General features: G+C 35.9%; 7 protein-coding genes across 10 annotated transcripts; 2 read left to right on the top strand and 5 right to left on the bottom strand.

Moving 5' to 3' along the window:
- The first annotated feature begins 5038 nt into the window (after positions 1 to 5038).
- LOC133861886 (uncharacterized) lies at positions 5039 to 6370 on the top strand. The gene is made up of 2 exons (XM_062297706.1): positions 5039 to 5239; positions 5532 to 6370. Exons 1-2 carry the CDS (start codon positions 5053 to 5055, stop codon positions 6044 to 6046), a joined length of 702 nt encoding a protein of 233 aa, XP_062153690.1. The 5' UTR covers positions 5039 to 5052; the 3' UTR covers positions 6047 to 6370.
- Positions 6371 to 6694: 324 nt separating this feature from the next.
- Positions 6695 to 8687, bottom strand: LOC133861703 (dynein light chain 1, cytoplasmic-like). Its single transcript, XM_062297497.1, has 2 exons — positions 8319 to 8687; positions 6695 to 7197 (listed from the first exon to the last, which is right to left on the bottom strand). The coding sequence occupies exons 1-2, from the start codon at positions 8610 to 8612 to the stop codon at positions 7036 to 7038; spliced, it is 456 nt and encodes a 151-aa protein (XP_062153481.1). The 5' UTR covers positions 8613 to 8687; the 3' UTR covers positions 6695 to 7035.
- Positions 8688 to 10491: 1804 nt separating this feature from the next.
- On the bottom strand, positions 10492 to 15911 carry LOC133861929 (cell number regulator 6). The gene is made up of 5 exons (XM_062297757.1): positions 15752 to 15911; positions 15489 to 15630; positions 14326 to 14440; positions 13137 to 13396; positions 10492 to 10920 (listed from the first exon to the last, which is right to left on the bottom strand). Exons 2-5 carry the CDS (start codon positions 15594 to 15596, stop codon positions 10702 to 10704), a joined length of 702 nt encoding a protein of 233 aa, XP_062153741.1. The 5' UTR covers positions 15597 to 15630; positions 15752 to 15911; the 3' UTR covers positions 10492 to 10701.
- Positions 15912 to 18071: 2160 nt separating this feature from the next.
- Positions 18072 to 19142, bottom strand: LOC133861268 (peroxisomal membrane protein 11-4). The gene has a single exon (XM_062297014.1). The coding sequence runs from the start codon at positions 18956 to 18958 to the stop codon at positions 18278 to 18280; it is 681 nt and encodes a 226-aa protein (XP_062152998.1). The 5' UTR covers positions 18959 to 19142; the 3' UTR covers positions 18072 to 18277.
- A 4904-nt stretch (positions 19143 to 24046) lies between these two features.
- Positions 24047 to 31060, top strand: LOC133861928 (uncharacterized). Of its 4 annotated transcripts, none has more exons than XR_009899088.1 (9): positions 24047 to 24317; positions 24531 to 24659; positions 25113 to 25152; positions 28192 to 28267; positions 28399 to 28599; positions 28919 to 29131; positions 29218 to 29616; positions 29709 to 29792; positions 30463 to 31060. XR_009899088.1 is itself a non-coding variant. In XM_062297756.1 (8 exons), exons 1-7 carry the CDS (start codon positions 24275 to 24277, stop codon positions 29572 to 29574), a joined length of 1059 nt encoding a protein of 352 aa, XP_062153740.1. In that variant the 5' UTR covers positions 24047 to 24274; the 3' UTR covers positions 29575 to 29616; positions 29709 to 29931. The 4 variants fall into 4 exon arrangements, 2 of the variants coding, with proteins under 2 accessions (XP_062153740.1, XP_062153739.1); XR_009899087.1 differs by having other exon boundaries at positions 24048 to 24317; positions 29218 to 29792; positions 30463 to 30505; positions 30778 to 31055; XM_062297756.1 differs by lacking the exon at positions 30463 to 31060 and having other exon boundaries at positions 29709 to 29931.
- A 4073-nt stretch (positions 31061 to 35133) lies between these two features.
- On the bottom strand, positions 35134 to 44691 carry LOC133861927 (conserved oligomeric Golgi complex subunit 7). The gene is made up of 10 exons (XM_062297753.1): positions 44282 to 44691; positions 42389 to 42478; positions 42164 to 42283; positions 41967 to 42068; positions 41592 to 41866; positions 40375 to 40520; positions 38707 to 38905; positions 37283 to 37967; positions 36364 to 36696; positions 35134 to 35745 (listed from the first exon to the last, which is right to left on the bottom strand). The coding sequence occupies exons 1-10, from the start codon at positions 44564 to 44566 to the stop codon at positions 35467 to 35469; spliced, it is 2514 nt and encodes an 837-aa protein (XP_062153737.1). The 5' UTR covers positions 44567 to 44691; the 3' UTR covers positions 35134 to 35466.
- Positions 44692 to 48151: 3460 nt separating this feature from the next.
- On the bottom strand, positions 48152 to 54073 carry LOC133861925 (protein trichome birefringence-like 41). Its single transcript, XM_062297751.1, has 5 exons — positions 53543 to 54073; positions 52326 to 52497; positions 50455 to 50627; positions 49689 to 49847; positions 48152 to 48718 (listed from the first exon to the last, which is right to left on the bottom strand). The coding sequence occupies exons 1-5, from the start codon at positions 53854 to 53856 to the stop codon at positions 48424 to 48426; spliced, it is 1113 nt and encodes a 370-aa protein (XP_062153735.1). The 5' UTR covers positions 53857 to 54073; the 3' UTR covers positions 48152 to 48423.
- Between the last annotated feature and the right edge of the window lie 247 nt (positions 54074 to 54320).

Raw genomic sequence — 54320 nt, 5'->3', positions numbered from 1 at the left:
GAGACAAAAATGACTCGTAAAGTTACTCATTTATTACCCTAATCTACTTGTGCTTTTGCCTTTCTAATTCAATGGGACGAATCCCGTTGGGTGGATTTGAAGAGCGCAACAGTTCTTCCTATTCTACCAAACTCTTTCCCAACACCGACTCCTCATCTCCTCCATTTACAGTGAAGGAAGAGTTTAGCTTGGTATATGTGGATGGGAGCATTAACCCTTTTTTTTTTTTATTCCTTTTTCTTTCTTTTATTCTTTTTTTTAAAAAAAAAACAAAAATATTTGAAGTTTTTAATTTTTAATATATTAATTTTTTTTATTATGAGTGACACGTATCCCTTTTTTTATTGGGATTGATGTGGTAACCTAACGGACTATGTTAAGTTTGTGGATGGAAAACGATTTTAAGGAGTAATTTATAATTTTTACCTACCACAACGATTTTACAATTATTTTTTATACCACAAAGAGTGATTTATAATTTAGGTTAACCACATAGAACAATGATATAATTTTGCCATTTTTATGTATCAACGGTTGAATTATCAAAATAAAATTTACAAAACCCATTATTTTATTTAATAAACCATAATTTATAAATAAAGCAATCTAAATAAACTTTTATGGGTAAAGTCCACATACCTCTTCAAACTACCACATAATTGATAGTGTCTCCCTCAAACTTTTAATTTGGACAATGTCTCCCAAACTACCAAAAATTATCAATGTTACATCCAATGACGAAAATACCCTTAGTAAAAAAACAATATTTCAAAAAAAAAAAAACTAAAACTAAAAAATTAAAAAATAAATACATAAAATCCAAGGGTGGCCAAATTTAAAAAGTTTTCTTTTTAAAATTTTTTTTAAAATTAAAAAATTTTGTTTTTTTATTAAAGAAATGAAGAAAAAAATCATTTTTTAAATAACAAATTACTTTTTAAAAAAAAATTATTATTATTATTTTTTATTTTTTTTAATTTATTGTGGTATTTTTGCTTTATTGAAAAAAATCTAAGGTTATTTTTTTTTTTGCTGGCTTTGAGTGGACATTAACAATGTTTTGATAATTTGAGAAGACATTGTCTCAGTTAAAAGTTTAGAAAGACATTATCAATTAGGTAATAATTTGAAATGAGTACGTGAATTTATCCCAACTTTTATACTTAAATCGAAATTAGGAAGAATCTCTTCATCAATGGTGGAGATAGTAATCAAAGAAATGAAACAAATTAGAATAAAACATTAATATTCATCGAAATTGATAAGACATCATGTATTTTTATATGTTCTGGTAGGCTTTAGAACAATAAAAATTATTCCGTATGGTGCAGTGGTAGGCTTCGTCGAAATAAATAATGCTTATAACTCTTTTGATAGCGTTTAATATGTAAATTCTCAGAAATTATCAGGAACAATAGGGGAGAAGGAGGAGTTAAGGTGGGAAGCTCCTATTGATGATTTCGTTAAGGTCAATTGAGATGTAATTGTGGAGACTAACAAAAAGAAAATGGATATTGGTGTTATAATCAGAGACAGCAAATGTGAACTTTTAGCAACTTTATCTGAACCAAAGGATTATATCATTGTTCAAGAGAATGCAGAGGCAATGGCGGCTTTAAGTGCTGTAAACTTTAGTTACGAATTGGGCTTCTATAAGGTTATTTTGGAAGAAGATGCTCTCCAAATAGTGCAGGCACTGAAAAAATAGGGTAGTAACTGATGTATATCTGGTCATCTAATTGAGGAGACTAGGGGAATATTGCACAATATGCATAACTGAAAAATCTATCATGTTAGGCATAATTTAAATGATGCAGCTCATCGACTTGCAATGGTAGCTTTATCTCTGAGTGAAGCCTATGTTTGTCTTGATGAAACTCTCCAATGTATTTCTAATATTATTGTTATTGAGCGATGTATTGAAATTGTCTATTTATAAATTGTGCTTGGTTCCACTCAAACAAACAAAAAAAAAAAAAAATATTCAATAAATTAAGAAAAATACATGTAAGAGAAATAAAAATATGAAAAATTAGTGTCCCTCAAACCCCACAAGCAGAGGTGGAGCCACCTTAGGCCTTTTGGGAGGGGGGGGGGGGGGGGGGGGGGGGTAGGCCCAAAGTTTCCAAAAAAAATTAAATAAAATAAAATTTTACCCCTAAATTTTTTATTTTGTAGTTTTTGCCCTCCCAATTTTTTTTTTCAATTTAGCCCCCCAATTTGTAAAAGCTGGCTCCGCCCCTGCCCACAAGGTCAACTCAAGCCCAACAAATCACGTTACTCCTCCGGCCCATGAAGGCTCATTTGTCCTCAGGCTGGGTGGTGCTCGACGGGTCAACCTTCCCTTAAGGGAGTCTTCGACTGACAGTCACCAAATCGGCGATCACCTACTCGATGAACACGTGGTGAAGAGATCATAAATAAAAAGATATCTCCATATTCACGATTTTGCCCGTTTAAACTCAACTTAGTAAGAGTCATCGAGGCATTCACCAAAAGAAAGCAATTTATTAAGTATATACCAGCTTTCATATTGATCCATTTACTCGCCTTTGTCATATCAAGTTTGCTTACCATGTTGACGGTAGTCCTATATATAAAGGTAACGATCTTTATTATGAAGCATGCATATATTTTTCCTCTTAACTCTTCTTCTATTAGGTTCTTTCTCTTCAATTCACTACCGACTTAGGTATGAGAGTGTTATCCGACAATACCTCTGGCGAGTCAACCTTACCTGTTTTCTGTCTTAAAAAATCACTTTAAGCGGACTACCGGCATACGGTCAATTACGAACAAATTAATCCAATGTTCTCGACTAAAAGATGTGCTTTCTTAACATATATATATATATGCAGTGTTATAAATGTATACATTTAAATAACCTGAGTTAATATTTTTAATAATTCAGTTCTAATAAAATAATTCAATTTGCAAAAAATATTTTGACAATAGGTCGAAACACGCGCAGGCATAGACGAAAAATAGTACGTTCGCATGACTATCCAAAAAACAGAAAAGGGGGGTCCACTGTCCAGCTTCCTTGACTGGCTAGAGCCTAGAGGCACGTATAGCATCGCTTAAACCAGTCCCTTTCTCAAATCTCACCGATTCGGTGCTCCGTTAGGCCTCAATATCGAGCGAACCGACGGCCAAACACGCCGGCTGCAGCGTGCAGATCTCAGACAAAATTCTAGCCACTACAGCCCACAGGTAACTATGGAAGCAAAATGTGATAAACTTATTGCTTAACATTTTTTATTTTCATTCACTTTCTTCAAGTTGCTCTGCAACCGAACAGAGGTGGATGTCTGTGGAATTCTTTTAGGTGGAAGCCCCAACAGTTGGTTGTAGGTGTAGCTTGTTTTCTTTGAATCTTTTATTTTATTTTATTTTCACATTTTAGTATATTTAATTGGCCTTATTTTGCGTTAATTTCTTCTCAATGGTCTGTTGAAATTGCACGTCCAACTTAGGTCGAATTAAGCAATCCCATAAAATTCGTGAATAAAGATTGTGGGTTCACGGAGGCTGCATTTGTTTTAGTCTTTTTTATAATGGATTTAGGAATCAAGCAACAATGCACTTTTTTCGTTGTTATCTATATGAGCTCATAGACAGGGCCTTGCCCATGCCTCTCCAAATGAGACCTAATTTCATGTTTTGTCTTCAGTCATTTGTTGGTTCTATTATAATGATCAGATGTAGGTTTGATCTGTCAAAAAAAAAAAAAAGTTTTGTTGCCTCAGATCTTTTGTGTAATGGTGGCTCTTCGAATTACTTTTTGTTGAGCTGTTTCTGTCTTTTTGATACTTTATCTGCATCATTACACAATTTGGATTTATGTAATCAACAAATGTAGGCATTGTTTGGTAAATGACAGAGTGTGGGTTGTTAGTCCGCTGTTAATTTTAAAATTATAAAAAGCGATAAGTGTGATATATAGTAAAAAGTGTTTGTATAAAAATTAAAAAAGTGAAAAAAAATTTGTATTATAGTGAATTTTTTATTTGAATAGTAATTAAAAAAATTATTGATGTGATATGAAAAGTAAAAAAAAAAATAGAATGTTTTGATGTTGATTGTTATTGAAAAATGTAAAAAAAAATAAAAAATTGAAATCTCTCTCCCACTATGCACAAGGCAGAGCGTTTCCAAACAAGTCCGTAGCTCCTTTTATATATATATATATTTTGAGACCTTAAAACTTTTCATGATAAGTCCTACTTACAGGCTACATACACTAAAATTGGTGTGGTTTCCTATTTCCTAGGCACCTTTGAATAGACTTATGTGAATGTCAATTATTTGATTGATATGTGTTAAATCACTGCTTATCTTATAAAAGATTAAACTGATAAAAAGAATTAAATTTAATCATTTAATCAATACTTTAACACACCCTTCATGTGTGGATTCAAACTATCCTAAAAGTTTAAAGCTAATAAGAAAATATAAATTTAATCACTTAATCAATACTTTAACCATATGGTTTAGCCCTGAATTCATTAGAATGAGGTTTAATGTTTTAGAATGATATCTTTTAGAGATGGAAACAATCCATCCTTTAGAACCCATGATAATATGAGAAATGCTACGGCTCCTAAATTTTTTCTCCAAAATGTGGTCTCCAAATGATGGGGCATAATTTCATGTGATCAATTATTTTGAAAAATATGTTACTATCTCATGGGATTATAACACATCATTTAAGAACCAAATTTTGGAAGAAAAATCTGAAAATTTTAGCATTTCTCAATATGTTTTACCGCTTCTGTTTCACGTGTGGAGTTAACATGGTCAAGTTATTTTCAAAACGTGCTGTTAGTCATTGTGCGTGGGATAAAAGACTAGTAAACGTGCGTCATGGTCAGTAGTTGCTGATTGGTACGTGTGTCATGGGTCAGTAACTGCTGTTTGGATTTGTATTTAAGCGTTACAAACATAAATTACTGTGTGGAGGAATTGTCTCCCTCTAAGCAGCCTGACTCATTTCATTATCTTCTTCTTCCATCTCCTAACATTTTGGTATCAGAACCCTACAGTTCCATTATGGACCAAGGAACTCTTCTCTCGCAGGTCGTCAAATCAATAGCTCACCTTAAAGAAAGTCAAGAAAGTCAACAGAAGGCTCTCGAAGAACTTACTCAACAGATGAATAGCTTGGCTTCCAGCTACGATTCCTTAACTCGATCGCAGTGCAGGCCAAGGGAGAACTCACCTGATGGATCAGTGAACTGTAAGATTTAATCCTAATTCTATTAAATTGTTATAAGGTTATCTTAATCTTAAATCTATTAAATTGTTGGTCAAATAAGAGAAGAGAAGTGAAAGTGGAGTTATAGTTGAATAAGGAAACTGGTCATCTCACTACCATATAAACATACACAATATCCGTCAATTTGGCGTTTACACTTTCAGAAGGTTTTATTGCTATGAATTCCGGTACTTTTCTTTTATCAGTTTATTGTGAAAATCATGTTATGTTGATTTATTTTACATGAACTTACATGATAATCCGCTTTTTTAAGGCAATGGGTGCATCCACATATGCACACCCCACTTGGAATTTCCGAAATTCAATGGGAAGGATCCCCGAGGGTGGATTTACAAAGCGCAACAGTTCTTCCTATACTACCAAACTCCTCCCCAAGATCAACTCCTCATCTCCTCCATTTACATGGAAGGAAGAGCTTTAGCTTGGTATATGTGGATGGATAACTCGGGAGCATTAACCAGTTGGGAGGCCTTTACCAAAGCCTTGGAAATTAGGTTCGGTCCCTCTCCCTTTTATGATCCAGTGGAAGCCCTCATCAAGCTCACACAAACTGCCACAGTTGAGGATTTCCAATCCCACTTCGAATTCATTGCCAATAGGACAAAGGATTTACCAGAGCCATTTATGATCGGCTGTTTTATAAATGGGCTCAGAGAGGACATCAGACTTACTGTAAAGATGTTCAAACCCACCACCTTGTCTTCTGCTTTTGTACTGGCCCGTATGCAAGAAGAAAAATGTTTAGCAGAAGCAAAACTATCAGGATAGAGGCAAACACAACCAACCCTGCTGTTTCCAGGTAGTCCTCCTTACCTGTTCAAAGAATTTCACCCAACTCAGATGACTGTTATTATTGTGATCACAAGTGCAAAGGACCAAAATTGTACCTGATGGAAGGAGTTTAATTGGGAAATCAGGAGAGCATTCCGGTTGAACCAACACCTGTAGCAGAAGGAACTATTCATGTGGACAGAGCTATTGAATTCTTTCCCGATTGTAGATGTAGCTTGTTTTCTTTGAATCTTTTATTTCATTGTAATTCCACATTTACGTAGATCTAGTGTCCAGTAAGTCAAAAATAGTTATTATGAATTCTCGATCTCTTGAGTGTCACCTTTAGACTTGATTTACTTGTTACTCAGTTTTTGCTAATTCTGCCTAATTCTCTCTCTCTATCTCTCTCTCTCTCTCTCCACGTATGTTTGTTTTGCCATATTCATATAGCTTTCATATGCAACAGAGTTTTATTTGAAACTGGGGTTGGTCAAATTTCTGGAATATATTGCATAACAAAAGGACCGTAGGTAGAATATTTAATTCAAATGAAAGGTAAATGTTGGAGACAATGTTAAAATTCAAAACATTTGTTTTAATACCATATTAAATTACTAATTGTCCAAAAAACTTAAAAAAACATATACGAAATGAAGAATTTAATCATTTAAACTTTAAATGCTTCTCATGGTCTCAGGTTCGAAACCTATCGAGTGCAAACTGCCTCTTGGGACCAGCCCCCGGGCGAAGCCGGCGGCTCAACCGGTCCATGCTGAGAAGGGTGCGAGGCATGAGTCTCAAGTTTACCTAACAGGAATGAGTACATGAAATGGCCTTACCTTGAAAGGATTCCGGTGAAAAAAAAAAAAAAAAAAACAGGTCTTATGTCCATTCTGCACGTAAATTTAACATGTCGATGCAGGATTCAAGCATTGGCTAAATTAGCCACTAAACAAGAACATCTTATGCATTACTACCAAGTTTCAGCAGCGAAGGAGACTTGGTCGGACCACGGTCTTGAAGAGAAGAAAGGAAAGGTTGCCAACGGAGAAATAGACAAATCCACCCGTCGAGTGAGTCACGAAAGATCCAAAACTCTTCCCAACAATGCAGTGCCATGCCAGACCATACACTCCATCAAATTCCTATAAGAATGAATTAATTAAATAATCAACATAAATAAAGAAAGAAAATGAGACATCATACATGCAACTTCCATAAGGTGTAAAATCCATCATTTTCATATGACTTATTATTGAAGTATATACTAGCGAGTGTGAATTAGAAATATTAGAGCATTTGCATTCGACTCAGCGAATATTTAGCAAAAAAATACCTACATACGGCTCAGCAAATATGTAGCTAAAGAACACATTTTATTATTTTAGCAACTCACTTTTTCACGACACCTACATCCAACTCAGCATTTTAGTAATTTTACTATCCACTTTCACTATTTCTTTTAAAATATTAATTCTTTATCTATTTTTACTATTTTAAAAAATGAAAGCGAATCAAATCGTTTATTATTATTAATTTAACTTATACATTGTTGAGTTATAATACTTAGCAAATTTGTTGAGCACCGTAGTAGCTAGTAAAACCCTTCATCGAAATGCCTAGCTAGATGTAGAGCTTTTTTTGGGAACATGATTGGAGTACAACCTCATAACAACTTTGACACAACCCCACTCACAATGAGGTGGAGCCCACGTGTGTGAGCCCCACCCCATTATGAGTGGGTTGTGTTGAAGTTGTATATTTAACATTTCCCATTTTTTTGCTAAAGAGTTAGCCAAAACATTTTGACTATCCCTTGGGAGACAGAAGTCCCACCAAATTTTTTTTTTAATTTTTCCTAAATTTTATGTTATTTATGTTATTTATTATTTTTTAATGAATTCGACCCCCAAAATTAATTTTGTACCCTTTTAATATCTTCATTTTTTTAGTTTTGTCCCCTCGTCTCAAATTCTGTTTCAGCAATCCCAAATGTTTAGTATGCAATAAAATAGACAATTATGTGAAAAGTCGGCAAGCTAGGTGGATAATAATACGAAAATAATAAAACTACACCAATAATTCTTTTATAACTTATTGTCTCGCGTTAACAAGTTGTAAAAGAGGACAAATCCTATAAACGTCCTAAAAAAAGGTGAAATAAATGAACAAAAACTAACTAAAACCAGCTGCAAACAAACTCAACTATTCAAAAAATTAAAAAACTTAACAGTAAACCACAAGATTCAAATATATTTTGACAAACCTTCTTGAGGCACATGGCAAGGCGCGTTGGACTGGGTTTCTTCCCCGGATTAGCGTCGAGGAGTGCTTTGGCGTACCGGAAGGCACGCTCTTGCATCGAAGGAGGCATCTCGGCCGATCTCAGCCGGACGTTCAAATCAACGGCTATGGCTGCCAGCTTCACCTCGTTGGACGGAGCCAATGCTAGCGGTTGCAAAGCCAACTTGTGCCGGGGTGGGTGTAGCACTTTCTTTCCCTTATTCTTTGCCAGCGTCCCTCGTCTTGTTCTTTCGTACTCTGCCTCTGGCCTCTCCATTTGTGTGTGTGTGTGTGTGAGAGACTGTGAGAGAGAGAGAGAGAGAGGGAGAGAAATGTTTGAACTTTGACTGGATGAGTGACGCGCGCGTGATTTGACCTATTTATTGGGAAAAGGCCTTTTTATAGGGAAAAGGCCTCAAAAAGTTTCTGCAAAAGGTGCTGGTTGAAAGGAGATCTAAATTTAAGTTTGCGATTTAAAAAATGAAAATTTAAATTGTATAATTTGAAAAAATAATTTTTAAAAATATAGTTAAGTATTTGTCAAAATCGCACTTTAATCTTTAAAATTATAAATTAACCTTTAAAATTCTGTGTTTTTAAAAAAGCACAATCTTACCTGTGATTTGAAAAAAAAAAAGATTTTCTAATTTTTTAAATCGCAATTTTTAAAAACACAGTTTCCAAATGATTTATATTTTGTCATTTATGCTCCGTTTGTTTTGACGTAAAATGGTTTCCGTCGTAAAATGATTTCAGGGAAGTCATTTTCCTAGAAAATATTTTTCGCTGAAAACATTTTCCAGTGTTTGGCGCGTACGGAAAATCACAAAAACATTTCAATGTTTTTATTCAATCATATTAACATATAAAAATCAATTTTTATTCCAAACATGTAAATATTAATGTAAAATAATATAAAAATTACCGAAGACGAGATTCCGTCACTGATCGACAGGATTCCGGCCACTTTTACTGGATTCCGCCATCCAATATAAAGGCCGGAATCCGAACAATTTCGTCGAAATATGTGTTGGCCGGATTCCGGCACAGAACGACCGGACTCCGGTATACTGGCCGGAACCTGCCAGAACCGCCGGCATCCGGCCGTTCTGGCTAGATCCCGGCCAGTCGGTAGGGATCCGGCCGTTCTAGCCGGATCTGTCCTGCCGGAAACCGGACTGACCGGATTCCAGTGGCATAGATCGGACGCTGTCGGATTTTGGTATCGGCAAAATTTAGGTGATGTTCGACTGCTTGAAGTGAAGGTCGACTGTGTCGTTTAATACGAGTCGAATGTGTCTGGCGTATTCGGAAAATGATTTACGCTTTTAAAAAGCGCAAATCATTTTTCGAAATTTACTAAGGGTTTTCGGTCAAACAGAAATCATTTTCCAGTTGACTATTATTTTCACCCCTACCAACACCGGAAAATACCGAAATTATTTTTCAGAAATCATTTTACACCAAAACAAACGGAGCATTAGTTTAAAATCGCACTTATTATCTACGAAACCGCAATCCAAACGCACCCTAAAGAACAAATAGAAAAAAAAAAAAAAAAAAAAAAAAAAAAAAAAAAAAGAGCCAATTGATAGACCCAGTACCAACTCGTATGAAAACCAAATGGATTCGGCTTACCTCACGTAAATTTAAATAACAGGATATCTCTATATTTAAAACGATGGTCAAGATACTTATAAATTTTTTTTTTTTAAAAAAAAAAAAAAAAAAAAAAAAAGAAGAAGAAGAAGAAGAAAAAAAACGACGGTGAAAATTAGATTTAGAATCATATTCCACTATCCTTGAGCATTTCACGGCCTACTCAATCTTTTGCTTAATTTGAGGAACAATTCTTTGTAGTGTCAAATTCATCTTGCCCAGAACAACTTCAGTGGCCAAATCACAGAAAGCTTCAAGACTTTTCACAATCTCTCTTATCTCTCACTCTCAAATTCCAAACCAAATACTACAGCCAAAAGGAAAAAGGCAGTTTGGAATATATCAGAAACCATCCAATTTTCCACAAGTTCCCCTTGCATTCATTAGAAAATGGGATAGGAAACAAATGTACAAGCCTGGCGATTTCGAGATTGACATCTTTTAAGCTTGTGCAGTGCAACTCATGGCAGGGCGGTTTCAAGCAGGATTACAGGCTCTGACGCATAAACGGGGTGGCCAATTCATTGAAGAAACTATAACGAGTAACATGACATAAATTTCAGAGATTTTGTCAGATGGTTTCAAAAATGGCTTTAGAATCCGTATACATGTAATCCCAATCTGCTAAAAACATGAGGCACCCCAAAAAAAAAAATCCGGATTAAGATATAACATATTTATTTACTCAGTATCAATGCCGGGGGCTCCTACAAAGCCTGCATTTCCAAATTGGTGTGCTCGTTGTTGGCAGAGGATGGTGCAGAGTCCTTGTCAGCATGATTCATCTCTTGAACAGGGGGGGGATTGACAATGGTCATTGGCATGACAACACTGTCAGAAAGGCGGCCCTTCATCTCCCTGTGCTCCTGACACAAGGCACAACAGTGCATGCAGCAGTGCACCAAGCACGGGTCACACGGCGAGTTCTGCAGTCAGCAAAAACACGAGTTAGCAAATTATAAGCCCGACAAGACAACATAACTATGCCTCAAGACAACATAACTATCAACAAACCAAAGTTTAAATTCAGAAATGGCCAACTGTAGGTGGATTATCATATCAAAAGCCATGCCCCTAGGGCCGGCCCCCGGTTCTGTCTCTAGTCCAGGTAACTTCCTTAGCCGACACTGACTTCTTAACCAAACCATCTACTTTGTCATTACATTCATATTAAAGACACAAAAATGATTTATAAGACGTGATTGCACATTAAACTCCATAATATTAGCTATTTCTTGGAGCTGACCAAAATGCATATGCCCATGTTCGAGGTTTTTTTTTTGGATAGGCAGAAACAACTCATGCGCCTGTAAGAAATTGAACTTCTAACCCTACCTTCCACCCCTTATTTTCCATTTGGTCCAAAGATCATTGCCAACATGGGCAGAGTAATCTAACCAATGAGCATAATTTGCACAAAAATTCACATAGTTATTACTGTCCATGACCTAACCAGTGTGAACTTCATGCCAACATGTCCAGATTATCCACTGTCATACAAATATGAAGATTTTCCATTGCACTCTTGGGAGGACAGTAAAACAGACAATAACAAAAGCCAAAATAACAGCCCTACCCACAATAAATTCACCAAATGGACCACTAAAAAAAATCAAGCACACAGAGCGAAGTACTAGAAGTGTCATGACACAGACACTAACTGTATGGGGATTATTTTGATTGTCATCATCAGTCAATGTGCAAACTTCCATTTAAATGGGACATGTTGGTCATAGGGAAACAATTTGAGAATTTTTTTGTTTGATAAGTCATAAAACATATATATACATTAGAAAGAGGATAAGCTCAAGTACACAAACAGTACAGAATTTAAGAAAAGAAATAAATTAAAAATGTCAAAGAAATTAGGGGTAATTACCTTTTCCCCCCCATGAACTATCAAAAAATGCGCGATGCCCCCATGAACTACCAACTCGACCAAAATAGAGCATTCAACTACCAAAGACAACCATTTTTCCCCCTTCCGTCAGTTTGAGGGGTTAAAAGAAACAGTCAACGGGTAATGTCCCGTTTTACATGGGAGCATGTTGGAAGATGGTGGTAGTTCATGGGGGGAAAAGAGGAAGATTGTGGTAGTTTATGGGGAGAAAAGAGGAAGATGGTGGTAGTTTATGAGGGGAAAAGATGAAGAAAATGAGGGTAAAACTGCGTGTGACGGTCACGTGACCTGTTGACCGTTTGTTTTAACCCCTTTGACTGACGGAAGGGGGGAAAAGGGTTGTCTTTGGTAGTTGAATGCTCTATTTTGGTCAAGTTGGTAGTTCATGGGGCATCGCGCATTTTTTGGTAGTCCATGGGGGAAAAAGGTAATTACCCCAAGAAATTATATAAATGTTAAGAAACACAAAGGACAGTGGGGACACTATTCAAGGACAGTGAGGACACTATTTTCATAACATTTTGGTCAAATTTAATTTTCGATCCAACATAACAGTCAAGACTAACAGATGGAGCTAAGTTGCAACAAATTGGTAGTTTGAATGGCCAAAACATGACACTTATCAGTTCATAGTGCTTCATAAAAAATGGTTGTTAGTTTAGGGGGCTAAATAATATTTAACCCATCATATTACAATAATTTGCACGAAACAATAGTGTTTTGTCTCTATTGCTTCAAGTCTAGCACTCAAAAAAAACATGTTGGAAAACGAATTACAAAAGTGAAAATTCTCAGCGATTAAATAACCTTCATTGGAATTTCAAACAGAATGCATCACAATGATCAAAGGCACCATGCTTGCAGCAATCTAAGAAACAGTATTGGCCACAAGCCACAGAACTCTTACCTCACGTATCATATTCAAAAGTTTAGGCCTGGTTTAAATCTGGTCAGAACTCAGAATATTTATTGTTATCCAAGAGTTCACTTCTAGCCACAAGAGAAAAGTTCTTTATTGATAGATTCTTTGCCTCAGTGGGCAATGTGGTAATCACATAACTTCACTACCAACATTCATACATGACTCTGTGCTCCTTAAAAGATGCAACCCAGCGAATAGCTTGAATTAAATGAGCAACTGATGCACGTGTAGGTGAAGTTTGAGGGAAGACATTCATGCAACTGCATTGTCTACAATAATTGTAGGCCACCTAGTCATCTACAAAAACACCATGAAATTACCTTCAAATGATATTTCTTCTGTAAGGATTGCCGAACAAGACCAGTGTATATGCCACACATCCACCAAGCAAATAACAAACCCTCACATACGAGGAACGATGGGTCAATACAACCGAAGACTGTGGTAGCCACTGCCAGCACAACTCCACCTTCAACACAAATGGCATGACACATGCATGGCGTGGTCCAAGGGGTATCTTCTCTCAACCTTTCAACGTTGCGCCCAAACAAAACACATGGACAGAATAGTCCCGTCAAGCCTGTAAAGGAAGGAAACAAGAGAACTTTTACATAATTGAAACATGTATTAGTAAAAACATCCTTACTTTCTGCAGTAAAGAAAATATTGGAACCAGAACTTCTGGCACACACACACACAAGAGAACTTTTACATAATTGAAACGTGAATTAGTAAAAACATCCTTACTTTCTGCAGTAAAGAAAGTATTGGAATCGGAACTTCTTGCCGCACGTACGCGCACACACATTTATGGATATTAAGAAAGGTCAAGGCCTATAGGATGCTAGATATACATCTCTACTGGATGAAAGGCAAAAGGTGAGGGCTTAATATTTTTAAGTAATACAAGAGACAAAATTATGGGAAAAGAAAAAAATCAAGGAGATTATTTGAGCACAGATAGACTGCTACAAGCAAACTAGTTGACAGAATTATTCAGATGGTTACTTTATATATAATCTCATTTTTCATCACTCTTGGCAAAGTGAATGGTAAAGCTAGGGATGAAATTAATAGAACTGATCTTATAGAAACTTAGGCTCCATTTGTTAAATTTTTTGTTTACCGTCTTTTGTTTCCTCTTTTCAAAACAAAAACATTAACAAATAACCCAAACACAAACCACTCCTAAAAATACAAAAACAGTTTTTACCTTTTATGTTACACCAGGACACCTTTTCAAACCAAAAACAAAAAACACTCCCCAAAACACATTAACAAACACTCCCTTAATATTTCCAAGAAATTGGCCTCCACAACTCTTTACATTTGTAACAAAAAAATTTCATCAAATCATGAAAAAGAAGACATTTGGAAATAGGACTACTTATCCACCAGAACTACTCCATAGTGACAAGCAAGAAACAAAATCCATGTTGAAGCTTAATATCTATATCATATCACATCAAAGAACAAAGTTTGGATATTGAGTTATACATCAACACTTACAACTTTCTCTGTCTTCAGCACAGCCAAAAATCCCTGTTGTCCAAGGTTCATCTGCAGGAGGCTGAAAGCTTTCAGGTAGAGGCTGCCCACATTCATTGCACTTGTGAACAGCCAACTGCCCAATAATTTATACGGTTGGTAAATAGCTATTACACATATATTCATTGTCATGAAACATAAACGGGGGTTGGTGTAAAGAGCAATTCTCCATGGAGATTAATCAATAAATGCTCATCTGACCGCACAAAGCAGGAAGATAGAAAGAGTATAAAGTACAAAGAGCAAATTTAAAGTTCAATCATATATTTAAAAACCAAGACTTAGTCAGTCCGACCAGAATGGACAATAGAACAATCAAAGATCTGACTCAATTTAGCCCTGGTTTTGCTAAAACTTACTTGTTTCAAACTGTTTTAGCTGCCAGTCAACCAGAAATTTCCTGAACTGTAGGGTTTAAGCATGACCCATAAGGCAAAAGAAAAGAAAGGAAGTGTTTTGCTCTTGGATCTACCTACAAGTTTATTCTTCAATTATTTTCAGCTGTAAATGAGAACTATATGGAGTACTAGATTCGGGATTCCTCACATCATATGAACTCACACATCCAGGCTACATCAGAATTGAAAAAATGGGTGATTCTAACTGATCACCAAGAATGCACAGAAAAGTGTCAGGTTCTAGTATGAAATTTATGTCTATTACGACTATACCAGTTTGAGTTCCTCTCTCCTTGTCATACTACCATTACAAAGGCATAGGGCTGGAAAAGTATACGAAGTCCTACGAGGATGAATCCCACCATGAAGTGACATGTAAGGGGCTTTGGTGTCCCCTTGAAGCAGATCTACAGCACCTAGGAATATTAACCAATCAACTTCTCCCAATATTTATATTCCTTCGTCACCCAAAAACACCCTAAGGCCTAATCAACACCATAAAGCATCACTGGATGATCATAATTCAGACCAACTACAACAAAATACTCCAAGTAAGAGGCAAATGCGAACAACCAAATTTCAAATTCATATTAATTCATGAAATAGATCAGTAAATAGATATTAAAGGCAAATGGGTCCAATACCAATTGCATAAATAACAAAGGGTTTTATTATAATCCCATAAAACTAAGTATCTTGTCAGAGAGAGCGTGAGAGAGTAAAAACCTGAGGAACCTCAATGGGTTGATTAAGCTCTCCAGGCTTAAAATCCTCCAGAGGCGCCTGATCCTTATTCAGCTTCACATACCGCGAAGGCGCTGCCCCATCTGCCATCTGATCTCACACACTCCTCACAAAGATCAACAAACTAACAAGCAAACAAAAAAAATAGACAACTTAAAAAATATGGTACTGAATCAAAGTTCTATAAAACATTTTCTTCCTTCCACTTAAAGTTTCTTATCCTACTATATTTCACAAACACTAACCTCGGAGAATCCCTTTGAAATCGGGCCTCGGCTCGACAATCTGGTTCTTGAAATAAACCTTCACAAGGAACTTGGGTTTGACCCCTGGTTTAACTTTTAAGACTGTTTACTATAGTCTTCTAATTTGGTGTGAACTTCGAACAACGCCTCTGCGGTACCTCCACGCCCACTGCGCCAATACATGTTTTCCACGTCAACGCGTAAAAAAAAATCACTTCAATTAATTCTTTACGGCAAGTAGAAGAGCCGTTTAATGGCCAAATATTATATTTCACGTACATTACGATAAATATATTATCGTATCTCTTAAAAATTTTAAATAATAAAATATTATATGTACAGTTTAATACAATAAATTAATTTTTTTTTACAATAAATAAAAAATGAAAAAAGTACGTATCTTAATCTACAACTCAATTATCAATGTGCGCATCAAACTATTAATTGTGTTAATGTTCTTTCATGAACAACCAAAGAATGTCAATGTCCGCTAATGACAAAAATACCCTTCATAATAAAATTATAAAAATTCTTTAAAAAAAATTATATAAAAACAAAACAAAAAAAAATTATAAATTATAAAAAAAATAAAAAAATAAAAAAAAATAAAAGAGATTTTGTTTTATATAATTTTGGTTGCCCCATGGATTTTCATTTTTCTGATTTTTTTTTGAAAAAAAAAGTATTTTTTTCTAACTTTCAAAAATAATTCGTTTTTTTTTAAAAAAAAAAAAAGATATATTTTTTATAAAAAAAAAAAAGGTTCTGTTTTTTAGTTTTAGTTTTGTTTTTTTTCGAATTTATCAACATATGTTTATCTTATTAAAACTTTTTTAGGGTTATTTTTGTCTTTTAGTTGGCTTTAAGGGGGACATTGACACAATTAGTAGTTTGAGGGGCACATTGACAATGAAATGGTAATTTAGTTTGACTGCGGTATGTGTATTTTTCTCATAAAAAAATGTAGTCACATATATATATATAAAAAATAAAAAATAAAAAATAAAAAAATGGAGACCATCTTAATCCATTGGGCAACAAGTTCAAATCATTTGAAATATAGATGATTTATTTTATGGTTAAGATTAAATTTATAAATATAATGGTGTATATGTTGCCATGCACATACTTCTAAAATTATAAATAACATGATACCATATATACCGTTAAATACAATAAAACAAAATTTTGTCCGTGTAATAAATTATTTTCATTTCCCTTGAAATTGAAAATATCCTAAAGTATTCATATTAGATCTTTTAAACAATATTTTTCTTCAAATTAGGAAGAACTACACCTTAAAATCACCCTACATCCCATCTTTTTTTACTGAAATCTGTGTAGCCTATTCTAGAGAACATACAGTTAGGATCCTTGCAGGCAAAGCAACATCATATGGAAAAGGAACTCCTTGAAGGACACGATGCTGATCTTCCAAAAAAGGAAACTGTTATATATATTGCAAATCTTGGTCATTTGGTGCAGACAAGAAAAGGTCTGCATTCAGCACTCTACAAGGAAATGCTCTAATTCAATTAGTCAAGCTTTTCATAAGGAAATTACTTGTAATTGACATCATCTCTTGTAACCCTTTGTAATTTGGGATTGTCTCTTGTAACCTTTAGTAATTTTTAAAGAAATTTTTCACACCTTTTTACAAGAGAGATATGATACACATACATCTTTTGTACATTTTATATATATATTTAAACGTCAATAAACGACTATTTATTTAGTAAATATTTCATAATACTGAAAATTTTAATAATGGCCGACTTTTTGGATGAGATTAACATATCAGCATTGTGAGATATTTGTAGAATATATATATATATATATAATTCCGCAAAAAATGATATTAGCGAATAAAAAATTTATTACTTGATTTAATTATTATTTGATAAATAAAAATTAATATAAACGATAAATTATCATTGAAAAATCCATGTGCAAATGTAAAGCACGTGCTCTGTTACTAGTTGAATAAAAATGGGCAGCGAAGTGAATATATATCCTTTTTCTTTCTTTTGTTGGGAAAGTACTGCCAGTGACTTTTTTTTTTTTTTTTTTAATCCTCTCAAAGTTAGCTTAACTTTTAAAATCATCGTTGGATTAAAATCTAATAATGATCCATCACAAATTTAACGATGATTTTAAAAATCGTATCAACTTTAACAAGATAAAAATATAATTCTCAATATTATTCAGGTTTCGGGTGGTTGATGGGGGTGTTACAGAATGAATATATATTCATTCTTTCTTCAAATAAGTGACAGTAAACCACTCCTACGCAGATAAGCCTAATTAAAGCTTTCTTGAATGATGTTGGAAGGTACAGTATTTGTTATTATACACATGCATACACCACCGGAGGAACAGTTGCATATTGGGATCAGAGTTTCAAACACATGCAAGTATGCAACATCATCAGTTTGTAACTAATTCTCATAGCTATAACACTTGGGTGTCTCAATGTCCAACATCTTCTTTGTTTTTGTTTTTCCATTTTAAACAGGAATCTTAAACCTACGAGGGCCAATTTCTGTACCAACCAGCCCATGCAGAGACCAATCCGCTGATCCCAAGAGCAACAGCGTGGTTGCAGAACGGGTTGGGTTCGATATCCGCCACACCAATAATCAAGTCGGCAACATTAGCTGCCACTGCCATCAGCCTCATCACTCTATCAGCTTTGATCTTTTTGATGCTCTGTTTCGCATCCTCTGGTTCTCCTTCTGAAGCACTGACGAGCTTTTTCTCTGCCGCTACTCCCTCTCTAATGGCAATGAAATCAGATATAATAAAGAAAATATAGCCAAAAGACTCACCAAATGCTGATATGAAGCTCATCTTTTGTGCCAACTTCGCGTCCAAGACTCCAATTCTTGACAGCCAAAGAAAGTGGTCGAAAAAGAAATACACCATCTCGCCTGCGTTAGCCAGAACTGCTAGGAACCGGAGGGCAGGGGTTGAGCCAGGGCTTCTTCTCAGACCATTGAAGCCGGTGAGAAACCGGCCACTCCTAAAAGCCTTCCGGCTGAGCCCCGAGGCAACCTCCCATTGCTTGGCTTTTCCGGCGATATCTGGACGGGTGGCTCCGGCGTGCCAGTGGACAAGCTTGGAGGTATATTGGAAGGTCTTCACAAGCTTGTCAATACCATCTCTCTTTGCTAGGAAGATGACCAACTTGTCCACTTTGTCATTCATGGCTGAAGTGAGGTTTGATGAACAGAACAGCTGATTGTACGTGTTTGTTCAGATATCACTTTGGGTTCAAATTAATCAGTAGAAAAGTAAAGGAGAGCCACAGAATTTGGCTTTTGGATAATGCTATAAGGGTATGCTCGTCGTTGGACCTTATTTTCCGATCCCCATACTACTAGTCTTCTCTTCTGTGCCACTAAACTAAATTAAATTTTCAAGCAGTACTACAGTACTAGACTTTCGATATATCCAATCATTTTCTATCTAAATTATTATTAATTTTGACGGCACATGTAATTTTTTTTTTTTTTTTTACATGTCCACACACACAAGGGGATGAGGGATTCGAACTAGTGACCTGCACTTCATGAGGCGTAGTCCACAACCGATTGAACTACCCCTTGAAAACACATGTAATAAAGTCTATGTGAAACTTATCTACTCGAATAGGTGGCCGAATAGGCCAAAATTTATTTCAGTAGATGAATATTGTATGGACTATCTCACAATATATTATCTAAATTACTGTCTTGATATATGTGGATACATGTCAAAAAGTATTTTAGTAATTCTGCTAGTTTGGGAGTGCAATTTTTTTTTATTATAATTTACCATCTTTTACTATATTCAAAATTGTTAATACCCAAAAAAAAAAATTGTCTTTTAATATTATGTATGGATGGTTTAAAAACTCAAGACAAAATTAAAAAAAAAGTTGAATAAAACTTGAATAAACTTAAATTTAAAAAACCTACCCAAATATATTTTTAAAACTAATAAAAAATAAAATAATACCCAATCATGGCCACCGGCAAATTGGATGTAATCAGTAGTGAAACAACTTGAGAATAAAATAACGTTTCTTTCAACAACGGTGATACTTTTTTTTTTTTGTTCGTCAGTAAAAAACATTTTTGTGTTTATTACTTGAAAAATTAAAGTAAATCTGAGGACAAAGTTGTGGACCCACAAAGCAATCAGCTAAATTTGCTTTTCAACCTTTTTTTTTTTTTTTTTTTTTTTTCCCACTGAAAGAAAGCCGTCCCTTGTCTCCAAATGCATCCCAATGGGGCCTTCAATAAAAGCCCACTCATTAAGATAACTTATTCGATAACATGAAGTTCTACAAGCAAAAAACTATTTGTAATAAGTAATGACAATGACAACTTAAAAAAAAAAAAAAAAAAAGTAATGACAATGACGCGATCGTGTATATATATATATATATATATATATTAAATGATTAAGGAAATGGTTATAGGAAATGATTCTTTTCATTCTTGATTTGAAGAAAAAAAAAAAGAGTAAGTGATTCTAAAAACAAAAATAGAGTGAGCTCTTCAACAACAGGTCTAACACAAACAAAACAATGCGAAAATCATTACAAGTAGGATATAGATCAAACAAGTAACCCAATATTCTCAAGGGGCCGCATAAGGCAGTTACAAAACAAAAATGACACAGATTAAGGAGAACATATCTAAACCCCCACTTGGAACCAGCCACAGCCACTACAAAGAGGCTGAAGCCGAATATGCGCTGTCGTAGTCTAATGTAGGGACTGCATGAAAGAGAGGAACCAACACAATTTCGGTTACAAAAGTCTTCATGGCAAGATCAAAACAACAAAAAACAATGAGACAACAACCCACAAAACAAAAAAGCAGGAAAATACGAAAAGAGCTACAAAACACAATAAAAAGAAAATTACGGGGGAAAAAGAGAAAAGCAGTACTAAAGCCCACTGAGCAACAGCTTGAACAGAAGACGGGGCGGGGGAAGACTGGCGGGAGAGCATCTAGCAACAGCTCGGAGAACACGCAATGGCGCGTGGTGATTGGATGAGGCAGCGGCAGAAAGCTAGGAGGTCGATGAAGATGTTGGAGTGGCGCGTCGGAGCAACGGAAGAACGGATCGTGACAGATCAGGCTTTGAGAGATCCGGATTTGAGCACCACTAAAAGACCACGAACGACACATCAATAGGGAGTGGAGCATGGCCAGAGGGGGGCGACCATGCGGGTCAAGGTGGACTGGGGAAGGGAGAACAGCGGCGCCTCTGCTCAGGGGGAAAAAAGAAGGAAAAAGAAGAGAACCAGTAACATAGAGGGGAGGTAAAACAACCGCACTAGGCGGAGAAGAAGAGGGGAGAAGGGAGAAAGCAAAGTCTTTTTATCCCCCCTTTTCTGAACCTTTCCGGCCACCTCCCTCATGAGGTTGTTCCTCCGCCTCTTTGCTTTTAGCGCATGAAATGCAAGGAACTAGTTTCTAACTAATTTATGATGCCATCATAAATGCTAGCTAAAGAGATGTATTTTGAATATCTTTTGAATTACTTGCAAACCATTAGAAAACAGTTTACTAAAGGGAAAAATATATTTTACCCTTAAAGTTTGACTATTTTTTTCACTTTTATTTATGATATTTAAAAAGTATTCCAATAAAGTTTTTGAAATTTTCAATGTAAGCATTTCGTTAGCTATTCTTCTGTCTTCTTTGATGGAAAATGGCTCACGTGTGATGCATGTGCATTTTTTCGGAACAAACTTTTTAAAATTGCCTCATATACATGTGTTAATTCCCCAAATGACATTATTTTCTTTTTTATTTTTTTAAAAAATAATAATAAAAAAAAAGGGTGCCCGTAGCCACCCCCATCTAGGCGGAATGGAGCTGGCCAGCTCCATTCCGGTCATATTGGAGTGAATCAGCCACCCCCTTGGCCAAATGGGGGTGGCTTTGAGAGTGGTTTTGGCCACCCCCATTTGGCCCTTTGGGCCGGCCGTAAGGGTGGCCACTTCTTTGTATTTTTCTTCTTCTTTTATTTCTTTTCTTATTAATATTTTTTAAAAAATAATAATAAGGGTATTTAGGTATTTTCAATAATTTCTATTAAAGAATACATAAATAATTAATAGAGTGCTTACTTTGGAATTTTCGAAAACTTTGTTGTGTTACATTGCCACTTTTTAAACATCATAGGCAAAAGTGAAAAAGTTGTCAAATTTTGAAGGGATAAAATGTATTTTTCCCTTTACTAATTTATTCACTATCCTAGCTCCAATAATAAAAATATATTGTCTCTTGTAATGCAAGAGATAGATAATTAATTTATTTGGAGAAGTGCTTTGTGTTATTTGTTTGAAAAAAAATATTTTGATATAACGTAAAGGTAACAAATTTTTTTAAAAGTATATTATAGTGGATACACATTTGAGAAAGTGTTTTCTATTAAGTAGATAAGCTTATTTTGAAAAAAAAAAATAAAATAGATGTAGAGTTTATTCTTTACTTATAATTTTTTTTTTTTAAAAAAAAAGAGGCTATCATCCGCAAAAAATATGTGTGTAAAGCGATAACCCCCTGCTGAAACCGGGACACCCGAAAGTTTCCCTTCCTGTTCAGCCTTAACTATCAATGACCTCAGACCTTCAGCCACTAGTAAAAATAAATATGGAGAGAGGGGGTCTCTCTGTCGTAAACCTCACGAAGGATTAAACTATTCGTATAGGGATCCATTGACCAACACGGAATAGGAGACGCTAGTGACACATCTCATGATAATCCGGATCCAGCCCTTTGGAAAGCCCATTGCTCGCATCATAGCTTCAACTATTATAATGAATACCATACATGAATAATAATTGTAAAGCTATTATATAACGAGTTTTCCATTATATGTATTACAATGTACAATACTCCCTACATAAATGCTTTATAAGCAACTAACCTTTATGAATGGCCTTTCTATAAGCCATTCAAGTCCTTTTTCTTTTTTTTTTTTCTTTTTTCTTTTTTTTTCCCTTTATATATATAAAACCTAACGGTGGGTAAAAATAATACGTGACATGTCCAAATTTTATGAAAAATGACCACCACGTGATAATATACATTTTAATGACTGACTTAATAAGTATTACTTGGATTGCTACATAGATTGTCACTGATATTTCATATTTTTAATAGTCGACGTGGTAAGTACCATAGAGTAATTATAGAAGTTACTCTTGTGTCATTATTGTGTATCTTCAAGAATAATGTAACTTTTAAAATCACTACTAGATCAAAATTCAATAGTGATCAATCATAAGTTCAACGATGATTTTAAAAGTTACACAATTCTTAAAGGGACACAAGAGAAACAAAATAGTGACTTCTAGCATTACTCAATACCATATAGACTTTTAAGGTCATTCCTTACTAGTGTGGGGGAGGATGGCCGCCTCCCACACTTAAAACAATCACCGATGGAAGGTCATCCCTTATTAAGTGTAGGGGGAGTGGTTGATGCCCCTTCGAAGAGAGGCTATCTCTCACCTGATGGGGACGGGGGTTGGCCGCTCCCTATGCGCATTTAAAGACTTTTGTCAATGATCATAGGTACCTTGGAAAATGAGTAAAATTTGAGAGTATTATTAAAAAAAAAAATACAAACAATAAAAGTACATATATCTCTTTCAAATTATCAGGTAATTTGTAATGTCCATTCCAAATTACCAGAAAATTGCAATGTACCCCTTATGTACAAAAAATGACAAAAGTACCCTTACAAAAATGTAAAAAAATACATAAAAAATTACTTTTTTAAAAAAAAAAAAAAAAAACTGGTGATCCACGGCAGTAGACTCACGACCACCGTTTATATATATTTTAGGAGTATTTTTATCTTTTTGTGAGACAAAAGTCATACATTGCAATTTTCTAATAGTTTAGGAGGAATACATTGCTTTAATTAAAAGTTTGGAAAAATATTGCAAATTGACTAATGTTGGACTAACGTGTAATCTTTTCGATAGAGATAAAAGAAGAGAAATGATTGTTACATAACTTTTATACGACTCGAACAGTTTTTTTTCAAACTAACTATTAGATATATTTTTTTACATGCGGGTTCTACATATTCAATAATTAATTTTAAAAAGAGTTGTATAAAAATTATATAAAAGTTGTAAACCTATAATATATCGTAAGAAACTTTTTAAATACCACAAATAAAAGAAAAGAAAAAAAAAAAACCAGGGTAATTATTGGAATATTTCGCCAATGTATTCCCAACTGGCTCAAAGGACAAATACAAAATGGCAAACCTTTCTAGTGCTTGGATTAGAATTTCCTTGCGCTAGTGGGGGAAAATCCTTAACCCATAAAAAGGATCCAGATTAACCCCCCTGTTTGTTATGTACCACAGCACAACCAGCTGTTACCGCTGTCTCTGTCTCTCACGAAACCCCAAACCATAAAATCCCCAATTATCAATAAAACCTTTAAAATCCTTTCTGATTGAAATTTCGTCAATCTCACTTCTGAACCTCCCTTAGCCATGGACGCTCAGAGAGCTCTGCTAGACGAGCTTATGGGTTCAGGTATTTCCCGCTAAACCTAATTTCCGCTTCCCAAAAGTTTTCACTTTTTATTCTAGTTTGCTTTTGTTTGATGGCTATATGGAAAACTGGGTGCATTGAGCGTTGTAATTTAGTTTTTGCAATTCTGTTTGATTAGATATGGATATGAAAGAATGCCTTTTTGTTTTCAATTTATTTGATTTTATTTTCGGTTGCTTTTGGTGAAATTTTTAGCTCGTAATTTGACGGAGGAAGAGAGAAAGGGGTACAAGGAAATTACATGGGACAGTAAGGAGGTTTGCGCTTGCTATATGGTTCGGTTTTGTCCGCACGATCTCTTCGTCAATACGCGGAGCGATCTGGGTGAGCTGAAGTTAAATTTCTATTGGATTTTGCTTAGTTTGAGATTCTGTTTGGTTGCTGAGAAAACCAAGGAAAAAAAAGAAATATTAGTTACTTGTGATTTTTGTTTCCCCACTCTTTGTTGCCAACAAATTAAAGTATTGCCTCTCTGTTTGGTTGATGAGAAGAGTGAGAAAATGAAATGAAGAATTAGGATCTTTCGTAACAATATGAGTTTTACTGTTTTGGTTTTCGAAAGTTGAGGATTCTAATATAGTGTAGCTAATCAGGTTTATTTGGCTCAGTTGCGCAAAGTTTTAGATTATTTAGCTTCTAGATATTGCTAGAAGTGTAAGATAAAACTATGATTTATTTATTTTTTTTCTGAAATTTATCAGCGACCAACTGGAGCATTTGTTTTGATGTTTGGTGAGTGAGGTTTGACTAATTATCGTTTGTTGTTCATTGGTTCAGGACCGTGCCCTAGAATACATGATCAAAAGTTGAAAGAAAGGTGATTGCTTTGGATAATTGATGTTTTTATTGTATTATTGGCTGTATATCCAGGATCCTTACTGCATTTACAATGTGTATGTGTTCACTATGCATGCAATCAGAAAACTGTACTTGCATGCTTGTCAAATTTATTGTCTTTAAATTGTGAAACATTTGGTTAAATATTGTAACAGCGGCCTTCCTTAGCTCTTAAAGGTTATATATAACTTTTGATCAGAATGATCAGTTTCTGTTGAAAGAATGTTCTCCATCTTGTATTTATATGATTAAGTTTGCTGCTTCTTATGTGTGGTGTAGGGTGGAACATAGATATGCCTTACATGGTATGCTAATTTGTTGCTGGTTTTTCCTTTTTGAGGTAACTGATCTAAGCATTATGATCAGATATGTGCAAGGAGAGGAGAATAAATTATTTGTCGAAGTCAATGTATTAATTTAATTGGTTGTTTACTTGGGGTTATTTTGTGAAATCTATGTATGGATTATTCCGTTGATGCACGAACATCTGGGACGTGGAGTTTGGGGTCCTAGAATGATCCAATTTGTGGTCTAAAATTAGTGCTAAAAATGTTGATCTCATGAAAACAGTCACATAAGATGAAATCTTTAACGTTAAAGGCAAATATTACTTGTATATATATTTACATTAGTAGAACTTGAGAGTCTACTTTCAATTCTTGGAACTTAGTTGCTGATCAGGGTTTACTTGTAATTCATTTTAAAGCTTCAGGTCATTACTAAAAATGGAATGTAACGTATTTGTAATATGTTGATCTAGTAGAGATACTTCTTCATATCGATATTGCTAGTATGCGATTAAGTCAGAGTATTAAAGGTTTTGGCACGTTGACATTTTAATTTATCTTTAAAGATGAAGCTATTGGCTGGAGGTTATCTTATTAGTGATCTCTTTTTCCTTATATATATATATATATATTCTAAAAAAATTTAATGGGTAATTCCATATTAAACATGTAACGACTCAGGAAAAAACGCTAATCACATTTACGCTATCACCCCAAAAGGACTAGTTGATTTGGAGCTTTCCTATAATTACTTATAAAGCTCAATAAGCAATGTGAGACTTCGCACCCATGAGCATCTCTTATAAACTATCTACTGTCTATGTGGGCTACTCATTTTCACAATGTGAGACCGGGGTGTTACAAAACATCTCCATAACCTTTACGCCTTTGATGTAATGACCAAGTGGTAATCTTGGTTTTCTATTTATTGAACTTTTCCAAAGACTCTTTTCCCAAATTTTATCCAAAGTAGTGCATTTAATTTAAATTTTATTCAATTGCTTGTTGCAAACATAAATGCAGCTAATATTGTGCAACTTCACAATAAATTTTTAAAATGTGCAGGTCTAGATTTTGCTCTTCTTTTCACTTAATGTGATAGAGGTATCTTCGTGGAAAAACTTCTATTATGGTCCTATAGATAACACTTTTTTTTCTTCCGAGTTCTTCATGTTTGGTAGGGTTTCCTGTTCCTTTGTATTGATCCGTCGCAAAACTAAAATGGCCCAATTGTCTTTTCTCATGTTACTTGCCCAACCAAATTTCTGATTTGGCTGAGTTTTGAAGAGATTTCTCGAGTTTATTCTACCAATGACTCGGTCACCTTTTTCAGATACAACTGCCCAATTCATGCAACCTTTTCATGGCTCTGCTATAATATGGTCACAGGAAAGGTTCTACAAGAAATTTATTGGATTTGTTTGTTTTCGAATATTTCATTTCAGAGAAGAAAAAGATTTTAGACTTATACATTACGAAAATGGATGTTCTGTGTTGTCTTAGAGTTGTTTTGATTAGTCTCTATAGCTTGAAATCATTGTGTGTCCAGATATATAGTCTCTTACCATAGAAAGCACTGACATTTACAGTTTGGGGAACTAAAAGTGTTACTGAATTCCTAGACTATGTTGCGATAAGTGATAGAGTTTAGTAAAGCCCATTCTAAGTATATGTTAAATTCATCTTCTATATGAAGAAAAAAAAAATGTTAAGGTCTTTTTACATTTTAGGTTGTCTTTTCTGTCTCATGCTCCTCAATATCCACCTAATTATCATCATGGGAAAATTTTCTCTGTAGTTTTCATGTGTACTATCAAAATTAAGGTTCACAGAACTGATTCTGGTTGCTGTTGTCAGATAAGATTCGTTTTAATATCTGATGTCATATTGCAGCCTTGTACTTTAATTGTGAGTGACAAATGTAGTTCAATACAGGTTGGGTCCAAATATTGAGGGAGTTGCTTAGGGATCTATCTTACTTATGGTTTTTTAGGGGTTATACAAAAGGTTTTATTATTTATACAATTTACAAGTTTAGCAACTTGGCTGCCCAACTCATTCCTCCGAGTTTTGCTTTTCACCCCACAGTTTGGTGTCTTCTTGATGTTGTTATAGATTCTGAAGTTTGCAACTTTAGTTCTGTATTTGACAAGAGATATAGGACACTATGCTGGTTATTTTGCTTCAGAGGTGGCCGTACAGCCACCACAACAGGAAAGGGATGGCTGCGCAGCCACCTCTCTCTCTCTCTCTCTCTCTCTCTAATAAGTAAGAAGTTAGCTCTGCACCCGCTTGTGGTTTTTCAAAATAATTATGTTAAGATTTTGTTTCTTTGAAATTACAACTAAAGAATTTTCTCAAGTGGACCGCACAGAAAACATTTTCTCAAATATGGACCCCTCCAAAAATACTTCTCACCTTTATATCATGTGAAAACACCTTTTCAAAACCATTATGAAGCATACCCAAAATTTTGGTCCTTTTACATCACTTTTTTCCTTTAATATCTGAATTTTAAGAGTTGAAAATGCCGCTTATGTAGGTAAGCTTTACCATATACATCTGTGTATACATTTCATGGTCATGTTTATGTGTGTGGTAGTAGAAATACATGCCTTACAAGTAGATTTCCTTTTCCCGTCCATTTCATGGGTGCTTTGAATATCATGTCTAGCTCACAACTTGCACTGGAATGGGTATTAATACTTGTTTTCTATTTTTTGCGGCTTTAGTTTTGAGAAGTCCCCAAGACATGATGCATATGTGCCAAAATTTGAAGCTGAACTTGCTCAGTTTTGCGAAAAATTGGTGCGTTACAAATTTCTTTTTACACACCCCCGCCCTCCCACTCCCCCGGTTGGCAGCCTATCCCCCCTTTTCAATTCTCCTGCTGCTAATTATGTGGCCTGTCTGTTTTTCTTTGTACTTGCTTTATGCAGGTGATGGACTTGGATAGAAGAGTTAGGCGGGGGCGAGAACGCCTTGCTCAAGAGGTGGAACCCACCCCAGGACCTCCCCTATCAGCTGAAAAATCTGAACAGTTTTCCGTGCTGGAAGAAAAAATAAAGAACCTGCTGGAGCAAGTGGAGGCCCTTGGTGAAGCTGGGAAGGTGGATGAAGCTGAAGCACTCATGAGAAAGGTGCTTAGGAATGCCCAAGTGTTTTTGTTAAGCATGAAAAGCCACATCTACTAGCCTCTTATTTGATTTTCCAGCATTGATCAAGCAGAGAGAGAGAGAAGAGATTTACCACCTCTCTTAATACTTGCTATTAGTTCCAAAAAGTCAGCATATACTTGTGAATTAATACTTTGAGTCCCTCCATTCTACTTCGTTATCACGTTCATTAGATAGCGCAATTATAAAAGAATTCAAATTTTGCCCAGGTATCTTTTTACTGTAGCACATTGAGGTTTCTGGGTACTTGGTGTAATTTTTTTTGGTTAACTTTCTTTTACAGGTGGAGGTGCTTAACGCTGAGAAGACAGCCTTGACCCAACAACCTCCGAATGATAAGATGTTGATGCTTGCTCAGGAGAAAAAGATGGCTCTTTGTGAGGTCTGTGGTTCTTTTCTTGTTGCAAATGATGCGGCTGAGAGAACCCAGTCTCACATCACAGGGAAGCAGCACATTGGTTATGGCATGGTCAGGGATTTCATCGCCGAGTACAAGGTGAGTCTCCCTTCAAAAATAATTTGATGGATGAAATCTATTTTTTCTTTTTTAGTGAATAAAGAACATGGATTTTTGTATTCCAGGAAGCTAAGGAGAAGGCAAGGGAAGAGGAAAACTTAGCTAGGGAGAAAGAAGCGGAGGAACGAAGGAAGCAAAGGGAGAAGGATACTGAGAGGAGGAGAAGTGATTCAGGTGACAGGGACAAGAATCATGATCGTGATCGAGATAGGGAGCAGGGTAGATACCGAGAACGAGACAGAGATCGTGAAAGGTCTAGAGACTGGAATGCTAGAGGTAATCGGGATGGAGGAAGAGGGGATTGGAGGTTCAGGAATGGAAGGGAAGGAGGCAGGGATAGATACCGAGATCGGAGCAGGTCTCGTTCACCTGATAGGCATGGTCACAGAAGGTCACCTAGAAGTCCAGTTCGTCCGTATTAGTGGATTGTGTCGATAGATTTCTGAGCTTTAAAATTAAATGAGGTAGATTTTTTTCTTGAAACTTTTATGAACATGTGAATGAGTCTCAAGTTATCTTGTCATTATGGGTGAAATTTTCTTTTCCTATCTCACAGCTTTGTTGATACTATACCATCTTCCTTTGTTGAGACTATATCATCTCCATTTCATCAATTTTGTTAATGGAGAAAAGGGTTGAGGTAGGTATAACTTCATTGTTGTAACTCTTTTCATAATTTATTTTAGGCTTTGGTGGAATTCTTTTTATGTGTTGCCTGTCTCTGAAACATTGTTTTCAGAGACTCTTATTGTTTGGGAGCCATCTTGGGCTATTTACTTTGTTCTCAGTATTTTAAGTGGTCAGACTCGAAAATTATATGCATGATTGACACTGCTGCTGAGAGAGATGATGGTGTTTTTCTCATTTTTGAGGTAATAATTAGACCTGTTTCTATCATCGCAGCTCCCTTAGATTGATATGTCGTTATCAGATTTTCTTTCCCCTTATTTTCTGGTTGTTGACTTAACCCTTATTGTCTGTTTGACCTCAAAGAACTCTACCAATTTGGAAAAGTTTGGATCGTTTACTCATACCTTTAAGGTAATCAATTGCAGACTATCCAGACATGGCTTCATAAATATGATTTGCAGTAGTCTTTCGTCCTTTCTGCAATTATCTACAAGTTAGGAAGGCTATTTTTTTTCCCTCCTATACTCCTCCTGCCATCACTACTTTAATTTGTGGATTCAATGATTATGAGGTGCTTTGCAGTGTACCATGAATGGGTAGTTGTTAGGGGCAATAGACATAAGTGGGATGGTAATCAATGAATTATATTCTTACGCGGAAATTTATTACTTGTTTTACAGAGTTGGGGTTAGTTTTGGAGTTATCAGGATCAGACAGGTATAGGTAATTACTTTGTCTTTGCAGAGTTATTCTTTAGCAGAAATGTTGTTCCACTTGCATGAAAATCTACTTCAGTGGGCTGGGATTCAAGGTTATGCCTTTTGGCAACTTTAAACTTGCAATTTTGTGGGTGACTGGAGGTAACCGCAAGTTATAATCTGTAGAGTAGCTTGTTTCTATTTAGTTTGCAGGAAAAGGCAGGTAATCTGGTGAACCTTGATGGTCAGATTGCTGCTAGTAAGTAGATATTTTATGCTAAGGAGTGGTTTGTGCAGGAAAATAAACTTACAAATAGTTGCTGCTTGTGGAACTACTAATATTCAAAGAACACAGGAAATGAGAAACCGAATGTAACTACATTTGGATTGGAGGACCGCAGGTGTGACCCGTGTCTGCAATTCACAATTGAAAACATTATTAGGTAATTTGGCTAGATATGAATTGTTTGACACTGTAAAGTATTAGATTAACATTTACTGAAGTAAAATTGTTTTGGAGCAAAGGATATGTCATGGTAAACATTGCAACAATACCCAAGGATAGCTTGGCATATATTATATCATTTTTAAGTTCATATCAAAGAGGATTTTTCATTTCTTTTTGAATGGAATTAAACCAAATTCCATGATGGCCTTAATTTTCATAATCCCATGTTTTTGTTCATTTCACCTTTTCCAAGGTACCTGTTTATGAGGGAATTGCTACTTAGGAATAAAGACGTATATCATCAAAAGGAGCTCGCTTGGATGGTATATATGAAACAGGTAGTCATGTTTTGATTGGGAAGTTTAAAAGAAACCCTACACACACATGATTTCTGAGCATTTATTTGGATCTCTGCTATTTATTTATTTTTAAAAAACCCTTTATAATATCTAAGATCCAAACGTTAGAAGATCAATTCCTAATCCCCAAACCTGTCCAAAATCAATGAGATGTAAGCTCTATGTAGACTGATTCCTACACCCAGAGCATAAACAGTAACTCTGAGCATAATACACTGTTTGTTCTATTCATTTTGTCGTCTGCCAGTTTCATGACAAGTGTTATATTCTTTCTAATTCGGCTGCACAGGCACCATTGGACCCTCACAATTCCACCGCAAAATGGATTTTACATAAACATGATCATCTGCGATTCTTTTGGATTTGTGAATCCTTCATGCTATGTGTAACGAAACCAAAGGGGAGGTGGTATTTCTATTTTTATATACGACTGGTGGGTTGTGGTGGTAATATGGGCTTCTTCTAAGTGTGCCAAAAGGTTGAAATTGGTCGCTTTGTGTGAGCGTCAAGTCAACACCTCTCAATCTTTTTATGGAAGGCCAATTGGGAGTCGAGTGTGTCTTCAACGACTAGCTTTGTCGTCCACGTAAAGCTGGTTGGGTGAGGATCAACCATTAGTTAAAAAGAAAGGATCATTTTAGTTTACCGTTGGGCTAATTTATATCTAACCACGCAATTAACTAGTTTTTCTGCTGTGAAACTGTTTGGGTGAGTCATGCATTGACATCCTGCATGGTTTCTGTAATATCTGTCTCTTCTTTTGTCCCCATTCATTTCTGTGATTTGTATACAAACTTCTCGTGAATGCCTTTCCTTAGTTGGAAAGAACCATTCCATGGCAGTAAACACTGTCGCAAGAAAGAATATTCACAACCCAAGGTAAAATTTCTTGTGCAAATACAAAATTGGTAATTTCTTTTGGTCGAAAATTTGAACTAACAGATAAGTAGATAACTGATGGGTTCTTCATGTTGTGATCGGTTGTGGATGTAAAAAGGAAACGAATTGTGTTGACATTTTATTCTCTACTTTGGGTAGGAGACACCGCATATAATCTGTTTGACAAAAAGATTAACTGGATTGCATTTGTAGTGAGAGACGCTCCAACTTCTCTCTAGAAATATCCCACTTTTCATTCGCTGCTAGTGCTCCCTCCATGGGAGGGAAGCTCTTTTTAAGCTTCCATCTCCATCGTTTTCTACCATCCTATCCCCCTCCCCACAACCATCCAACCACCCCTTAACCCATACCCAAATAAGTTTGAGAGTTTTCTCTCAAACCACCAAGCCAGCTTTGCACCGGTTCCTCAACCACAGAGCCAGCTTTGCACCTGATTTATCTTTCCCTTTTCCTGCTTTCTTCTTGCTTTCCTCCAACCAGCAAGGTTGTTTTTGCCTATCCCCCTTCATCGACCATGCTTTTGAAGTTTGGAGTCGGATTTTTGGTTTTAGATCTGCTCACTGCCTTCCTCTCTCTCTAGTCATGTTCCTTAGCACTGGGTTCGCCGGAGTCTGCCGGTGGTCTTCCCCTTTTCCTCCGTTGCCTGGAAGATGGCGCGTGCTTCCCACGCGCCAAAAAGCTCTTGGAATCAACCGGTGCGTGGAGCTTCCGACAGCACCCTCCTCCACTTTCCGCTCCAACCCATGGTGGTTCCGAACGATTCCGCCGTTCCCTACTGCTGAGAGGCCGTCCTTGGGCGGCGCGTGGTTCTCACGCGCCTCCCGGGAGGGCTCCCACCCTGCTTCCGCCAGACTTGCTGCTGCTGTTTTCATGTTTGTTTGTTTGCTTTACTGGGTTTTTTGTTGTATTCCTCTCTCTCTGTTTACCCCTGTGTTGGTGATGTGACTCAATACATTTGACAAATCACCTTTATTGGTGATCCCGACTTTGTGGCATCCGTGCCTCGAGCTATAGGGCCCGCATCTTTGGAAGCATTGCTCTTGCGTACTTTTGTTCATAGTTTAAATTTTGGGTTGCCCAGGCCTTGTTGTGTTTGTACTTTTTATTTCTTGTTGTAATAGTTCTGTTATATTTATAAATTTTTTTTTTTTTTTTTTAAAAAAAAAAGATTAATTGATTTCTCCTGGACTTAATCCACTTCTCTTATAGAAGGATTACAGGATCCAATTTTACTACCTAGCTAAACTAAAGGGTAAAACAGATAACAAAGAATGCTAATCATCTGGATTCAAATAATAACTAACTCAACAACCCTCAAGAATCCAAGATAACAAACCATGATAAAGAAAGATAACAAATAATGGTAAGGGTTGGTATAGCCAATCCTATCAATCATGTTACTTTGGATTGAGTCACTTAATCCTTCGGTTTCTAACAATAACTATAAGCATTACCATCGATATGGAAAAGGAATAGGAGGGGAGGCAACAGGGTTTTTAAAAGTTCTGAAAAAATAAAAAAAAATAAAAAAACTGATATAGCTGATCTGTCGCTCCTGCAAAAGGAGTTAAGACTTTGAGTTATACATGCTTTAGGGTTAGACTTGGATTTTTTACGCGTTTTCAACATAGAGGACTAGCAGTAATTTCCCTTAGATTTTTATTAAATGTAGAGAATCAACTACTTTTTGTTACCTTATTCAAATACATTCCACAATAACTACCTTTATCATTTTCCTATACAATTTAAATATTATTTGAATTAAATGCTAGGGAAAGAGAGAAAAGATAAACCATGTAAATATTGTTTTAAATAAGGGTTAAATACCCTAGAGGTACCTGAGTTTTATGTGTTTTTAAATTTAGTACCTCAGTTTCATTTCGTATCATAGGTAGTACCTGAATTTGGAAGAAAAAATCATTGTCAGATTTCTTGTCCAAATTTCAACTTCTCGCCACGTGTCAACCGCTAAGGTTGACACGTGGCACCAAAAAAAAAAAAAAATTAAAAAAATTAAAAAAATGATTAAAATTAAAGAAATTTTAAAAAATAACTAAAAAAAGAAAAAAAAAAAGAAAAAAAAAAAGAGGGGTGGCTGGCCACCCCCATTTTGGCCAAGGAGGTGGCCCAGCCACCCCCTTGGCCGGTCTGGGGTGGCCGAACCACCCCATAGGGGGTGGTTCGGCCACCCCACAGTTGAAAAAAAAAAAAAAAAATTTTGAAGGGTTTTGGCCCAGCCACCCCCTAGGGCCACGGGGGTGGTTCGGCCACCCCCAGTCCGGCCGGTCTGGGGGTGGCCAAACCACCCCCGTGGCCTTAGGGGGTGGTTCGGCCACCCCAGACCGGCCAAGGGGGTGGCTGGGCCACCTCCTTGGCCAAAATGGGGGTGGCCGGCCACCCCCATGGTGGCCAAGGGGGGTGGCTCAGCCACCCCTCTTTTTTTTTTCTTTTTTTTTTTTTTCATTTTTTTAATTTTAAACATTTTTTTAATTTTTTAATTTTAATTTTAATTTTTTTTATGTGGTGCCACGTGTCAACCTCAGCGGTTGACACGTGGCGAGAAGTTGAAATTCCCACGAGAAATCTGACAGGTACTACCTAGGGCTTTTTTCTTCCAAATTCAGGTACTACCTGTGATACGAAATGAAACTGAGGTACTAAATTTAAAAACACGTAAAACTCAGGTACCTCTGGAGTATTTAACCCTTTAAATAAATGTTAGAGGAAAGAAAAAGCCTATTTATATTAAAATAATGTTAAGGAAACACTTTTACTTCCTTAAATTTAAAATACAATTTTTGATTTCTTTAGTGTTCCCTTAGTTTAAAGAAATACAACTGACTTGTACTAGGATTTCTTTTTCCTTTTCCACTATCTTTTCATACTCATGCCCAATCTATTTAACAATTCACGCAGGCTTTAAACCAACAAGATGTCAATCATAAGTACTAATAAGCTTCAAACTATATGATTATTGATGCAACATGAACAGAATTTGATATTGGTGCAGCATGCTTGGACCAATAAGTTGCTTTACAGCTACAACCACCTCAAACTTTTCAAAACTTTTTGACTAGGAGATATACATGTACTTCCCGAATGAACATATCTCTTACGTATAAAAAAGACATTATGGTAAGACATTTTATCCATGGCTTATCATTTCAAATGCAATAAGAGAGGACAAAGGCCAAAATAACAGCACCCCAGGAAGAAGGTATGAAAGGGGAAGTGCATCCCCTCCCAACGTTGAAAATTTCCTCAAAAGAGGAAATCTCACTAATCTAAACTTACACGCCGCATCTTACATACAAGGTGTGCTGTTGGAAGATCAAGCTGGTTTCCTGAATCTGATTTCACAAGATCTTTCAGCTGATCTCTTGGGGTAGAAAGGCAAGTGTCAAATGTTGCAAAGACTGGAGGATTTTCCATTGATAGAGCCGAGAGCACATTACTATGATATTGAATGTCAGCTGATAGCTGTTGGGCTCCACGATCTGATATGTACTGAATCCCCCGCAATTGTTCTATGTAGAGTGCAGTTGCACCCTCTGCAACCTATAATACAGAACAAACAACACTCATAGGCAAATTGGTCGCATAAGTTCATTTGCAGGCATAATATGAAACATTTGTGTTGCGAGACGATTAATCATCAGAAAATAATTAAAGGGAGTGACTTGTATCCAAGCTTCAACACAACCTGTGGGTTCTCAAGTGCCATATCCAGACATCATGTATATAGGAGCACAAAACAGCCTAGGCCAAGATTATATAATTATAAAAAACTTTTGAGGGGCCAGTTGGGAAGTTCCTGAAGAGGGTTAGGTTTGGTACTCAACGCTTTTCCCTCTCTTATTCAAGTGAAAAACCACAAACTGATTCTCTGAGAAAGCTGACTATATCAGGGCTATATTTTCTTCTTTGTAACATCTACTCCTTAAAAATAAATAATAAAAAAACTCTAAGCTAATTAGACTATCCTCATTGCCTAGGCTTTTACATGTTCCCCAAATGGCACCTATAGGTTGGGACCAATTTGATACCATGTCCTGACTTATTTACAAGTCAGACACTAAATATAATAATATTGAGAAAAAAAAAAAAAAAAAACTATCCATAAAAGTTTTGGCACCCAGAGTAAGAACTTTTGCCTTGTTGTATTAGATTAGTTACCTTGAACATCCATTCTGTGGCAAAGAACTGTGCCTCATCATTGTTGGTATCATTATTGGAGATGCCCTCAGCAAGTGGCTCCAATTGCTGCGGCAGCGTTAACAGGTATTCACCAACACTGGTCACATAGGACTGGGGGTATACACTGAAGGTTGGAAGAGGAAATGCACTTTGCTCCTCAACAGAGGACCATACTGGCAATCGAGATACATCACTGAGATGTTGCCGTACTTTAGATATGAGGACATCATAGACAAGTTCATTCACTGCGTCAGCAAATGCTGCAACTCTCTGAGATGCAAGTGGAAGTGCATGGAACCGGGGATCTTTAGACTGCATGGCAACATAAGATAATGTCATAACTACAAATGAGAAGGAAAAAGGAAATTTCCAAGCCAGATAACAAGCAAAACAAATTTGGAGACAAAAAAGAAAAGAAAAGAAAAAAGAGAAAGCCATTTATGACCTAAAAAAAATAAAAAAGTAAACAAAAAATAATAATATGAGATGTCTTATTGACTTGAACCATAGATTGATTTTAGTTTCGAACCAACTGCATATATCCTTTAGTTTATTTGTTTGTTTCTTTTCCTTTCGCTTTTCTTTAAATGTGTTATTTTTTCTTTTTCTTTTTTCCAGCCTTATTTGTTTTTTCTTTTTCTTTTTCAAGTTAGGCTGTCTAGGTTAGAGTCTAGACCTTTGATTGTCTTTTCTTCTCCAAGATTCATCGTTTTAATTTTAATCTTGCAGGATAAAATGACAGTTATGCTTTAAGCTTATTTTTTCTTTATTTCTTAATTTTTTTTTTTTTTTAAAAAAAATTCTCATGTCCTTGAATATTCAGATTTCCCTAGCAAATTAAAGGAGAAAATATCCCTGAAAAAAAAGTAAGATGAGACTGCATGAAGTTTTTCTCAACCTGATTTAAAAGATTAAAGAGTTTCCTAGCCTTCTCAGGAACATCAACGAGCCGTAAAGCTGACACATCCAAGGCAGCCCTTCCACCCAAAGATGATTCCCAAATTCCATCACCACTAACAACGTGTGACTGGTTTTGGTCCAGATTTGAACCAAATACTGAAATAGACAAAGTCGTGCTTAACCTAGCAAGAGTGGCTCTCAAGGAAGCTTCAAACACAGAGGACCTGCTTGTCAAACAATCTGCAACTGTGAGGATCTGCAAAGCCCCTTGGACAATGGACCACTCCTCCTCATTGGAGATCAAGTCAACTTTGCGTGCATTTTGGGTTCCGTCCTTTTTGTCTGATCCTGTCTCCTTCTTTGAACCAACACCATCAGAGCCATGATCCACTCCACAGACAATTCTTAACGATTTGAGTGTTTCTTGCAGGGTAGAAATGTACTGCAACATTATGTCATCAAGCGCAAGAATTAGCTCATCAGCCTCAGAACCACCGGTAAAACTGACACACCTCTCAACAGTTGCTTCAAGAAGTACAATAACTTGGGGAATAGATTCCTCCATTCTGCGAACTGTTTCACTGAGTTCAATTCCCTGGGCTCCCACACCACGAGTAACTGCTCCCCTCAGATCCACCCCAGAGATCTCAGAGGAGAGGATAGCACGTTCCATCTGTCCATAACTGGAACACAGATTTAATGGTTAATTAACTTAATGAAAATACTGGGATACAATGTCCAATTAATCACAAAGAGAAACAGATGCAGATCAGAGATGAGTGTGATGCATGTCGAAAATAGCATACACTTATGTTGCTTGAAAGCCAATGTTCTAAACTCAAGTCATTATGTAGAAAGCGAATTGAATGTACGTAGAAAATAGTACATGAAAAAATATCAGTAAAACGGCAATGTTCTTCCAAACCAGTATCATTATATTAAACAGGACTATATGAAATCACACTTGCATTATCCAGGAAACCTTGGGAGAATGCAACGTATTTGTATGGATTTATGTGACAACAATCACATTCTTTAGGCGTTGTTCACAAGCTTTTTTTCAACACCTTTTTTTTTTCCACTCAGTTTCTCAATCATATTCATAGTGATATCTGGAATCACATTTCTCATTGTTCCCTATTCGTGTCCAAAGTTGAAACTACAAGGTCAAGCTAAGGCCGTTAAAACGCACATCTACTACAAAAAAAAATTATTTGTATCTTAGCTGCATACTGGAAAAATGAAAAGGATAAGAAAACTACCAAAAACTGAAAGGAGACACATCATAATTCATTCTTCTGCATACTAAACAGAAACTGAACAAGCATGAAATTTTCAACACCAAGAGAAATTTTCATAACATGCTTCACTACCTTCACTTAAAAATTAATATGACACATTTAGTTTAGTTTATAGTTTCACCTCTTTTTAAATGATTCATAGGGAAAATACACCGCCTTCAGGGTATCCATCAAAACCCGGAGATCAGATTCTGAAAACAAGTGCTGAATATTCCTAGCAAATGTCCCCGTCATATTGTGTAATTCAATGAGGGCCTCCAGATGCTTAGTCTGAATCTTGATACCCTTTGGCATATCTCCAGATAGAATATCCAAAATACCTTAAGTTATAAAATAGGAATGTAAGCGTAAAGATATTAAGGAACTGCTCATAAGTTCAAAATAAGAGAAATAACTTATTCAATTTATGCAATAAACCTAACCACAACTTGAAACCAAATCTTAAATCTCAGGCTCCTATACATTCAAAAATTAACTAGGCAAAGAAATAATAATAAAATAAAATGAAAAAGAAAAGAATCAGTATTGCAAGATAGTTATGGGATTGACGAATCCATCACATGTAAAATCGATCATGCCAGTCAATTATGATATGCTCATCAGTCTTAGAAACACAAATCAGGTCAACCAACCATATGAAAAAGTCATAACAGCTCCAAGGAATGACAGCCCTATCATACTCTCAGAATGAAGTACATGAATAAATGAATTGATTGATTGTCAAGATCAAAAGGTAGTGGAGAGATTAGCTATTGCTATAGTCAGATGGACCAATTACACAGAAGACAAAAGAAATGAATTTCGCGCTCTAATAAGTAGAATTGAAAGCAGATGGTCCTGGGAATCTTACTTGAAAGCAGATTAACAAGAACTGTCAAAAAGATAAATCAAACAGCATCTTATGACATCCAAGCAGTGAGGACATATCCAGTGAGATTGGGAACTCCCAGTAACCTTATCTTGGAAATGGTTTAGTTGTTCAGCTTCTTTCTTAGGATTAGAATACAAAATACAAACTGTGGGTACAAAAGAACTTGTATCTAACTTAGATGTTAGAATCTTGAGAAGTTCTCCAAAATTAACAAATCCATAAGTGGAATAAATAATAATAAAAAAACCATGCATGGCACTGTGTTGGTTGTCAAGAAGAATATGCACGAGAATACTTCTCAGAAAAAGCAGAAAGTGGAAAGAGAGTTGCATTTTTTTTTCCCAACAATTTTTTTTCCGAGAATATTTTGTTGGAAACAGTTTCATAACTTCCTCATGATACATAATCTTTCACTAAGATTGCAGGATGTTATTTGTGGGAAATTCTTTCCCAGAGGAAAAGTGTTGGTTGTGGGATCCATAAATCCTCAAAATCAAATGCGCAAAAGGTGCAGGAAAACAGTTCTCTTTTCCCTTTCCTCAGCAATCAAAGAGAATAAAAATAAATTTTCATTCTTCACAAGTAACCATCTCAAAGTATCATGAGACAGAGTTGTGTAATCATAGAGGGATAGATGAAAAGCAGGTTCTTTTCAAATCAATAAATGAATAGAAAAATCCTCTCCTAATCGTCCAACTCCAACTCCAACTTGAACTCTTTAATTTAGTCATTGCATGTTTTATGGATTGGCAGCAATTCTTAGCACCCTAATATTTTCAGATACAAAAAGGTGATGATTACTTTAACATGCCACAACAATTAATACATTGAACACTATCAACATCAGACCATGTAGAACATTTAATACCTAAAGAACAATTATGATTTTCAACAACTTTGAATGATTTCAAATGCAACCTTTAGTTAATGCTTTTGTTTCAGGAACAACATCTCCAGTAGCAAGGTTGATACGAGAAACAAAACTTGACCCCACAGCAGCCATTGTCTCAATTAATAGCTTTGGGACAAGTCTTTTATAATCATCTGGAAAAGCAACCATACACCTGCAGACAATAGTATACAGTTAATGCTAGAATTTCACAGCTGGAAAATAATGGATTTTCTATTAATATCAAGTAATGCATTCTGAAAGTGCAGCACTGAAAATAAGCATGTAGTAAGAAATTGTTATGGGGAACATGAACTAATCTGAATAAATATGACTTCCAAATTACTCAAAAAAGTGAGATAAATAATATAACGATTAGTCTACTGCAATAGTCTCTTCATGAACGAGGAAAACGAAATCATTCTATTCTGATAAAATCAGAGATCTATATATCTCAACATAAAAATATATGGTTTACACAACTAGGTTATTGAGCCAGAAGAAACACAAGCATATGCTTCACAGGTAAATACAAGGTAACATGGTCCAACAACCACTTATGCTCCACATGTAGTGTTCCCATCTCACTAAAGGTTCCAGTTTTAGAGGAAGACAATTTTGTTTGTGAAAACTTCATTTCTTCAAGAATGTAGGACAATGCATGACAATTTAAAAAACAACAAACCTTTTTCTTTAAATATCACCAACATAGGTGAGTACTATGATCTCCTTTGTAAGTGAATAATAGAAGTTCAGGCTATCTACTAAATGGGACTATTGCCGACTTTCTCACATAAAAGCAAGCAAAAATCAAAAGGGAGACTTCATATAGACAATATTGAATAAACACATTCTCATATATATATATATATATAAATTCCTTAAGAATTATGTACATACTTTCTAACTAGATTAATAATTGATTATAATCAGGTCCAGCACAGGATTAATTTTCACTGTGCATTGATATCTACATTTATTGACAGGTAGAAAAATGGGCGAAAAAAAGGCCGTTGACTCCTCCCCAACTGCAATGGGAGGAAGCTGTTTCCAATCATAGAAGCTAACATAGTTCAAAGAATTCTTCACGGCCACTAACTAGCTTCAGCTGTTAACGGCAACCAAGTTCAGGTGATATTACTCTGAAATTTATCAAGTCAAGAAATATGGAAGCAATTTCAACTCTTTTGAAAAACTGTGAGAAAGTGCCACTAAATATTTAGATATTGAGAAGCATGATCTGTACCACTTCCATTCCTGTTCAAGATAAAGTAGCAATTCATCATAGAAATTTGGCAACCAACTGGAGAATGAAAGTGAATTTGAATGAAACTCGTTACTACTTGATAGCCTTTCCCCCTCATTCCTCTCAGTAGCATGCTTATTAGCTCGCTGTTTTGAGTCAAAATCTTCCCAGAGCTGCTTTATGGACTTTAGGTGAACTTTTGAATAATGTAGCTCTAAAGACTTGAATCTTCCAATTCGAATGAGGATTCCTCTCAAATCTTGAGCAACATCAACCTAAACACATTAAATATACATCATTAGTAAGACAAGGAGTTCAGAATTGCAAAACAGATAGCTGCAAGTAACAAGACAGGGTTCTACAGGAAAATCTGACCTTGCGCTTAGATAATGCTTCTGTTAGACGAGGCTGTACCATTGCGTCTAATCTATCCTCTAAGACCTCAAGTTGCTTCCTCACATTAGCAAATTCAGCAACCTAAAATGAAGAGTTGAAAGAGAGAGTCAAACCATGAAACTTCATGAGTATCAAACTCACCACATGATGTAAAAGAACCTAAGGAGAAACATTACCTCCCCAACAGCAGACAAGCAATGCCTCATATTGGCCAAGGTTTCTGCAGCCCGAGGAAGATCACCACTGGCAAAGACATCCTCCACAGTTGCACTTAATTGAGTTAACCCAGCAGCATCCTGTCATTAAATGCAAATGAACATACCTAATTAAATATACAATGTTCCTTAGCCACACGTTATGAACTCTATAACTAATGAATGTGAGAACCAGGAATTCTATACCTGCAAAGTCTCATATGCAGCTTCCATTCTTTGTTTGACAGTATCGACTTTAGCAAGGGCAGCAATAGATTCTGCCGAGGATCCCTCTGCCTGAAGATGATGACAAAATGATTGAGAGAGAGAGAGAGAGAGAATCTTGTCATGCATAGTTAATATATATTTCAATAATGTCCTTGATAACTTGCCGTCAGCTTCTGTCCACCAGAAAGGACCAGCAACATTTTACATTATGTAAACATTTTTTTTTATCAGTAAAAATATTTGAGAATTTTACATTATGTAAACATAGGTAGAAAAAAATACAAAAAAGAAAGTCATTTCCAACAGTTTAATAGTCAATATTTGTTCATATGCAACACTTTTCCACCAAAAAAATTTATAAGCAACACTACCTATACCACTGCTGTAACCATCATGTGACATGTACTACCATAGCTGCAAAATCTTTCCATTCCCAATTTTCAAACCAAAATTTTCCACTAGTCCAAAATGTTGGCACATTAACTCATAAACTTGAACAGACACGAACTGCATTATCACCTACTAACATTGCAACTTATTGTGATACGCCTCCAAGAGGATTCAAACTAAGTATGGGGAACACAATCAATGCAGAAAGTACAACCAACCAGTGTCAACAAATACAGAAAATACCAAACAACTGGTGTCATGCTACATCAATGCCAAAAGAATAAACTAGGTTGGGACAATATTCACTGGCTAGTTATTTTGTTCTGAAGTATCACTGAAGCCTTCTTAATTTGGTTGCGGCATTGAAATAAAATGCATTTAACCCAGGTCTCTACAATTTGTATTGGGCATGAAATTAATCAGAATCTATGTATTGTCATCTAGAAGAAAATATCCTGTCTGGGTGAGTCCACATTAGACAGCTTCACACTACTACAATCATGTTCTCAGTAAAATAGTTTCTTCATGTCCATGTAACACACTAACACTGTCTAGTATGAATGGGTTTCATTTTATGAAGGATCTGTTGCCAACATACCCCCCCCTTTGATCAATCCTCTGCTAATTCTATTCAATCGTATTGCAAAACCTCCAACATGCAAACTTGCTGGCATCATCATCCAATAAGACTAACGATACCATACAATCAATGTGTGCCATTAACACCCCCCCCCCCCCCCTGTAAACTGACGTGTTCCAATGGAATTACTCAAATCAAGCAAAGAACCCACAAGAAACATTGCAACCTTGATAATGATGTTTAATACACAATCCCCTCTTTGAGTATTTTAAGATTCTTCAAAAAGTCAATTGCCCTCAATTACCTCTTTTAGACAAATCCAGAAAATTTTAAAACCAAGGAGACATTAATTCGAAAAAGATCTGGGAATCACATTATTGAGCAACAAATGGAGCGTCCCAAAAAAAGAACAGATTTCAATTCCTGATCCTATGTTCTTTGTCCTTCTGAGGCTTCCTATAATTGAAAAGTCACCTCAACTAAGCCCTTTGTTCTATTACCCTCACTAAACATAACACTCGCAGATTCTCAAATCCCAAATACCAAAAAACCCCAAAACCTCAATGCCTCCTGTTTGCCCACATTTTCTCAGCGGCCAAACAAAACTAAAAAAATAGAAATCAAACAAAAGTCTGCAACGCCCACCTTTTAATCTCTTAGAGAAAACTGAGCTCAAATAGTTGTATTAGCCACAATTTCGCAAAAATATTCACGCTCTCAATTGCCAAATAACTTAAATCTAACAATTGAAACCTGAATCTGGCTTAGTTTCCCAACAGAAATCAAATAAGAATGTAAATCTAACAATGCAGAACTCCAATATAAAAAGTCGGATCCGCCACACTTTTCTCAGCATCCAAAGAGAAGAAGCAAACAACGCATAAGTTGGTAAATCCGATTACCTTCTTGAGCTTCTGGAGGATTGCGGAGACGGCGGAACGGAGGGAGACGGCATCTTCGCGGAGGCGGAGGACGTCGCGGGTGGCACGCGGCACGCGGAGGAGAGCGGCGGCGCCCTGCTCCTCGAGCGAGGCGGCGATCTCTTCGGAGACCATCTGGAGCTTCGACTCCAGCTCCGCCAGGTGCTCGTCCACCGAGTCCTGCGAGTGCCGGCTCTGAGTTGCCGCGTTTATCCATTTCTTCGGGTCGAAGTTGTCGCTCGAGAACGGACCCAGATCCAGCATCATCCTCACTCTGCTTTGAAGGGTGAGGGGTGCTACTCTGGGTTCTACGGTTGGGGAAGGGAGAGATGACGGTTAGGACCGATTATTTTCAAAATAATTTTCGTTAATTTATTCTTGGTATGTTTGGCAAACCTGTTTATGGGGTAATTTTTGTTTTTGTTTTTGTTTTTCGTTTTTTTTTTTGTTTTTTAATAGATGGTTAATTTTTTTTTTTATAGATCAGAAAAAGTGTTTTAGATGCAGGTAACGTAGGTGAAATATATACATATATTGTTCGTACAGTTTTTGAATCGTGACGTGTAAATATAAGATTGGTTTTCTGTTGACCGAGTATCTAAACTTGTGTGTTAGGCTTCAAGAGAAAGTAATTTGCAAAATAATAAAAGTTTGCCAGGGGTTGGCAACTTACCCGCCTCTGCCTTCTCCGATGTTTAAGTTAGTGAGAATTTTTTAAAAAGGAGAATAAATACTATTATATCACATTTTTCTCATGAACTTGCACCTGTGGTCTTTCTAAATCGTCAACGTTCAATCAACGTGAGTGAACAGTGATAGAATGTGATATGATTAACGGTTATTTATGGTATTTTAACCCTTTGGCATGATGAGTCGGCCTGTGGAGCGGAGCGTAACGCTGCTGTCCACCCTATATTTTAATATGATTTGACCATCTAATTTCATGTCTAATAAATGCTCAAAGATTTTAATAAATGAGGAGATCTTCCACCGTGGATGCTTTGTGATTGCTTGCCAGGTGTGCTCACTGCTCGGTATACCTGTGAACTTCCGAGCACCAAGCAGTTCTAAATGCTTGACATTCATTTCCTTCCGAAGAAGTGCTCATTTGTCCGAACAATAACTTCGCTATTCCGAGGAGGTCTCGTTGTCCGCATAAGAACTTACTATTCAAAGAGAACATGACTAATTGATCAGCCCAAGCTACTGGACCTGGTTGGGCTGGGCATTCCGAAGACCCATTTATGATTTGGGGAAGGATAATTACCGAACATATGTATAGTGTTTTGAACAATATTTTGGGTTATATAAGGAAGGAGCTTTTGTATGAATTCCCGTAAGTCTAACAATATCCGATCCCTACAGTAATTAAAATGATGGTTTCTGTTATGAAGTTTTGGATTAGTTGAGATTGGTTGTTGGGGATGCAACTCTTTATGGAAGATGTAAACAAATCGGAAGAAGATGAAAATTGGAAATTGAAATTGAGGAGATAAAAATGGAAATTAGAGGTGCTGATGAGACATCTTGGAGATGAGGATGATACAATAGTTTGGAAGAAGATGGAAGCCAAGTGCATGGCCAGTAAATTAATTAAAAAATGTATATCATGTGATTTTTTGGTTGAATATATGTATATAGATCTGTAATTTACATTAATTGTGGTAAATCTCCTAAGATAAAATCATCAGGAAAAGTAACGAATATATGTAATTTACATTGTGGTAAAAAGCTAGTTGTATTATTTGCGCTATCACCTCAAAAGGATTAGGTAGTCAATTTGAAGCTTCCCTAGAATCTATTATAAAGCCCAATACCTAGTAACTAGGTAATGTGGGACTTAGAACTCATGAATATCTTTATAAACCATTCACTCTATGTGAGCTATTCATCTCTTCTTAATATGAGATCGGGGTGTTACATAAAGATTGGTAATACATTATCTAGGCAAATAAGCGTGTACTAAATTAAGTGTATGCATGGTATGCTTGCACCAACAATAATCCTCTTATCTTTAAAATATTTTTAAATTCATTGAGCTCAATTTGAGATCAATTGCATGTGTAGTTGATGATTCAAATCAGACCTTCCAATTCAATCACCTAGAATATATAGACGGTATACATAATCTTATATCATAAAGTACACACTACTATTTAGCAGTTTGAGAAATGATATTATAAAAGGAATATGCATATATATTTTTTCAAACAAGATAGTATGTACTACCATATATTACTGAACGCCCCAAGGGCGAGTACAAGGATAGAGTTACAAGACCCCCCTAAACCTTAAGTCAGAAACAAGTTTGACTTGAAGCAGTTGCCTAAATACAATACACAAATATTACAAGAACACCAAATAAATCACCTCTTTTACAGTTAAAGCCCATACAAACAACATAAGAGGACTGGCCTAGTCTACCCTAGACACCAAATAAACCCATGAACATTTGTGCATTACAAATAGACAAACTGTGATCCACAGTAGACACATAGGAATGTACAAAGAAAACAGAGAAAACCCAAAACAGCTGCCGGCAGTGAGACAGTGGTGGATTCCACCGGAGACGGCGGCGCGTGGAAGACACGTGTCGTCACCGGTACCACCCAGCAGTAGATCAACCACCGTAGACCCCATTCAACACCGTGCGCGGCCAGAAAAGGCGGAGCGTGGCCAACATGCCCGCTGAATAGCAAAAGTCTCTCTGGCGCGTGTCGGCTACGCAGCGGGAATCGATTACCGACGTGGCCTGAGCTTCAGGCGGCTGGAGCGGACGACGACGGTGAATGTGGCTGGGGGCGCGTGTCTTGGAATAAGCACCGGAGGTGTGTAGATCTGGCTCCAAAATTGAAGAAGAAATTTTAAACAAACCGGCCAAAACCTCCTTTAAAAAACACGAAACCTGCCACACTCCCAAGCTTGAACACTTAGATTTGAGCCTTCTTGCAATGAACAAAAGAAAGAGAAAAGAAAAACACAGATACAAGCCACTATAGCTTAACAAGGCTAGGGGAACAACAGCTCCATAGCCTTAATGGCTGGGAGAAAGCTAGCCTCCACTTAGAAAAACTCAGGAGGAAACAAAAACCTTAGTCCAAGAGGACTAAGGGACAAGACCAAAGCCGGAGGGAAGCCTCCCTCCCCCGGCAACGGCGATTTCTCTCTTTTGTCTGCAAGTTGAGAGAGAGAGAGAGAGAGAGAGGAGAGCATACTTTATGTTTGATTTGAATATGCATATATATTATAATGACTTTAAGGAAGAACGTCTTGGTAACTAACTGTCAAGTACAATGATAAAAGGCTGTTTAGAGAGCTTTCCAGAGCTAGAGCATCTTGTCTCTCTTGTCCCTTTGGTTTCTTCTCTTCTATATTCCACTTTTAATCTGTATCTCCTTGTTACTGCCGACTGGGGAGGACTTACTTTCCCACCTCTCTCTTTTCCTTTTCTAAGATTTTCTTATAGCTTCTTCTCTTCTTCTTGTGTTTTTTGCATCTTGAAGGCCAAATCTGCTATGTTTCCCCACCCTTCTCCAGTCACAAGCCACCTACCAGCCATCATCTGTAAGCATCTTACATCACCGGCCTCCGATCCAACCAATTCTATTGTTCTGTTCCCTACAGTGGTTCCAAGCCTGCTTGCTGCTGCAGTTAGTATTTTTACAAGCAGATGGAATGTTCAATTACATTACTGACTGTATAAGAACTAGGGTTATATGTCACAAAGTATTATGCCTTGAATCTTCTATCTGTGTGATAATCTCATTATATTAATACGCTTCAATTATATTCAATATAACTTAAGGACTACATATACATTAAAGTCACAAGCACGGCCAATGTTCTAGTTAATTTATCTTGAAAAATAAGCAAATTTATTGATAAATAAACCGAAATGTCATACAAATCAAATTGGGTTTTAAGACATTGTCCCCAACAGAAATAACATCTACGTGGCAGCCGGCAAATAACATTTCTTATACCAATACAAAAAAAAATATAAGTTTTAGGTCGTCATTCGAATAGTGTCGTTTTTAGAAAGAAAAAAAAGAATAAGAAAATTAATATATACTATTCATTTTAAGTCGTTTGAATAGTGTCAGCTAAAAAACGACTTATTATTTCTAAATGAGCTCTGCATACAGAAGTTGATTCCATGTATCGGGGACTCCAGCAAGACACCAATGGGTGCAGTCCATCCCACGGTGCCCTCCAACGCCGTAGACCGATGGATGCGCATCTTTTCTTAGTTTCGACATTCTTGTAACATTGAGCAAGTGCACCGGCTTTGACATGTTACGCAATACTTTCTCCAATGCTAGTTCTGCTGGATGTTGGTGCCATGGATGTTCGTCTGCAAGTGCGGGTTTTGCTTCTCCATTGCAGTTCTTTCCATTATGGAGCCCCGAATAACTTTCGCTGGTTAAACAATGAGAGAAATATAAGATGGGAGGATCTTGTAAAATTATGAGAATATGGAAAAGGTAATCCAAGCACGAACAAACTCTGTTGTTTTTTGGAAAACAAATAGCTCATTGCTTGTTGCTCTATTGAGTGCTTTATATATGGCTAGTAAACCTACTTATTGATCTATTGAGTGCTTTAATTATGCCAGATGGCTCTTCAATTTGATGCTAAACACATATGGTAGCATTTTTTTTTTTTTCACTAGACTTCTACCAATGGAAAAGTTGTTGCTCATAAAAAAGAAACACGTTATGATTATTAGCTTATTATTGACTGTCAAGGTTATTATCATTGTCTTGTTGCTGTGTAAAATATATACTCCACTTCCATGAAGAAATTAAGAAGTTAAGAAACTCCACTTACCTTTATCTTATTTCATCGCATTTGTAATTACTCTTTTAAATTTTAAAAACTATCAATCTTAGATCACCATCTGTTAAAAGTTTGCATAAGAATTTAAGGAATGCTAGAACTCCTCCATTAGGATTTAACGGAAGGGTGATATTTTAAACTTGAATACACGAAATTGAGAGGTTTTAAAGTCTAGGAAGTGATTGCATTGAAATGCGATGAAAAATTAGAAGATAAGTGAGGTTTTTCAAAAAGTTAAAGAAGGAATCAATCAAAATAATTTTTAACTATATGTGTGTAATTTAAAAGAATATTTGGCTTACCCACATGCATGAGGTTTCACCACAAAATGCCACCAAGGCAATTCAGCAAGTCTTGGTATATTATCATTTTTATGCCCACAACATGCAGTCTCTATGAAACCACATGCAGTATCAATTCCCCTACGCGTGGATGGTTCCATCTTAATCTTTTTGGCGATTTATTTTTCACTTTTTGGTAACCATAATTACTCTTTAATTAACAACTTAACTTTTTTACTTCTTGTTAAATAATTTCTTTAATAACTTACATAAAATGGTCCGGTGAGATTCCTTGGAAGAAGACCTTGGTTTTTCTTGGATCGACACTTTTATCCACCGATCGAGCCCATGTCTTGAGCCCTATCTCATAGGCAGCGAAGCGATTCATGTCTTTGTATTTATGCTTCCCGTCGTCAACGAAATCCCACCTATCATGCAAATCAAAAAGTACTCAAAGCCTTTTTTTCCAATTTTTTTGCTTTAAGAGAAAACTTCGTTAATAACTCCTGATTTTTTTTTTATAAATTTTGTAATTAAATATTCATACTTTAAAAAGTGTTAATTTATGATATTTATCTTTCAATTTTTTTTTTAATTTTTTTTAATTTTTTTAAATTCCAATCGTCCGTTAGAATTTTCCGTTAAAATTAAACTAATTTTTTTTTTTTTTCAAAATACCCGTATTTATTATTTTAAAAAAAAAATTGTAAAAATTTTCAAAAATTCAGGTATGGGTATTTTTTTTCAAATTCCATTACATTATGACCAACACCTAAATGCTTGCAATTTTTTTTTTTTTTTTTCCTAAAAAACAGAGGGGCATTTTGGAAATTTTGACAAGATTTAACGTAGATTTGAAATTGAAAAGAATTGAAAGTTAGATACCATAAATTGACACTTTTTTATAATTTGAGTACTTAAATATAAAAGTGATGAAAGATCAAAGTTATAATTAAGTAAAGTTTTTAGTTGTTGATGAAATAAAACTTATGTTAAATAAAAAACAATGAAGGGATTCATGCAAATCTCACGTACGGTTGTTTCCTTGCGGGGTAGAGCCAGTGGTGCCATGTGTTGAATATTAATACATCAATTCCTTGCCATGTTTTTGTGTCAAGCTTGTTGAGTGTCAAAACCCGCCCGTATCTCTTGGGAACAATGTCGACCAAAAATGCATTCCATAGATGCATCACAGAAACATTGTACTCCTGCATGCATATTTATAACATAGGATGCAAGACAACGTTAAACTTTGTTAATTACTAATTAACTAATTTGTAACCACCAAATTTGCTTCATATATATAGAAGATATCACTTTATTTGAAAATAAATTAAGAGATCTAAAAGTTGAATCCGAGTTTGACCAATACCATTTGAAATGCTAGTATATATTTATCAATCATTTCAAAAATAGGTTTTTTTTTTTTTTTTTGTATTTCATTCTAACTACAGTTTGAATCTTAAAGGATTCAATGGAATCATATTTTTTTGAGTTGAACCTCAATTTCAATTTCAAACCCACAAGGCTAACCCTACTAAAATCATCCACGTACGTGTGTTGTATTGTTGTAACACATAATTAAACTCAACATCTTATCATGTTCCTATGATACCGGAAAATATAGAGAAAATTAAGCAAAACTAGAAGAACAACACCAACTATCCAAAATTTGAGAATAATAAATTTAATAATGAAGCCTAATTCCCAAATGGTATCATATAATCTCAATCACAAACAACTTCGAAGATTAGCTACCAAGAACAATGAACAATTAAACAAATAGCAAACAAAAGGAAAAATAAAACTCATAAAGAAATTTTTTTAAGGGGATACAGAGCAAAGAACACTCACACCACTCAATAAAAAAATAGCATAGAGATACAGAACACTAGCAAGAAGAAAACTCTTCGTTAAAAAAAAAAAATGACAATGGCTTAAAGTTTTATTTTCTCAAGCTTGAATGAAAAATAATACTGAGCATGCCTTCATACAGGCTAAGTTTAGAGTGCTCTGAAAGTAAAATTGATACAGACTACAAGTAGAACTTGTTGGGAAATATTTCCACTAATTAGTAAATGGCCCAGAAAGCCCAACTTGGCCCACTTATTACTCATAGTCCCAAAGAAGACCATTAACCAAGCCCATCTACTGGGGCCCTAGCTCGGGTCCATGGGCTAGGCCACATCATCCATCGCATGACCCAACCAAGCCAAGCCGGAAATTAAACAACCCATGGAAAGCAATGAGAAGACCGAGGCTCCGAGATATTTAGAACATGTCTCAAACACGTTCCAGCCCATGTCCCGGACAATCATGCCTCGAAACGTGGGCACGCAAGATATGGACACAAGGAGACGCACCCATCCGACATGTGGAATCCCACGTTCCGGAAGATACGGAGACCCATGTTCTAGACCGTGTGAACACCCACGTTTTGGAAGTAGAGACCTACGATTAGAGAGCCGATTTCAGCCATTTTCGAGGAAAACTGACTCCACCCACCTTTAGTATAAATACAGACCTACCTTCAAAGCCGCAACTCATTCGATCTCATACTCAATGAGCTGCGTCCAATCTCATTCTCGACATGGTAGCGGTTCTAATACCAAATGATACAATCTTTAGGTAGAATTCATTATTGAAAACCGGCTTGTAAATGAATGATGTCTAAAAGCTTATATACACATGATTAAAATTGAATTTAAGCCATGTGAGACACTTAGGATTGTAATAAAAATACTTGGAGATAAAAAAGAAAAAAAAAATACTAATATAACCTTAAAACTTCAAGACAAAGCAAAATAGTTGGAGACAAAAAAAAAAAAATAATAATAATATGTGATGAAGTTCCAAAAATAACCCTCGAAACTTATTATATTTCTTTCATTGAAAATTGATCTTACCGTGAATGTGAATGTCCGGAGGGAACCTGTCTTCTCAAACTTGTACTCAGAATGTGGCGTAGCTGAATGAAGCATGCATGCCAGTGATTGCCATTGGTTCAAACACAATGAATCTCCAACAAACAGGATGCGCTTATTTCTATATCTCCTTAAGAAAGTTACACCATTGAACCTGCATAAACAAATATTTTAACTGAATTAATTAGGTTGTTAATAGTGTGGGTTAGTAAGCTTGATTTATTAATATTTATTTATATATACTTCATTTTGGATAATTGGTGAATGTATTAATCGGTTAGTCTAAAAGTCATGGATGGTCCAAAAGTGTGTGAATGAATATGTCAAATGTCTCGTTTTACCAAAAGCAAATGGGACATGCTAACGTTAACTCAAAGACAATAAAGCACCTTGGCAACCTAACAATTTAACAAGTTTTATGTTGTTTGTCAATGTGGATATGGCATATGTGGGACCTAATGAATAGAATTGAACAGATCGATGAAGTAGTCAACTCGATCTATTATTATAACCCAACTAAAATAATATAGTACTATATATGAAATTAGCTAAGAGAGAAGAAGAAGATTAGAATCAGAGAAGAGGAAGATGATTTATCGAATATGGAGATCTCCTCAACACTTTAGTCCTCTGTAATATGTATTTTTCAGGTTTTGGATTATTTTTTATGGATAAAAAAAAATAAAGAAAAAGAAGAACGTGAAGGCACGGAGGTAGAAAACTGAAAAGAAAGTGAAAGAGCTGACAGCAAAAGGGGAGGATGCTTTGAAGAACAGTAATGAATAGACGAAAAAAAAAAAAAAAAAAAAAGTGAAAACGTATCATGTCATGTTTAATTTTTCTAGGGGGTCGGGCCATCATAAGAAATTTTATTTTTTATTTTTTGAAAGTTTTGGTGGCTAGCCGAAGTTTTTGGGTTTAGATTTAAAAAATCCATAAACTTTATCTTTTCTTCATTTCAAGAATTTTGCTGTGATAGACCTAGCCTTTTCTATATAATTTTCTTGGGGGCACCAAATGATCACCATATAAATGTTTTTGGAGTTTTTGGGGGGACTAGCTTGAATTTGGGCTTAAAAAGTTCATGGAAAATTTTTTTGACTTTATTTTATTGAGCTTAGGGGTAGTTATATATATATATAAAAACCTTTACTGGGGTGAGGGGCCACTGTCCAGCCCATGTAAAAACAATATGGTACCTTGGCAAGTTGCATGCAGACGGTTGCCACCTATACTTGAGATAGAGTTTGTCCGGCCGACCGTTCCTCTGGCAAGCAAATTGCTTCAGTACGAAGCTGCAATGACTCAAGTTGTAAAGCGGATATGAATTATCGTAAACCCATCTTCCATCGTACAGATCACATCTCCCTCTATAATCATCAATCTTATGCTCCCCATTTACCAGCTGCAACAATGGCAGAACGAGGACGAGTGCAAGAGCAATATTAGCCGCCATTGCGGGCACCCAACTGTGTGTTTGTGTTTGTGTGAGAGAGAGGGAGGCGATGATCATCAGCTTTTATATTCGGAAGTGAATTTAAAATGCGAAAATGATCGAATATGAAAAATATACAGTACAAGGAATTGAAGAACTTCCTTTCATGGTTCCTTCATTCCTTTATTCCTTTATGAAAGACGAGGAGTTGAGTTTGATACATCAAACAGGAGTGCAAAATGGGGCGAGAGAGAGAGAGCGATAGAGGGTACAAGACACCACACATTTTAGATCGAGGAGATAACTATTCAATGGACAAATTTAATGTTGTTGGTATTAATGATGTCATTATATTTATATTTTTTTTTAATGATGTGTCAACGTATTAATCATGTGATACCTACTCCCTCAAACTGCCATCCGTAAGTATCATGTAGCAGTTCATATTTTAGTGATTAACATAAGTGTCAAATGTTACGTAAACCATCAGTTTTGTAAGAATTTGTAACAAAAGTTATAGTACCCATTACAACACTAATTTT

Source organism: Alnus glutinosa, chromosome 2 (assembly GCF_958979055.1).
Source record: "Alnus glutinosa chromosome 2, dhAlnGlut1.1, whole genome shotgun sequence".
Classification (NCBI taxonomy): domain Eukaryota; kingdom Viridiplantae; phylum Streptophyta; class Magnoliopsida; order Fagales; family Betulaceae; genus Alnus; species Alnus glutinosa.
The sequence above is the reverse complement of the archived record's forward strand: the minus strand, read 5'-3'. Positions and strand labels throughout refer to the sequence as shown.

What these genes read in the sequence shown, in the direction of transcription:
- LOC133861886 (XM_062297706.1), top strand. Translation starts at nt 5,053, where the DNA reads ATGGACCAAGGAACTCTTCTCTCGCAGGTCGTCAAATCAATAGCTCAC. An exon ending in ACCTGATGGATCAGTGAACT is followed by an intron (nt 5,240 to 5,531) that starts GTAAGATTTAAT and finishes CGCTTTTTTAAG; the next exon opens with GCAATGGGTGCATCCACATA.
- LOC133861703 (XM_062297497.1), bottom strand. Translation starts at nt 8,612, where the DNA reads ATGGAGAGGCCAGAGGCAGAGTACGAAAGAACAAGACGAGGGACGCTG. An exon ending in TTGCCATGTGCCTCAAGAAG is followed by an intron (nt 7,198 to 8,318) that starts GTTTGTCAAAAT and finishes TCATTCTTATAG; the next exon opens with GAATTTGATGGAGTGTATGG.
- LOC133861929 (XM_062297757.1), bottom strand. Translation starts at nt 15,596, where the DNA reads ATGGCAGATGGGGCAGCGCCTTCGCGGTATGTGAAGCTGAATAAGGAT. An exon ending in AACCCATTGAGGTTCCTCAG is followed by an intron (nt 14,441 to 15,488) that starts GTTTTTACTCTC and finishes ATTATTGGGCAG; the next exon opens with TTGGCTGTTCACAAGTGCAA. An exon ending in AGAAGAAATATCATTTGAAG is followed by an intron (nt 10,921 to 13,136) that starts GTAATTTCATGG and finishes TGCTGACTGCAG; the next exon opens with AACTCGCCGTGTGACCCGTG.
- LOC133861268 (XM_062297014.1), bottom strand. Translation starts at nt 18,958, where the DNA reads ATGAATGACAAAGTGGACAAGTTGGTCATCTTCCTAGCAAAGAGAGAT.
- LOC133861928 (XM_062297756.1), top strand. Translation starts at nt 24,275, where the DNA reads ATGGACGCTCAGAGAGCTCTGCTAGACGAGCTTATGGGTTCAG. An exon ending in CTGAAGCACTCATGAGAAAG is followed by an intron (nt 28,600 to 28,918) that starts GTGCTTAGGAAT and finishes TTTCTTTTACAG; the next exon opens with GTGGAGGTGCTTAACGCTGA. An exon ending in ATTTCATCGCCGAGTACAAG is followed by an intron (nt 29,132 to 29,217) that starts GTGAGTCTCCCT and finishes TTTGTATTCCAG; the next exon opens with GAAGCTAAGGAGAAGGCAAG.
- LOC133861927 (XM_062297753.1), bottom strand. Translation starts at nt 44,566, where the DNA reads ATGATGCTGGATCTGGGTCCGTTCTCGAGCGACAACTTCGACCCGAAG. An exon ending in AAGCATTATCTAAGCGCAAG is followed by an intron (nt 41,867 to 41,966) that starts GTCAGATTTTCC and finishes TAATGTGTTTAG; the next exon opens with GTTGATGTTGCTCAAGATTT. An exon ending in TCTTTAATCTTTTAAATCAG is followed by an intron (nt 36,697 to 37,282) that starts GTTGAGAAAAAC and finishes GTTGCCATGCAG; the next exon opens with TCTAAAGATCCCCGGTTCCA.
- LOC133861925 (XM_062297751.1), bottom strand. Translation starts at nt 53,856, where the DNA reads ATGATCATCGCCTCCCTCTCTCTCACACAAACACAAACACACAGTTGG. An exon ending in TCCGGACATTCACATTCACG is followed by an intron (nt 50,628 to 52,325) that starts GTAAGATCAATT and finishes ATATGCATGCAG; the next exon opens with GAGTACAATGTTTCTGTGAT. An exon ending in ATCTCACCGGACCATTTTAT is followed by an intron (nt 48,719 to 49,688) that starts GTAAGTTATTAA and finishes TTGTTTAACCAG; the next exon opens with CGAAAGTTATTCGGGGCTCC.